This window comes from Peromyscus leucopus, chromosome 19 (genome assembly GCF_004664715.2).
Source record: "Peromyscus leucopus breed LL Stock chromosome 19, UCI_PerLeu_2.1, whole genome shotgun sequence".
Taxonomy (NCBI): Eukaryota; Metazoa; Chordata; class Mammalia; order Rodentia; family Cricetidae; genus Peromyscus; species Peromyscus leucopus.
Genome location: NC_051079.1, coordinates 78,780,005 through 78,850,217, shown reverse-complemented (window position 1 = coordinate 78,850,217; position 70,213 = coordinate 78,780,005). Strand labels below are relative to the sequence as shown.

The following is a 70,213-nucleotide window of genomic DNA, read 5'->3' as shown; positions in this document are numbered from 1 at the left end:
TGCGTAACAATGTCGTGAAGATTGGTGGCAAGTAGGCACGGGCATGGGGCAAATGGGCAGAGGCTGGGCAGAGGCTGGGCAGAGGCTGGGCGGGTACAGGTAGACAGAGGCCGTCCTGACTGCTAAGCATGCCCGCTAGCTAGCTACAGCACTTAGAACTCATCTGACTGGCTGCCTCTGCCTCATTCCTTCCTCCCCACTCCCCTTTGTAGAATTTTCTTGCCCTTCTGCTGGCTGAGCCACAGGGCTGCTTACCCATGAGGCCTTGTGAGCTCCTGGCTAAGCATGGCCCCAGTGAAGTTAATAATTCTGTATGTCACTTTGACAAAATGGCAGGGGCACCTCCCTGGTGCAGCCAGGCATGGGATACATGTAGCATCAAGGAAGGAAGTGTAGCACCCATGGCTGGGTCCCCCTGAGACTCCATGAGTTACAAGCCAGACCGGGTACCCTTTAAAAAGCACTGGTGTGGTGAAGGGGGCCCAGACTGGCTCAGTGCTGGAGCTGCCTAACAGCCCATCAGCCTGAAGAAGACCTGCTCTGTGTGTCCGGATCAGGTGTCAGGGTGAGTGTTTGAACATTTGGTTGGACCTTCTGCACCCAAAGTCTCCACCTGGAGAATGGAACTCTGGTTATGCACTTGGCTCCTTTTTGCTGGGCTGGTAGGAGCCCATGATGAGTGCCAATACAGAGCGGAATTCCAGGCTCACACCCAGGCTTCTTAGAGATGAGGTCAGGCAGGGCAAGAAATATCTGATTATCAAAAGTCACGTTATGTACTAGGATGTAATTGGAAATGTTAGATATGCGTGCTGGGAGACCGACCACAAGCTACAAGTGTACAACTGGGTGTATTTTCACAAACACAACAATGGGTGCTCCTGAGTCCTGATAGCACTGAGCACAGATCTGTGAGTCTGTCCATGTGGGAGTTAACTTAGTCCTCATGTGGGTCAGCCTGATGTGCTGAAAAGTCAGATCTGTGTGCACCGTGCCTGGAGAGCTTCCTGACAGTTACTCTAGCAGAGGGGATTGAGTCAGTGCAAGGGGTTAAAGGTCAGCTCACACCTACTCTTTCTCACATACGGGTTCCCTGGGTGAGTTTCCTGTCCTGATCATCTGAAGGCACCCACCCCTGCCAGCACCAGCATGCATGTTTGATTGAAGGGTGCCATTATGTTCTCTTCAAAGAAGGCACTAACATTTTCACATGGCTGTTACCTGGAATGTTTCTTCACTAATAATCTGTTACTAATTGTACCAGATAAATACTCAGTTCAAGAGCCTGATTGCTTATCATTCTTGTTTAAAATCTTAAAATTTAAAATAAAAAAAAACCCAAAACCTGGAGTCAGTGAACAGGGATGTAGTGCCCACCACTCCAGGTTGTAGTAAGAGTGGGGAATGGGAGAGATAAGGGTGGTACTTAATTTGGTGTCTTTTTAGGTCTTGGCAACTGATGGTAGTAGATACTACTGTTTGTATATGTGGTCTTTGAGCATGTTTACAGAATGGTGTCTGTGTATATTCATGTATGTCTGTGTACATATTTATGCATGGGGGTTTGTCAAATGTGTGTATGAAGCCCACTGTGGCTGCTGCTTCTGACCATAACCATCCCACCACCCCCAGGTGCTATGTCCAGCGCCAGGGCATCCCCCAGGGCTCCAGCCTGTCCACCCTGCTCTGCAGTCTGTGTTTCGGAGACATGGAGAACAAGCTGTTTGCCGAGGTGCAGCAGGATGGGTAAATGCTTCTTTTTACTGCTCCGAGGGTCCAGGTCATGAGTTGGCGTATCTTCATACATTATGTTTCTAGCTCACTGAGTGGGTGTTATAGTTGCTTTATGTCCAAGATGTAAAGGCCATTACCTTCACGTCATGAAAACCTATGAAGGGTCCCAGAGCTATTTCTGTTAGGAAGTGAGTAAAACTGTCATTTATCTTCTTTTGAAATATCATTTTGTTTTGTCTTTGCACATTCCGATACTTAAAATGTTTTAGCTTGGATCTCTTACGGGTGAATTCTATGTGAAATCTGTCAACATGTCTCATTTTAGGCTGCTTTTACGTCTTGTTGATGACTTTCTGTTGGTGACACCTCACCTGGACCAGGCGAAATCCTTCCTCAGGTAAGGACCATCATGCCTGGGTTTCTGCTGTATGACTGTGATGTATGTATGGCTGAGGCAACACATGTAGTTGGTTTGTAATTTTGTGTCGGGACCTCGTGTTGTACCAAGACCTAGTGGCATCTCTACTAAGTGTCAGGGGCACCTCGCCTGTGCAGCCAGGCGTGGGATACCTGCAGCACAAGGAAGAGATAGAGCACCCATGGCTGGTCCAGCTTGGTCTCACTGAGGATGCCATGTGCTGAGAGACAACAGGCAGTAATCCCCATGCCTCCCAGCTGAGCCCACAGAAGGGCTGTTTACAGAGACCTGAGGCACTAAGCCCTTCTGGGAGATGTGCTGTCCCTAAGTACAGCTGTCTTAGTGAAGAGACACCATGACCACAGCAACTCTTTTTTGTTTGTTTGTTTGTTTGTTTGTTTTTGAGACAGGGTCCCTCTTTGTAGCTTTGGAGCCTGTCCTGGAACTCACTTTGTAGACCAGGCTAGTCTCAGACTCACAGAGATCCTCCTGCCTCTGCCTCCCGAGTGCTGGGATTAAAGGTGTACGCCACCACTGCCCGACCCACAGCGACTCTTATAAAGGAAAACATTGAATTGAGGCTGGCTCACAATTTCAGAGGTTTGATCCATTATCATCACGGTGAAAGGCATGGCAGCATGCAGTAACACATAGTGCTGGAGAGGCAGCTGAGCGTTTGTTCTACATCTTTGACCCACAGGCAGCAGAAAGTAAACTGTGAGCCACACTAGGCCTAGCTTGAGCATATGAGACCTCAAAGCCCGGTTCCAGTGACACGCTTCCTCCAGCAAGGCCACACCTCCTAATAGTGCCGCTCCCTATGGACCAAACATTCAACACATGAGTCTGTGGGGGCCACACCTATTCACACCACCACAAGAGCCATTCCTGACAACTTTGAGACTTCACACCACACCATGAAGGAAAGGCACTGGGGTGAACAGGTCCATGGCTCTGTGGAGTAACTTTTCTTTATGGATTGTTAGGAAGAGACCAGAGAATTTGGACTTACCAAACATTGGTGTTTTGAGACATGGCTGTTGCCTCAGGAGTGGTCATTTTTCTTATATAATAATATGCATACCGGTAGGTTATAGTGTGTATTCCGGGCTGTGTTTATAGTATGTATTAGGTCAGGGTTATGGCGTATCTGGTTGTAAAGTTAATTTTTGTGGCTTAAGCTAGAATTGGGCATTGCAGCCCTGCTTCAGAGCAGGGCCATCGACTGAGGTTCTCAGACACTACAGTTCGAGGGCTCCCTCAGATCATGTGTTATAGAGGAGGCCCTCAGGCACTGTGGAATTTGTAGGGTAACTGACAAGAGAGGAAAAACCTGAAAGTGGTTAATTAAGCTGAGCTCTCAGAAGCTGTCACCACTGAGATGTTGGTGTTTCCATTATCCACTGGCCTGTCTGGTGGAAACACTAAACGCTGTCCAGTTCCAAATCTGCCCCGCAGGGCTCTGTGCAGGCTGCCTGTACTTCCTAGCATTGTGTCCTCGAGCCCAAGTGCATGTCAAGGTCCGTAGAGTCAGGTGAGAACAGCCCTGGTGCTGGGGACAGAGGACACTGCTGCTGTTGAGGAAAGTTCCAGAAGTCAGGGAAGTGGCTCTGGATCAGTGTCAGGTCACTAGGTGACAGGACCACTAGCTGTCCATGGACATCTGTAGGAAAGATGTACTGCAAGGAGCTGGCCAGGGCAGCTGCAAGGACTGACTAGAGTCTACAGTACACAGGCAGGTAGATGACAGTCAAGTGGCCACACCCACGGGACAGGAGCCAGACCACTGCCAGACTGCCACTGAGAGTTCACCGTGAGGAAGGGTGCAAATAATCTGCCTTCGACTCACGGGGAGATCTGACCCACAAACAGTCTATTAGCATTTGCTGGTAGGGGAAGCAATCCACATCTACAGGGACCTCGAAAGTAGCTACAAGAAAACAGGCTTTTGGGTAATAGGGAAAGGATGCCTTACTACATGGGTGCTAAGATACGACCGTCAGAGGGTCATGTGACTTTCCCACTTGTTTGATGCATGGCCATCTGGTTCTGAGCTGGCCCTGTTGCTCTGTTGCTTATACAGAAGACAGGAGCTAGGCTGCAGTCCAGAGCAAGCCTGTGCCTGGTGTTCCTTCAGGTACCCACAAGGACCCACTCTCTCTGGTCCCAGAACACCTGTAGGTATTTTTGTGGCATGTGCCGAGTGCTTCCAGGGTCCCATAACCAGTGTTTCCTCCCTTACTCAGGGCCCTGGTCCGTGGCATTCCTGAGTACGGCTGCATGATAAACTTGCAGAAGACAATGGTGAACTTCCCTGTGGACAGTGGTACCCTGGATGGTGTAGCCCCACACCAGCTGCCTGCTCACTGCCTGTTTCCCTGGTGTGGCATATTGCTAGACACTCAGACTCTGGAGGTGTTCTATGACTACTCTGGGTAAGCACATCTCTCTGGATAGCAATCCGGCCGCTTAAGCTCTCGTAAAATGGCTCAGTGTGTGCTTAGACTCTGCACGTATTCACATAAGCTTTGAGTCAGTCAGGCTAGGGCAGCATCTCCAGGAAGCGACACTCGCTTGTATTATGGTCCTTAGAACACCCATTCATTTTTCCTAGTAACTCCACATCTTCGTATCTACCCTGAAACAAAATCAGAGACTAGCAAAGATTTTACTTGAGCGTTTACAGTAGCAAGGCCAGTTTGTCTTACCCTTTGACCTGAGCAGTGGCCCAGAAGACACTGCAGAGCGCAGGAAGCAGCCATATTCTGTGTAGAGACCACATTTTCAAACAGTATTGAATGGCAGAAACCCCATTTTATCATCAAAGTGTTCAAAAGCATGTGTAAAAATTCGACTTGAACTGGGGAGGGAACTGGGGTTAAAGGTGCTTGCTGTGCAAGGACAAGGATCTATGTTCAAGTCCCAGGTAAAGAGCCGGTGGTTACAGGCACCTGTGTCCCTGACACATGGATAGAGATGGAGAAAAGTTGGTCATAGCGGGTGGCTGGTTGCCAGCCTAGCTCCAGGCTCAGTGTTTCAAGGGAATGATGTGGAGTGTGAAAGAGCAGGACACCCCTTCCTCTGGCCTCCGTCCACATGCACAGGCATGCACTCGCAATGCATAGGACACCTATACCTGTGTTCGTCTTCGAGGATGAAGCAAGGTCACTGGGTGACTGAAGGCACCGCCCCTTACCTTCTGTCCCGCATGTGTCCCATCTCGTAATTTCATATCTGAAGATAACCAAGAAGCACCCTGCCGTCTGCAGGTGGTTTGACACCGGGGTAGGCATTTCCTTACTGTTTGCTGCCATTGAGATCTGGCTGGGGGTAATTTTCTGCTCCACTCACACACAGCCCTGTGCTGAGAAGGTGCTCTGTCAGACTGCAACCACTTAAGAAGCTTCCTGTATGATTCATGTTTCTTTCTGAACTGTGAATTTTGACGGCTCTTATTTGCCACTGATGAGCAAAGATGTCTGGTGATCCCGAGCCTGGATAAAATGGATATTGTTCACTACATCTGGTTGGGTTTGGTTGCCCAGGGGCTTCGAGTGGTGCTGTGAGCATGTACCAAGAGCTGGGATGTGTTCCATGTGTGAAGGTCCATCCCTATGGAAGACCTCAGTGTGTGGCAGAGGGGGACAAGAGGTGCTCGTCTCTCAGAGGAGGGGTGGGGTGCGAATCACACAGGTCGGATATCTTTGTGCTGCAGTTACTCCCGGACCTCAATTAAGGCCAGCCTCACCTTCCAGCGTGTCTCCAAGGCTGGGAGGAGAATGCGACAGAAGCTCTTAGCTCTTTTGCGGTTGAAGTGTCATGGTCTGTTTCTAGACTTGCAGGTAAGCAGATGGCAGCCACCTCGTCTGTTGGTCCTTTGTGCAGGTCCTGTTCTGTGTATGTGTGGTGCGATGGGTGCAACTGTGTGTGTGTGTGTGAAGAGCATGTAGACATCTATATGTGTACTGGGGATTCCTGAGCATCCACCCTGCTCATCTCCATCACTTTCCAATACTGTCATCGCTCCCCACAGAGAGGTTCCCTGGATCCTGGATCCTTGGCCTTGGGCTCTCAGGCCCTTGCTTCTGAGTTCTCTGTCTAGGAGGGGCCGTTGTGGTAGACTTTGGCCTCTGCTTCTTCCTGCTTCCTACCCTCTTGATAACACCTGGGGGCCTGACTGGATTTCTAGGGTCTCCCATACAAGTGTCTTTCTTATCCATTTGACAACACAGAAAGTGTTCATTTGTGATCTGAGGGATGTTGCTGATGGTTCTCTTTCTACTGGGACTCTAGGTGAACAGCCTCCAGACGGTCTGCATCAATGTGTACAAGATCTTCCTGCTTCAGGCCTACAGGTGAGTCATGGGCTGTGCCACCACTAGAGGGAGGCACAGGCCAGAAATGTCAGCCACGCTGTCTGCTGGGGCTTTCATGCTTAAGGTAACGCTGGCTAGTTGCTCCCCTAATTGGGTGGCATGTCGAAGTGGGGTTAGGAAAAAGCAGCATTCAGTTGAGTCTCCACAGAGCTCTGTATCTGTCAGATGAGAACCTCTTCTGGTCTCCCTGTGCTAGAAGTACAGATGACCTTATGTGCTGACCAGAGCTTGAGACAGGAGAGGCTGGGGTGGAGACCCCCAAGAAAGCACCTCGGAAGGCATAGGATGGGAAGGGAAGCAGAGAATCAGCTCTATCGCTGATGGTGTCTTGCACTGCAGAAGTCGTGACAGGGACCCAGCCCAAAGCTGCCTGGCTGTTGTGGTGTCCCACACATTGCCTTGTGCTGCTGGGACATTCTTGTCCTTGGTTGGTCCTGAGACCTGGAGCTGGTGGCTGATCAGTGGGATCCATTCCCAGGTTTCAGGTAGTGAAATATCTCCACCTGAAGTCAGGTTCATTAGGCCAGACCCCATGACACTCATTACACAGTCTCTTACCTGGCTGTAGGGGCACAGCATGGCCCTTTCTTCTCAAGTTTCCTGTAGGGATGGGATTGGCTTCCCATGACTCATGAAAGGAGGGCTGCTCCAAAGAGCTGTAACAGAGTCAGACGGCCACACCAACCACAGGCCAGATTTATGCCACTGTGGATCTGGCCTCCTGCTAAGCCCCCTCCCTGGTCCCTGGAGCTGAGTGTGGGGAGAGCTTGTGCTGTGGAAGACTGGGCACAATTTCAATGCCAGGCAGTTTACCCTTGCTGTGATGTGAGGTGAGAGTGCATGAGGCACCTGGGAAGAGACTAGTTCTGTGGCAGTACACATGTGTGAAGACATGTGTTCATGCACACGCAGTGTGTGTGTGTGTGTAGTGGTAAGTTCATTTGTGCATGCAATTACATGATTCAAGGCATGTGGTGCCCATAAATCTGTGTAATTCACATGTATGCCAGACAGGAGCTTGCTTTTGTATACACGTGTGTACACACTTACCAAGGGCCCTTCCCCAACACTGTGACTCCTGCCCAGGTTCCATGCATGTGTGCTTCAGCTCCCCTTTGACCAGCATGTTAGGAAGAACCCCGCATTCTTCCTGGACATCATATTCAGAATAGCATCCTACTGCTACTCCATCCTGAAGGTCAAGAATGCAGGTGCGTGGGTGGAGCAGGGCCAGCGTGCCTGTGCAGTGGGTGGGCATCCTGCACTCACTCAGGAGCTAGTCAACTGTCATTGCTGAGCCTAGGAGCTCGTAGGTCAGAAGGATGCTGAGAACGCCTTGGAGGGCATGAGGGTCTGTGGCCAGGTGGGTCCTTCAGCCTCCATCTGCTTCCCCAGGAATGACACTAAGGATCAAGGGGGCCTCTGGCTTATTTCCTCCTGAAGCCGCTCATTGGCTCTGCTACCGAGCTTTCCTGCGCAAGCTGGCTGGTCATTCTGTCATCTACAAGCGTCTCCTGGGAACTCTCAGGACAAGTAAGTGAGCTCCCTCCAAATGGCCCCCAAATCTGCCCTTGAACACTGAGTGCCTAGGTGAACCCAAAGGCAAACTGTAGGTGCCAAGCCCGTCTCCATTTGCCTGGGGAGGAGCCCACTCAGGCAGCTCTGGGTGGGCGAAGCTAGGCTTCCAGACCACAGCTTCCTACTTCTGCCTTCCTGCTCCCTCTCTTCTACTTCTTACCTCAGGAAAGGCCCGTGGGGTGACACATTTCACTTTCAGGAACCTTCTGCTCCCTGCCTGGTCCCTTCACCTCTGCTCTGCTGCTTCCTAGATGCTGGGAGGGATCCTCAGGTTTCTGCAGTGGTGGTGGTGTGTTCCTGGGTGGGGCTCCTGCTCACACCTGGCCCACACATGGCCAGGATTTGACCCAGGTAGACTAAGGGACTACCTCACCTCTTTGGAATGAAATTTGAGTACATCCTCTGTTGCAGCCCAAAGACATCTGGGCCGGAAGCTCCCAAGGACGACAATGGCCATCCTTAAGGCTGCAGCTGACCCAGCCCTAAGCACAGACTTTCAGACCATTTTGGACTAACCCTGTCCCCTTCCGCTGGATGAACATGGGCGTTGTAGCCCCACCACTCCTGGATCCAAGAGGGACCAGCCTGTTGTGGGGCTAGGTTGCCCTCCAAAACCTCTGTGTCATGGGTGGTAGTATGGAAGTTTGTCCCAGTGCCCTGTTTCCTGTGGTGGGCTTGATTTCCTTCCTGATGCCCTCCAGGAAGCAGATCCCACCCCTTTTAGTGCCAAGGATCCACTAGTCACCAACACCAAAAGGAGATAGAAGACGTATGGGCACTGGGACCATGTGGACAGGTGTGAGATGCCTGGCCCTGGTGTCTTTTCATATCTAACCATGGAGTCTTTTCCAGTGGGGTCAGAGTGTCTCAGAGATGAAGACAGGACTTTGAACCAGTAACCTAAATTACAACCTAAATACACCTGAATTCAGGTGGCTGAATGTCTTGTTACTTTTGTTGTTGTTGTTGTTGTTGTTGTTGTTGTTTTAGCTTTTGCTGTCCTGGAACTCGCTCTCTAGACCAGGCTGGCCTTGAACTCACAGAGATCACCTGCTTCTGCCTCCCAAGTGCTGGGATTAAAGGCAATGTGCCACCACTACCTAGCTGTCTTGTTACTTTTCCATTGTTGTGATAAAACAACATGACCAAGACAATTTTTTTAAAAAGGCATTTATTTGGGGCTTACAGTTTTAAAGGGTTAGAATCTATGATCATGGTAGGGAGCATGGCAGCAAATCGGCAGGCATGGTGTCTTTCCACACCTAACCATGGAGTCTTTTCCAATGGGCCAATGGAGTCAGAGTGTCTCAGAAATGAAAACAGGACTTTGGGCTGGTATGGTGGTTTGAATAGGTATGGTCCCCATGGACTCATGTATTTAAATGTTTGACCCTTAGGGAATGGCACTATTACAAAGTGTGGCCTTGTTGGGGAAGTGTGTCACTGTGGGGACTGGCTTTGGAGGTCTCATAGGTGCTCAAGCTATGCCCAACACACAGACAACTTCTGCAGCTGTGGATCCAGATGTATAACTCTCAGCTCCTCCAGCACCATGTCTGCCTGCACACCACCATGTCCCACAATGATGATAATGGACTAAACCTCCTCTGAAACTATAAGCCAAGCCACCCCCAGCTGAATGTTTTTCTTTATAAGACCTGCCATGGTCATGGTGTCTCTTTACATCAATAGAACCCCTAACTGGGATAACCAGGAACCTAAATCACATCCAGGTGACTGCATGTCTCAGTTACCTTTCTATGGCTGTGATAAAACACCATGACCAAGGCAACTTACATAAGTAGAGATTTTTAATTGAGCAGTAGCTGAGAGTTTACATCTTGATGCACAAGCACAAGGCAAAGAGAGCTAACTGGGAAATTCTGTTTTTATTTTATTTTTTACAATATTCTCAGAGTCCACTTTAATTTTCAGTGGTAGTCTGACAAATACTTAAGAAAGTGGTGAACGCTAAAATCAAGCAGTGAAATCAAAGGGATCACACGGGGACATTTCATAAGTTCTCGAAGCTAAGATTCCTTGGCAGCATTTGAGTCAAGTAATCACAGTGGTTATCTACTGAAATCACTGTGAAGATAAAATAGGGTGACATATAGTACTGAACCAGGCAGGAGTCACACACCAATAAAAGAGTAAATCGTGAAATTGTTTGTCATCATACTTGATTGAAGTACCACTCAAAAAGACTTCTGTTTAAGCTTTCTGGTTTTCCCCCCTTTGGTTTTTTCAAGAAAGGGCCTCACGATGTAGATCTTGGCTGTCCCAGATTCACTATGTAAACGAGGCTGGCCTCAAACTCACCTCGATCCACCTGCCTCTGCCTCCAAGTGCTAGGATTAAAAGGCCTATGCCACTCTTCCCTAGCTTGTTTCCTGAATTATTAACCACTGATTCCACACTCCGCACCCTTCATCACAAAGCCCCATTCAAACTGCCTGCCCATGTCCTATGCATAAACGTTTTTTTATTGTAACCTGATCCTTTCCTCAAATTTTGTGAGTCTTCCATCTTTGAGACTAAGCCCTTTGCTCAGCCCACACAACCAAGGTCTTATCTTCTTCCTTTCTTCCTTTTATTTCTTTTTTAAAATGTTTTTTTTTTCATTTTCCCCTTTTATTGAAAATAGATTCTTTTTTCATACAGTATGCATCTTGATTACAGTCCCCTGCCTCTACTCCCTTCAGTTTGCCCATACCTCCTCTCCCCATCCACTCCCTTTCTGTCTCTATTAGAAAAGAACAGACTTCTAAGAGATACAACCAAACATGATAAAATAAAATATAATAATAAAACAAAAGCCGTCGCATGGAGGCTGGACCGGGCAACCCAACCAAAGGAAAAGAGCCCCCCAGAACAGGTACAGGAATCAGAGACCCACTCATTCACACGCTCAGGTCCATTAAAACACTAAGCTGAAAGCTGAGGACCTGGTGCAGACCCATGCTGGTCCTGTGCAGTCTTCGTGGGTTCCTATGATTCGTCCTCAGTTAATTCGGGGGCCTTGTTCTGGTGTCCTCTATTCCCTCTGGCTTTTAACACACTTTCTGCTTCCTCTTCCTCAGGTTCCCTGAGGTTTGAGGGGAGGGATTTGATGAAGACATCCCACTTAGGGCTTTGTATTCCAGTGACTTGTCTCTCTGTATAATGTCTGGCTGTGGGTCTCTGCATCTGCTCCCTTCTGTTGCAGGAGGAAGTTTCTCTGATGATGACTGAATAAGGCGCTGATCTATGAGTACAGTAGAATATCACTAGGAGTCATTTTATTGATAGTTTTTTTAAACCAGTATTAATTGGTTTTGCCCTAGGTCTCCGGGCTATCTAATCTCTGATTCTTGGTCACCCAAGCAGGGTTGGGTATGAGTTCCATCTTGTGGAGTGGGCCGTAAGTCAAATCAGACATTTGTTGGCCACTACCACAAGTCCTATGCCACCATTGCCTTATCATATCTTACAGTAGGACAGATTGTAGGTCAAGGGTTTTGTGGGTTGGTGGGTGCTAACATTTCTCTTTTGTAGCCTGCAGAGGACCTTCTTGCACCAAAGACACTAGAGCATAGAGCCAAGGTTCTATGTAGGCATCAACTCAACCTCTCCATGTTCAGTGAGTTCTGTGGGTGTTGTCCTCAGCAGAGGAGCCTTGCTGTCAGTTTGCAGAGAACAACCCATTGTCTTAGCAACCGCCTGGGTTGTTTGGGGATTTCTATAGGACCCCCCATGAGCAATAACTCAGTTGAATGCAATGGAGTCCCAGTACTGGAAGCCTCATTTGGTGACAAGAGATAGCCAGTTGGGACTCCGTTTCCCCCATTATTAGGAGACTTCATTAGGATCATCCTCAATATTTTAGGAAATTCCCACTGCGCTAGGTGTCCATACCATCCCTTAAATGCACCTCAATTCCAACTATCTCTCCTCGAATTCCCTCCCTCAGCCCTGTCTCTCCCCATCCCCACCTGATCCCCTCTGCCCCCAGTCCACCTGTAAAATATATTCTATTTCCCCCTCCCAGGGAGATCCATGTGTACCCCTTCCTCTACACCTAACTTCTGTGGTTCTACAAATTGGAGCTGGTTATCATTGATTTCATAGCTAATATCAACACATAAGTGAATACATACCATATTTGTCTTTCTGGGTCAGGATACTTCACTCAGGATGGTTTTTTTTTTTCATGTTCTGTCCATTTACCTAAGAATTCCATGATGTCTATTAAAAAAAAATGGCTGAGTAATACTCCATTGTGTAAATGCACCATGTTTTGTTTATCTATTCTTCTGCAGCCAGACATTATGCAGAGAGAGAGTTTTGGAACACAGGCCTAAATGGGATGTCTTTATCAAATCTCTCCCCTCAAACCTCAGGGAACCCTGATGAATAGGAGGCAGAAAGTGTGTTAAAGGTCTATCCTTCTTCTAGGGACATCTAGGTTGTTTCCAGTTTCTGGCTATTATGAATAGAACAGTGATGAACATGATTGAGTAAGTGTCCTTGAAGTGTCCTTTGGGTATATGCCTAAAAGCGGTAGAGCTGGATCTTGAGGTAGATCGATTCCCAACTTTCTGAGGAACTGCCATGTTGATTACCATAGTGGCTGTACAAGTTTGCACTAGTAGGAGTCTTTTAAAACCTCTAAGTCTGCTCCCAGTGACACCTCCTCCAATGAGGCCACACCTCCTGATCCAGTTCTACCAACTGGGAACCAAACATTCAGATATATGAGCCTATGGTGGCCATTCTCATTCATACTAATAGTACCATATTCCACTCCTGACCCACATTGGCTTGTAGCCATATCATAATGCAAAATGCTTCTGTAGTCAGAGCCTTTCTGTGTCCTGGCCTGCTAGCAGTCAGGACAATTATCTCCCACTTGTGTCCTCCAAGTAAACACACAGAGGCTTATATTATAACTGGCCACTAGCTCAGGCCTACCACTGACTAGCTCTTACATTTAAACTTAGCCCATTTCTGTTAATATATATGTTGCCACATGTTCCATGGCTTTTCCTATGTGCCATTACATGCTGCTCCCTGGACTGCAGGCTGGCGCCTGCTTACTCAGCCTTCCTGTTCCCAGAATTCTCCTTGTCTGTTTACCCCACCTATACTTCCTGCCTGGCTACTGGCTATTTATCAACCAATCAGAGCAACACATTCACAGTATCAGAACATCCCACAGAAGCATTCAGTCCAACTCAGAAGTCCCAATAGTCCTCTACAGTCTAAAAGCCCAAAGTCTCTTCTGAGACTCAAGGCAGTAGCCCCTTATAAAATCAAAAAACAAATTACATACTTCCAACACAGTGGCACAGAATATACTTTTCCATTCCAAAAATAGAGGAAAGGGGACACAGTAAGGAAATACTGCACCAAAGCAAAACCAAACCCCACAGGGCAAATTCTGTATCTCTGTGCCCAATGTCAAGACGATATGAGATGTCTCTTCATATCTCCAACTCCTTCCAGCTTTGACTGCAGCCCACTTCTTTCCCTTGGGCTGGTTCCACACCCTGTCTGCAGCTCTCCTTGCAGGTATCCCATAGCTGTGGCATTTCCAACATCTTGGGGTCTCCAACGCAATCCAGATTTCACCTTCACAGCTTCATGTAATGGTCTCTCGGGGCCTCCGTACAGGGACTCCCCTGCCACATGCTTGGCCTCAGCTGCTTTCCTTAACTGTGGAGGAAGATCCCACAACCTCTTCCCATTTGCATTTTCCTTGTTGAAGCCATAATGTCATGGCTGGTGCTGCCAAGTTCTGCTTTCTTGGCCTGAAACCTGGCCCCCTCCATGACTTACATGTGCACAAGCTTGGACCTGTTGGTGGCTTTTGTTTTTAGATGTCCTTCGGCCTTTGCCTTTCAGAGATTACACGTTAGCTAGGCGGAGTTTTTCCCTGAAGATACCACTCCCTTTATTCTGTTTATTATCAGGCCTTTCTTTTAACTTCTCATCTCTTTGAGCACAAGGCCTGGCTCCAATATTGCATTTCCTGATGTTCTTTATCCCCTCAAACTGTGTTTGTACTTTTTTTTACCCCTCTTGTTCTTTTCATTGTAGTTCTACATAAGAATTGTCACTAATAACCATGTGACCCAGTCAATATTAGATTATCTTGAAATCTCCTCCACCAATGACATTATTTCAAAACTCTTCAATTCAGTCTCAGGAATATTTTTAGGACAGGGACAAAAAGTGGCCACATTGTTTGCTAAAATACCCCAAGAATGGTCTGTAGCCTGGCTGCTGTTATTGTCCCTCTCGAGAACCTCTTGGTCTGGGCCTCCACGATCCATATTGCTCTCAACACTACGTGTCTCAGCACCATGCTCCTACTAGGACAGCCCATTAAGCCCCACTTACAGCATTTTACTGATTTTCTAGTCCAAAGTCTTTCATATTTCTCCAGACAACGGCATGGTAAGGCCTGTCACAGCAATACCCCAGTCCCTGATACCAACTTCTGTCTTAATTACTGTTCTATTGCTGTGAAGAAACACCATAATCAAAGCAACTTATAAAGGATGGCATTTATTTGGGGTCTTGTTTATAGTTTCAGAGGGTTAGTCCATGACTATCATGGCAGGGAGCATGACAGCTGGTAGACAGGCATGGTGCTGGAGCAGTAGCTCACCTCTGATCCACAAGTACCAGACAGAGAGACTGGAGAGAAAGGGGAAAGTAGGTCTGGTATGAGCTTTTAAAACCTCAAAGCCCACCCCCAGTGACACACCTTCTCCAGAAAAGCTTTATCTCCTAACCCTTCCCAAATAGTTCCACTAACTGGGGATCAAACATTCAAATATATGAACGTATAAAGGCCATTCAGATCATGACAACCTAACAGGAGATGAAAGGCCCCTACAATGAAAACTTTAAGTCTCTGAAGAAATAGATTAAGGAAGACATTAGAAAACAGAAAAACTTCCCATGTTAACCAATTGGTAAATTAATATTGTGAAAATATAACCATTCTGAAGGCAGTTTACAGATGCAATCAATACAAGCTCGGTAAAAAACCCACATCATTATTCAGAGAAATAGAAAAAATTCATGTGGAACCACAAAAGACCCCAGATAGCCAAAACAATCCCAAGCAAAAAACAATGCTGGGGAGATTACCATTCTAGATCTCAAGTTATATTACAGAGCTATAGTAAAATAGCACAAAAATAGATATGTAGATCAACAAAACAAAATAGAAGACCCAAACATGAGTGCATGAAATACAGCCATCTGATATTTAGCAAAGATACCAAAAATATACACTGGAGAAAAGACAACATTTTCCATAAAGGTGCAACAGGGGCATGCATGTCTTGGCAGTAACCAGCAGCTGTCTAATTTGTTTCAAAGCCCACTCCACAGGAGGGAAGTCATGCCTAGTACTGGAATTTAGCCAACTCTCTGGGGTTAGTGAGGCTATGGATCTAAGAAGAACTTAATTTGGCCATTTTGCTAAACCAGCATAATTTCTAACTGCGTGCTAAGTATGTATCCTTACACCCATAGGTAAGTGTAGTGCTCACCCCTCATCAAAGAATGTTTGCAACAGATAGGTAACGTTACAGAAATCCACAACTAGATGAATGCTGAAAACGAGTGATCCTGGAGTACCCAGCCCCAGTGGATTCCTCTACAACACAACCTCTGTTGTAACCTAAGACTTAGGGAACATAATGAATGAGGGGACAGGAAGACTGTAAGAGCCAGAGGACCAAGCAAATTGAGATTTTTGTCTCCAAGAAATGGCAGGGTGGCTACACCCATGATACCTCAACATATGGCTACCTAAACAAGAGCTGAACAAAAACAAAAATATACACCGTTCTTCCTTGCTCTGGCTCCAGGGTGGAGCAGAGAGCCTCAAGCTCTGTTCAGAGTCAAGTTGGAATGTGCAGGTGGGTGGGGAAAATACAGGATAAGGCCATAGGAGAATAATCCAAGGATGAGCAAGGATATGGGGTATGCTGAAGGGTAGCAATCTCTGGGCGCCTCTGGTAAATCTGGCCTGGGCCTCACCCCTGCTTTTTTGCCATGGCCCCCTACAGTAAGGAGTTTGTAGGAACACCTAGGATGGGTTTGTCCTCAGACAGGCAGCCAGGGCCCTCCTGTCTACTCTGTTGAAGTACCACCTGTCCCTGCAGACCAGCACAGCAGCTCCTCAAGAGAGAAGTCAGCTCTCAGTAGAGCTAGACAAAAGCCATTCAACAGACAGCCTGAGGCTAACATAGGGAGCAGGAAGACCAGCATAAAGGGCATAGAGGTGTAAAGAACAGCTCCCCACCTCCCTGCCCCCAGCTTCCAAATGGACTGACTGAGCTGGATTCACTGAGCTCTTAGTCACAACTGATAGCTTTGAGCAATTCTGGAAGCTTCTGGGATATCACTGGTGGGACCACAGGAACTGTACCTTGGACAGGGCTCTCAGCCCCAGCGCTGATGCAGCCTAATTGGCCCCAGCTGGCCTTATGACAGTGCCTTGTTCATCCTGCTGCCTTTTAGTGCATCCAAGTGACTAAGCTGAAGGCATTTACAGCAGAGCCAAGTCCAGGGAGTGGATCATAAATGCACTCAGGCTCCTGGAACTTCCATATGGAGGGTGTATGTTTGGGGATCTTGACCGCCAGCCTGCTGGAACCAACTCAGTCCCAGGGCAGAGGACACTCAGTAATGGGATCAAAATAGGGTTGGGAAATCCCAGGATCCAAGGTCACAGCTCAGCAGGAGACTAGAAGTCTTCCGCCTGGGCTGGGCAACTCAGGCCTCTCCGGTGTGCCAGTAACATCATGTCATCCATCAATCCACTAGGTGCCAGCATCTTATCTCTAGCCATGTTCATCTAGTTCCAGCTCTCCTCAAGACCACTTGTATTCCTGCCAAATTGTTAAGTCCTCGCTAAAGGACCCCATGTCCTAATGGACCCCAACTCATGAGTTGCTGAGTTCTTTCTTCAGTTACTGTGGAGACTGCCAGATCTGCCCTGGGGGAAACAAAACTGGCGAAGTTAAAAAGGCAATGGGGAATCTAATTTGAGGGTTCTCCTAGATCTGAGCTGAAACTTATTGGTGTGGTGGTGGTGTGTGTTCCCTTGCAAGTGTAGAACTCCTGTGAGGAAGTCAGGTGTGCTGGTGTATGCTTGTAATCCCAGAACTGTCAAGGTGGAGACAAATGTACCCTTGGGGCTCCCTGGATGCCTAACCTGCTTGGTGAGTTCCAGGCCAGTGAGAGACCCTATCTAAAAATCAAATTAAAAATATTTTTTTAAATGGGAATGGCTCCTGAGAACAGACACTTAAGATTGTTCTCTGACCTCTGCAAACATGCACACAGAATCAGAGAACAGGAATGAGAAGGATCTGAGCATGAGAAAGCAATGTCAATGGAACCAGTCATAAGCTTCCTACAGGATAAGAGTTCCTTCTTGCCCTTCTCTGGACATCCGCACACTGGGCTCAATACTCAGTACCTAGATGTTCACCTGCGAAGGATACCACAGAACTAAAGGGAGCTCCTAAAACTGGATGGACTGCAGGAACCTAGAGACAGGAGCTGATACAGAGACCATGAAGAGCGCTGCTCAGTCTGTTTTCTTATAGAACAAAGACCATCAGCCCAGGGGTGTCCCCACCCACAATGGACTGGGCCCTCCCACATCAATCACTAATTAAGAAAATGCCCTACAGGCTTGCCTACAGCCCAGTTGTATGGATGAATTTTCTTTTCTTGTTTTCCAGTTTTTCAAGGCAGGGTTTCTCTGTGCAGCCATGGCTGTCCTGGAACTCTCTGTAGCCCATGCTGGCCCTGGACTCACAGAGATCTACCTGCCTCTGCCTCCTGTGTGCTGGAATTAAAGGTGTGCATCACCAGCAGGCAGCGGGATGAATTTTCTTAATTGAGGTTACCTTCCCTCAAATGATTTTCACTTGTGTCAAGTTGACATAAGCCAAGCACACTTATGGTGAGCAGAAAAATAACAACAAAGATGTGTTGGTCCCAAGAAACTGACTATGCTACTTGATCATGAAACGTGGCTATGGTTACAGATGGAGTGAAGATCTGTTGACCTGAAGATATGAATCATCCTGTTTATCTGGGTGGGTCTGAGATCATCACAGGAGTCAGTAAGAGGGAATGCTGAGTAGAATTGGGTTGTAGAAAGAGTAAACCAGCTACTGCAGTCTTTGAGCTGGAGGAAAGGGCCAAGCACAATAATGGAGGCATAATCAACCAGACTAGCTGAGGACAGGTGCTGCCCAGCACACCTCAACCATGGCCCAGTGAGACCTGATTTACACTCTGGGCCTCTGCGGCAGTAAGAGAACAGGTATGTTTAGGAATAGCTTCTGATTTTCAGGAGTTTGTTGTGGCAACAAGTGAGAAGACAAACTCGGGACTTGTCTCAAGATCTGGAGATCAGTGTGAGGACCTGTGGCAGGAGACAGGGACAGGAGTGAAACAAGATTAACATGGGAAAGAAGCCATTGTGCAGAGGAAGTCTGGAGTCCTTCTGCTGTGGGATGGTCTGTATGTCAAATTGCTCTGATTGGTCAATAAATAAAATACTAATTGGCCAGTGGCTAGGCAGGAAGTATAGGCGGGACTAACAGAGAGGAGAAAAGAAAGAACAGGAAGGCAGAAGGGTCACTGCCAGCTGCCACCATGACAAGCAGCATGTGAAGATGCCAGTAAGCCACGAGCCATGTGGCAAGGTATAGATTTATGGAAATGAATTACTTTAAGCTGTAAGAACAGTTAGCAAGAAGCCTGCCATGGCCATACAGTTTGTAAGCAATATAAGTCTCTGTGTTTACTTGGTTGGGTCTGAGTGGCTGTGGAACTGGCAGGTGACAAAGATTTGTCCTGACTGTGGGCAGGCAGGAAAACTCTAGTTACATCCTTCACTTGAACTTTTTCTCAGGAATGGATCATGTTCAGTGATACACAAACTTGGGAGAGCTGTGTGTTACAGAAATGTCCAATAGAGGGTCATGGGCCACTTGCTCAAGTACTCTTTTCCAAGCTCACTGGCAGAGTCTCATTCTTAGGAGTGCTCTCCCTTTCATAGCAAGCTGTCTCTCTTTTTCCAGCCACATATTCCTGAAGCAATCCTAGAATCAAATACCCACAAATTCAGATCCGCAGCTTGGCACTTCTAAACATGCTTTCCCTGATAGTCTGGGCTTTTTCTGTTTCTCTACATCCATACCTAGTTTAAAAGGCCTAACTTCTTCATCTCCCCTCCTCTGGCAGCTGCTTGGATTTTCTTCTTGCTTGCATTGTTTTTCCTCTCAAACTTTATAAAAAATGTCCTCAAGCTGCCCTCTGAGTCTATTTTTAATTATTTTACTAATGAGAATGAGAACCCAAAGGGAACCCCAGTTTTCCTGACAACAGAGCCATTTCTGTAGCCCAGCCAGAGCAGGTGCCCCCAAAGTTGCACAGGCCCTCTTACCCTTCCTGAATGCCACCTCCCTTACCTCAGCAGGATATAGACACTGATTGGGTGATGAGGTGACTGCAGCTCACAAACTTCCAGATGGCCCAGGATGCTGGGGGGGTGTCCTTAAACTGAGGGGTGGGATGCACCTCTTTAGGCTAAACTCTGTTCACCAAGGATGCAGGAAATTGGAGGCATATCTGGGGTTGGTAGAATTTATGTTATATATCCCTGCATGACTGGGATATATCCCTACAGTGATGCCATAAGGAAGGTGACTTCCACGGTCTGTTCTGCAGTTGAAATGCAGCAGGGCCAGGTCCTTGCTTCACACAAGCATGACAGAAAGGACCCAAGTGAAACTTGTGCTCTGTGATAAGACACAACAGCCTGGGATTGCATGTGCTTGCAAGACTCACTCCCTAGCCACAGTGGTGGTGCCTTTCACAATGAGTTCCAGTTCCACCTATTGTCAGAGCGGGCTGCTTCTCATACAACAAGTTGGCTTGACTGAGCATGTATTCTCAGGATCACCTGGACTACAGAATTAGCTTTCACCCTAGAGTATAGAGGAACACCTCTCCAAGTATAATCCTAACCTTAGTTGTAGGATAGAGCGAGGCAGAAGAAAAATACTTAGAGAAGGGAGGGTTCCTGTGGCTGAGGAAGACATGGATACTATGTCCATCTCATAGTTGACAGGCCATTCATAGCAGCTTCATTTCTAAGTTGACACTGTTGCTCTGAGAAGTGGTGTGTTCCTGCAAGTTGCATGTCTTGTGGTCCAGTCTTTGCTGGGCAGGCCTAGCCTGTTTTTTCTCAAGGGCAGGGGCAATTTGAAGGTACCTTGCATGTAGGTATGGTCATGGAGGCTCAGACCACTCACCTTTGCTCTGCAGTCTGGGCCCTTGTTCACTTCTTCCTGGATAGTGCTTTGGTAGCCATCCCAATTTCCAAAGCACTCACCAGAGGCTCCCAACAATCAGTCTGTTTGACAGAGGCTGGTGGGCCTCTGCTGTTTTGGACTGCCCATCTGTCTGTATGTCCACCTATCAACCACTCATTGGACATGCCTCCTGCCATCGTCCCTTCTGTGCAGACATTCTCATAGCTGCATCAAGAATGTGTGCAGAATGGATTGCTCTGAAGACACGAGCACTCAAACCCTTGTTCTCCGTAGCTAAGCAGGACTCCATGTTCTGGGCTCCAGGATCCAGGGCACATATGCTTTCATTTCAGCTCCTGGCGGAAAGCACATTCCTCCAAGGTACTGGCAGAGCCCATGCCGCTTTTGTGATGTTCTACACCAAAAATTTTCCCCCAACAATAGACCTCTACAACACCCTATGTATTTTTAAAACACGATATGGACATGAAATTTGCCTTGTGTAAAGATAGGTGACTCTCAACATCCCTGCTTATCAAGAGCATTTGTCAATGGCAGAATGGTGGGCATGGACAGTTGTCACAGTCCAGGATGCTGGACCAAGGTCAGGATTTAACCCTCGGTAGGCTTGAGCACTTAGGGTTGGGCACCCTGGGATTCATTCCATGTGTGGTGCTCAGCAGATCCGCAGGTGAACAGTCCCAGAAACCTCTGTGTTTACTTTGATCTGGCCATGACAAAGATGGCTTCCATTAAGACAGATTTTCACACATAAACCTTTCTTGCTTAAAATGTCAGCACCATGAGCAGCATATCTGGCACGATCTCCTTCAAGACACCATGGTCTGTTGTGTCTGGGCAGTTATTGACATCACAAAGCCACTAGTTGGTGTAGATGGCTCTATGGGGACTAATCAGAAGTGGACATCTTTGTCCAGGGCTCCAGGCTTCAAAGATGACCCTGATCTCACAGTGTTGATATAAGGGGCAGAAAACAAGAGGACAAGAGGGAGAGAGGAGGGAGTCTCTGAGCACTGGGGAACTGAGAAAAAGCCCTTCTGTGATTCTGAAGTCATGGCTTTGCCTGCAGGCTGCAGAGGACTGGGCAGTAAAGTGTCACAGTGAGTGAACAGATGTGAGTGAATAAATGATTATCACTCTCATGAGAGAGTAGAAACTGACTGACCAGTAGCCTTTCTGCTCTTTCTTGACAAGCAAAAAATAGATGCTTAAAAAACAAAAATGGCAATATGTATGGCGAGTCAGTGATACAGTCGGTACCTCCTTGGCTTGTGCCGTCCCACCTCACCCCTGTGACACTGGTTGTAGACGTGTGATAGGGGTTCTCTAATGGTTTCTGATCTGTACTTGTGGGTCTCTTCACAGATGTGGTAACTTCAGGCTGATAGGGGAGGAGGAAGAGATTTCCTGCCTGTCAGTTTCCTCCCACTGAGCTCAGCTCTTCTTTGAAGACCAGCATTAGGGCTGGATTTCTGGAATTAGTAATGTGGAGACCACTCATAGAAAATGGATTCCACAGTCCTGCCACTGCCAACTAAGTACACTCAGGGCTTCCCCACTCAGCATGGATTTCAGGGGGAAGTGGTGTCCACACAAATTGCACCCTGTGGAACCTAGATGTGGAGGAATGGCATCACACAGATGCCCACTGGACAACAAGCAGCTACCCTGAACTATGAGTCTTCCACCATGCTGAATGCTGGGAAAGCAATAATCACGTGGTCTCAGTCGGGGACAGCGTGTAATGAGGCTGGGTCTGAGTAGCACAAGTCTACCTCCCCACCCTGGTCTACCCTGGCTCTGCCCTTCAGCAGCCTCTGCTCTCCTGAGGCTTCAGACCACTTTCCAGCTGTGTATCCTTCCACCTCTGCCTGCGCTGGTACAATAGATGAGCCAGAGCAACTCCTGGGACCCACAATGAGGGCAGGAAGGACAGGAGCACACAGATGACCTGCACCCAGCCAGGGTAGAGCTTCTCCTCTCTTGAAGGGAAATGTTCCTGTGGTGACAGAAGGGCATGATCAGATATGTGTCCCAGCAGGGCCTACACCACCCATTTCCAAGTGGAACCAGGCTGATCCTTGACCACCACCAAGTTAAGTAAAGTGGCAACTTCCTCCCCACTTCCTGAAACCACAGTGAGCACACAGATTCTGGGGGGAAATGAAAGAAGTTTGGCCAGGACTTCCTCTACCCCAGCCCCTCCTGAGGGTGGGAACCATCAAAAGGCCAGCTTTGTACAACTGTCACTCTGGGTCCCCATCTTTCTCCTCTGTGATGTGGCAACACCACCCACCCAACTTTCAGATGTTTCCTGTGTGTTTGCATGAACAAGTAGAAGGTACATCTAAAGGGACGGTTCTCATGAAAACTTTTCAAGTGTACAGCCTCCTTTACAGGTCCCTGCTGCTCTGCTGGGGTCTCTCTTCAGCATGGACTTGGAGAGGATTGCTCTCATGAGAGACACAGATGCAGGTGAAGTTCGGAACTATGTATGTGTGCCTCTAAGGACCAGGCAGTTGAGTAAAGGCTAGGAGTTACTGCTGGAAGGGACTAGCCCACCTTAGGAGACTGTGAAAAGTCTGGGGCCATACTGATAGTCATAAGACACCCTCTGTCCATCATTTATCTTGTCATAGGTAGAAACTGAGCAGTTTTCTAACTGCTTGTCCCAAAGCACCCAGATAGTGAAATGAGGCCATGTCTCTAAGAAAGAGGCCAGTGGGACCTATGATGTGCCTAAAGCAATGGTTCTCAATCTTCCTAATGCTGTGACCCTTTAATCTCATGTTGTGGTGACCCCCCAACCATAAATTTTTTTCATTGCTACTTCATAGCTGTAATTTTGCTACTTTTGTGAATAGTAGTAAATAGCTGTGTTTTCCAATGGTCTTGGGTGACCCTGTGAAAGGTCACTTTACCCCAAAAGGTTGTGACCCACAGGTTGAGAACCATTGCCCTAGAGTCTAGACACCACTGAGATCTACATTCCACTTACCAAAGCCCCTGCCTTAGAATACCAGCATCCTCAGGCCTTATAGATAACTATCTGTCTACATACCTAGATCTCCAGTTACCAGAGTGGTCAGACTACACTACCATGTGTAGGTCATCTAAGCCATGGGTAGAACCATGGATGCTAGGTCAAGCCTGAGGGATCCCCACAGCCTCATGGGAAGGACTTACATATTGTGGGTTCCAGGCTTTGTAGCTGGGTTGTCTCTGGGACAGAAGGATGATGTAGGACAGGAAGATGCTGAGTAGCAGGATAGGGCTCACCACCCTCCATGTCACCTGCCAGTAGAGGCCTGGCCGCCGCCCAGTCATCCATTCAATGTCATCACAGAACCTGCAGAAGACACTGGCTCAGGCTCCCTTGTGTGGCCTTGTTGGACAGCCCATCCTTTAAAATCAAGAACAGTGGGCACCCTGAGCCCACCCTGGATCTTAGGGTACCATCTCAGAGTTTTCCCCAGGATCCAGAGAGCTGTGGGTACAGCTGTACCACCAACTCCATTTCCTGCTCTGCCCTGAGATGGGGCATGGGAACGACTTACCGCTTCATCCCATAAACGTAAATGACCCCAACCACCTCCATGAAGGCAAAAATGATCAAATTCAAAGAAGCTGCAAAACTGTCAAAGATCTCCAGCCAATAGTTCCCAGACTGCAGTGTGAAGCAGATGGCCGAGAGGAAACAGACAAGGCAGACCATCCCTGGGGACAAAGGCAAGCAGGCTGAGAGCACGGTGGAGGACCAGGAGGCCCCAGCAGCAGGCTTTCCAGGTCTCCTTGACTCCATCCCTTGGTTACTTTCTCCCCCATCTCTCTCAGTACTTTGCCAGGCAGCAGGGAGGACCTGCTAGGGATGGGGAGGGGAAGTTCCAGCTCTTCCTCCTCCCTTCTCCCAACTGCTATCTTCCTTCCCCCAATCTTTCCTTCTCGCTATTCCCCAACCCAGGGCCACTGGGGTTTCCCAACCTCCAGAGGTCAGCCTGGGCCAGCCTTCCGCAAGACATGGGCCCCAGAGCTCTGCTTCCAAATGGATTGTTGAACAGTGGGCAGGATGGACAAAAGGCCAGGGTGGACAGTGGGAACAGGCCCTCCACCCATCTACTTACCAGTTATGGCTTCTTTAGGGATACCTCTGGGTAAGATCCCCATGTCAAATACTGGTGTGATGACACTCTCCATGTTCCCAAACATGGAGGACAGACCCAGGGTGAACAGCATCCCAAAGAAGAGCACAGACCACACAGAAGCACCTGGCATGTGCAGGACGGCTTCTGTGAAAACGATGAATGCCAGGCCTGGACCCGAGGCACTCTGCAACACAGAGGCTCTGCTGTGGTCATGTACATAGCACACAACTCATATCATAACACACACACACATATATAACACATACACGCCCACACCATTACACCTGTGCTTCCATCCATACCTTTGCCTGAATATGCTCCACTGTAACATGTACATATCTCACACAGTGACACATGTGCATACACAATGACGTGTGTGCTCACCATAACATATACACAATGCATACGATGACACATGTGCCCTACAATGACATGTCTGTGCTTCACACTGTAACACATGCATACCTTCATTGGGGATACATGTATGCCTACACTGTAACATATGCACCCACACCATGACGCATATATATGGTCACTATGACACATGTGTACACTACACTATGATACATACATGCCTCACACCATGGCATAGGCATACCCTACACTGTGACATGTGCACCCTCACACCCACTAGAACATGTGGTCCCATACTGTGACATGTACACACTCCACACCATGACCTATATACACACCTGCCTTCTGGTGTCAAAAGTACTACCCTGCCTTTCTGGGAAAACAGGCCACAGACACACTTCTAGGGAAGGGAGCTTTTCTTCTTGAATAAGAAATATCGAGCAGCTAAGCAGGGACTCGATGGCCTTGGGGTCAGGGACCAGGAACTACTGCCCTGAGATTCTTCCCCCTGAGTGGTCATCCCTTGGCTGGTGCCTATGGGTCCCCAGCATCCACTGGCCTCTATGACAAGGCTGTGGCTACTTCCTCCATGTTCTGTGTCCCAGCAATGTTGTCATACTAAAGTTGTCCTGTCTGCCAGATGCAGATGGACTGAGGTGCTTTTCTAGACTTTTGCCGCTCAGCATTCTCCCTGTGTGGCCCTGGTTTCCTAGCGACAGCCCTCCTGTCCTGTCCCTGTGGGTACCTTATCCAGAAAGTCTTCCAGATGGCAGGTCTTCAGGGGGAGTTGGGCCAATCTCTCAGCCTGAGTGGCATTTAGGTACATGAGGACAGCTGGGTACTCATCTCTGGAGATGCTAAGCTCTGGAAAGTCGAACTCATTGATGAGGCTCAAGATGTTTCTGCAGGAGCAGAAAAAGGCTGGTGAGGATGAGGCTGGAAGCTCTACAATGGCCAGCAAGTGTTCCAATGTTCCAGGGATGTTCTGGAACAAATAGCAGCACCCAGATGAGAACTCCATCCTTTCTAGACACTTTGGTGTTCCATGGATGCCTGTGTCTGGCCAGCATTGGACAGGGGAGGCTGTTTCCACCTGTGAACCAAGACTAGGGCCACCTCTTCTGTGGGTATGAATGATGAAGAGTCAGATTCCTGCCTCATCAGTGAAGGATCTGGCAGTAAGGAGGTAGCAGACTTTGGCATCAGACACTTGATGCTGCTTTTACAGACATGTAAAATATAGGAGTTATAGGGCAGTTAAGACTTCTGCCCAGAATTCTAAGGAAAGTCTGAGAAGCCAGGCAATGAAATGAGGTAAAAGTTCCTGCAGGCAGCTACTGAGCAGACAGTGGGAAGGTGTGAAGGTGAAGCTTAAGCTGCTGTGGACACCTCAAGATGTTGGAGATACCAAGAATGTGGAGTTTGTGCTAAGGAAAGCTGCAGACTACAAGTAGAACTAGTATAAGAGAAAGGTCATATGAGCTACAACTAGCAAGGCCATGGAAGCAGGGCTACCAAGGCCTATCGGAGCTCATACCACTACCATGTGTGCTGTGTACCAGACACAGAGATGCAGGATTTCTCACTAACATGTGTGCTGTGTACCAGACACAGAGATCCAGGATTTCACATCACAGCTGTCTCTTTTGTGTCCATTTCTGGCTCATAAGAACATCTATCACTGCTTTAGGATCACCCTACTCCAGGATTACCTCATCTCAATTCCTATCTTACTTCCATCAATGATTACTTTCTAATAAAGCCAAATTCTGAGGTTGCCAGTGGACAGGAACTTTCAGAGGACACTGTTCATCTCATGACCCTGAGGAAGTAGGACATGTCCACACATTATGTGTGTATGTGGATTCTAGTGTGGGCATCTGTTTGATGACTTTGCCCTGTAAAGCCCAGTACAGTACCTATGCTCACCTGTCCAGGCACCTCCCATAGTCATTGGTTGCCTTGAACCCCATGATGGAGAAGATGGTGATGGATGCATACAGGGAGGTCATGCTGTTGACCAGGGCAATGGTCACGGCGTCCTTCTCACAGTTGTTCCTGGACACAAGCACATGGCCATCATGGGACTTTCTGGGTCAGAACCAGGCTTCCTATGGGAGGAAATGGGAATGACGATTCCCTCCTTAGCACCTCTACAGCCTGAGGCATGCACACTCTGAACCTGGAGGATATGGGGTGCGGGTGGGGTGATCTCATGCTCCCAGGATGACTTCAGCCATTCTCCACACTCCTCCACTACAACCCAGCTCGGAACCACCAAGGGTCTGGGCATTAATGGGGTGGTGAGCATGAATGCAGGTTTTTGAGACTACCCTCCAAGGAGAACGCATTTGGGTCAATTCAGGCCAGTAAACTATTACAAACACTCAGAGACCTCCTCTGTCCTACAGAAAGGTGGATGACCACGTAAAGCTGGTTTGTTAGAGTCTGTCATAGTGTGCCCCAGGGGCTTAGCTTAGTGCATCCTGGATGCTATGTATAGACTGGGTATCTGGCAGCAGCATCTCTGTGTGTGTCAGCACCAGACCAGCAAGTTTAACACTACATATATGTGTTTACGGTCCATGTATATGTTTTGCACATTTTGGCCAGCATCCTGCCCAGTGTGAAAGACATGAATGCTGTCACCAAAAATGAAGTTGCTGGAGCTGGGGAGATAGCTCAGTGGTTAAGAATACTTGTTGTTCTAACAGAGGACTGAAGTTAAGTTCTCAGCACCGACAAACATCTGTAACATCTGTTTCAGGAGATCTGGCCTCTTCTAACCTCCTCAGGCACCAAGCATGTGGTAGGCAAAACACCCACACATGTAAAAATAAGTTAATAAAAATAAAAGTAATTTAAAATAAGTCATGAAGAAAATGAAGCTGCCCGCGTCAGCCATAACAAGCAAAACCGGAGATCATGACAGAAGGGAGCTCATGCACAATTGCCTAATAGTCACTATGGCAGGGATTCTCCTGGACCACAGCCTCGCATAAAGTCCACCAAAGAATACTTCTGCAAGGACAACTGTTAATCCTTCCTGATCAACTTCAGGCTATATGGCCACTGTGTTGAAATAACTTGTGAAATCCTCATATTCTTTTGGACCTGACTATGATCTGCTGTGGCACATGGCACATGCCTTCCCATTGCAGTGCTTGATGTTTCAAAATGGATGCCAAGTTCTTGAAGTATCTTCAGTTGCTTTTGTAGTGTGCCACTTACATCCCTGTTCATCCTTGGATGACCTGAATACTTGGTAGAGTCCAGACACTGCCACCAAGGCCCAATCTGCAACCTTTAGAGGACATCCTGCATTGTCTTCAGTAATACAGTAGTAGTTATTCAGGAAGTCTTTAAAAAGCCTCTATTTAGAATGAAATTCCCACTTGGAGTTCACAGGAGATTCCCCTTATCCAACAGTGTGATTCCAATTTGCTATGTCTGTCTCAGGTTTGCTGACTCAATACTGAGGCTGTAAAGGCATCCACGCCCCCAGATAGGCTGCATACCTGGGCGAGTTGTAGCTTGCAAAAGCAATATGTCCTCCAAAGGCCAGGGAGAGGGAGAAAAAAATCTGGGTGGCTGCATCCAGCCACACCCGTGGGTTCTGAAGAATCTTCATCTGGAATGAATGGGGGTGGCCTTGTTAATGCAGTGGGCAGACCATTTCAGCTTGTCCATCTGACTATTCTATAACATTTGGTACACTCATAACCAGGAGGGCGTCACTTGTTCTAACATCTCAGAAGTGAGCAGGCCTGGGGGTAGCACCCAACCCAGTTCTTACATGACTCTGACAAGGCCCTGACTCAAGAACTTGCAGACCCAGGGCTTTGAGTCTTTACCCACTCGGTAAAGGTGCTCTGAGGGGTAGGAACTATCTATATACACTCTTTCTCTGATGCTCACACTAGGAGAAGTGTGTTGGGAAATTCCCAGGATCTTGGGGTTATCTAGAAAGGTCACAGGCTCTAGGTACAGGCCTCCTGAGTCTGGTATCTCCCTGTTACGGGGAGCAGGGCAGCAGTCAGTACCTGATCCAGGTGTGGGGCACCTGGTCCCCAGTCAGCCTCTCCCAGCACTGCCATCAATTGAACCTCAACTTCAGTCATGTGTCTCCCCACTCAGTTGTCTACTTGTCCCAGATGGAAGACTGCATGCTTCATCTAGCTATGCAGCCCCCCTCCCCTGATTCCTGTGGGTGCCTTAACTCGGCATTGCTTGGCAGGCCTTACTTACAACATGCCCTGGCCAGGATCCCTAGGTGCATAAGGTCCACTTACCTTAGGAGTAAACAGGTAGGCCAAGCCCTCTGTGGCTCCAGGCAGAGTCAGACCTCTGATGAGGAAGATGGTCAGCACCAGGTAAGGGAACAGGGCTGTAAAGTAGATTGCCTGAGGACAACAAAGTATGAAATGTGGACTGGCATGTGTCACAAAAAAGCCTTTGTAAGAGCAGCTGAGTAGACGTCCGGGGCTCATCTCCCAGTACTCTGGGGCCAACAGTGGGTACTTGGGGATGTGGGATCAAGGCAAGATCAGGCTCATGATTTGGACTGGGGACCAACATCATGTGTAGCTGCATCTTCACATTTGTGCCCCGTGGAGTCAACTGAGGTAAGCATTGAGGTCCTAGGACACACAGGTCTCTCCCAAAAACAAGCATTAGTTCCCACAAAGAGGTCCCCTCCTCAAGCTTTTTCTTCCTAGCCTTTGCTCCAGCTTCCCTTTCCCTCCTCCTCTTGCCCTCCAGTCTCTCCTCACCCATTTCCAGCCTTTGTTCCCATCCCCCAACCTCCTCCTTCTCACATCCCAAACCCCCACGTCAGTTCCCCTCTCCCCTTCCACAGCCCACAGCCTCTCCCTCCACAGCTGCCTTTCCAGCCTCCTCCTGCGGTGCCTCCCTCTGCAATAGCTGTGGGTTATTAGGATAAAAAGTCCAAGAGCCTTCATCTTAATAGCTCCATCTTCCTTGGGCGGCCTTGTTTCTGACTTGTATCCTTCTGAGCCCCTCTTCAAATTCCTTCCAGTTCCTCTTTCTAGGCTCATTGGCACGTGGCCAGTGTCCTCTCTATACCATCCTCTTTCCCTGATACTCCAGGTGGCCACAGGACTAGGCCCTGTCTGCACCTGCCTACACTCTCCCCTCCTACTCTGGGTCAGCGCTGGTCCTCAGCTGGTATTTCAAGCTTCTGCTCACTAAGTGTTGATGTGGAAAGGATCTTCAAGGCACAATAATCTCTGTGTGTGCCTAAGCCCCAGGAGACAGACCATAGGACCTGCTGGTACATTTTCAAGAGCTTGCTGAGAACATGACAGGCTGTGTGGATTCTGTACAGAAGCTCTGCAGCCAGCAGTCAAAGGCAGGACTAGGGTGTGAGGGTCTAAATGGCCACCTAAACACCACCTGCGCATGACAACCGTGCGTGCTTGTGTGTGTGTGTGTGTGTGTGTGTGTGTGTGTGTGTGTGTGTGTGTGTATGGCTTCCAAAGCCCTCCTCTGGCGTTCCAGAGAACTGCAGTAACCAGTGGTACCACGTTCTCTGTCTCTGAAAGACAATCACCTGTTCATAGCAGAGCCAGACAATGCTTGTGCTATTAACACTTTAGAAGCAAAAGCAGTGCCAAGCCAGGGAGGGAGAAGGGGGAGAGAAACGGGAGGAGGTTCTTAAAGACATGGGTTATATGGGGTCAGCAGCCATTGAGTAGGGGTGGGATGGGGGTGGATCAGTTGGTGCTCTTGGCAGCTCTGTAGAGAACCAAGGAGGGCATGTGGGATGTAACTTCCCAGAGAAAGAGCAATGGGAACAGAGGTTGGCAGGACCCACCGAAGTCGTCAGGGTGGGATGAAAGAGACCCAACAGGATGCTGTCAACAAGAGCACACATTCAACATATACACACAGAGGAGGTGGACACACTGTGTGAACACACAGAAGAAAGTCAGTCCCCATTAGATATAGGTCAGTTCCAGGATAGGCAGGACCAGGAGGAAGCACTGAGTAACCAGAAGGGGTCAGTTCTAGAAAGCATCTCTGGCACACAAGCTCCTCACACACAGTGTGCAGGCAGTGCAACTCACCTTCCCTGTGCTCTCGATGCCTCTGATGACACACAGGTACACAGTTGACCAGCAGGCTATCAGGCAGAGAAACAGCTTCCACTGGATAGTGCCTGTGTTGTTGATGTCAGATGTGATGTTCAGAGTCTCCCGGTACCAGAAGTAGCTCACAGTGCCACTGCTCTGGCACTCCGGCACAAATCCTGGAGCCAAGAGCACTGTTACTGGCTAGTCACAGAGTTGGGAGACAGTCCATATCATGCCCTAAGTTTTACCCATGAACTACAGGTGCCAGCATGGCAGGCCCTCCACAGCTGGCCTGTCACTCAGCTGCTCTTGAAAGCGCTACTTGGGCTGTTTATACTGCCTCCCTTTTGGGCTCAGGAGCCCCGTGTGTGTGTGTGTGTGGTGTGTGTGTGTGTGTGTGTGTGTGTGTGTGTGTGTGTGTCATCCCTGTCCATGTATATATGTATGTGTGTATATGTGTGGATGTGGTGTGTGTACATGTGTGCACAGAGGGCAAAGGATAACTTTGGGTATCATTATTAGAAATGCCACCCATCTTCTTTGAGACAGGATCTTTCATTGGCTTGACATTCATCAATTAGGCTAGGCTGACTAGTCAGTGAGCCCCAGGGATATTGCTTTCTCTGTCTTCCCAGCAAGGGGATTGTAAGCTCGCACCACCACATGCAACGTGAGTTCTGGGGATCACACTCGGATCCTCATGCTTGTGAGGCAAGCGCTTTATCAACTATTTCTCTCCTCAGTCCCAGGAACCCTCCCCTGCTTCTCTTTGGTACCACCGCTAAGATGAAGAACACTGCAAGAGGCCAGGTGCCTCTCTGAACAAATCTGTCCAGATGGCTCTGGGCACAGCAGGTAGTCAGAGACCAGAGCTGAAGGACTGGCTTTCAAATGTGCCCTTCAGGGGAGAGACCTGAGGTATGTGCTCTGCAGCTCCACCTGCATCTGCCCAGTGCCACACATGGAACCTCCAAGTTCCCCGTGGGTTCTCACCTGTTCTGTTGAGATCCAATGGGCATGTGCTCCAGGGCAGCGGGTATTGGAAGGAGTTGAGGAAGAACCATAGGACCCACAGAAGAACGGTGTTGTAGTACAGGCTGACCAGGAAGGACACTGAGAAACAGCCCAGGCCTGCAGACACAGTAATTCACCCAGGGCCAGGCAGAGAATAAAATGGAATCCTCCCCTTAAACGTGACCTGCCACAGCAGCTTCTGTGTCTTTTTAACAATCGTTACCCTGTTTTCTTATGCCTGCCATGTCCCTCACCATAAGTGTGCCCCACCCCCCAATTAAGAGGTCCCCAAGGAGCCTGAGCGGTGGCATGGACTGGGAAGGGAGCATACCTACTCCACCAAGGTAGGGGGAAATGGTCTTCCACACTCCAATGCTGCCCCTTCGTAGGCGCTGGCCGATAGCAAGCTCGATGTAGAAGAGTGGGATCCCCTCAAAGACCAGAGCGATGAAATAGGGAATGAGGAAAGCCCCTGCAAGGACGGGTGAGCAGATAGCCCCAGATGCCTGCAGCTGGCCAGTGTGGTTAACGAAATGATGACATTTATGCAGTGCTCACAACAGTCTAAGTGCAAGTTTTGTTCCCAGCATGCATTTGGGTAATCCCACCAGAGAGAGGGCCGGCAGAGTGACATGGAGATCCCACCCAGACCTTAGAGCCTTTGTTACTTATTTTTTAAGGTAGTATCTTGTAGGCTGAGGATATAGCCTAGTGGTTAAAATGTTTGCCTTGCGAGCTTGAGGATCTGAGTTCAAATCCCAGAATCTATGTAAAAAGCTGGACATGGTTGTGCACACTTGTAATCTCAGCTCTGGAGACAGAGACAGAGAAACTGACAGATAGACAGAGACAGAGACAAAGACAGATCTCCATAGCTTGCTGAACAGCCCACCAAAGCCTACTTGGCAAATTCCAGGTCAGTGAGAGATCATGTATCAAAAAGCAAGATAGACAGCACCTGAGAAACAACAGCTGATGTTGTCCTTTGGCACACACACACACACACACACACACACACACACACACACACACACGCACACACGAAGCTAAGAAAATCTGGGAAACAGGTCAGCCTGATGTCCCAGCCTGGCCCCACAAAGTCAAAACTGATCTATTAGGAGACGCTCCATGTTAGCTCTCAAGAAAGTGCAGCCTGTCTGCCTCCTCCTGCACCCCTAGTATAGAGATATCAGTGGGACTGCCCTGAAATTGTAGCTATATGAAAGGAAACGGCTGTCTGAGGGAGGGAGGCTCTGTGTGTGTGTGTATGTGGGGGGTGTACAACTTGGCTCCTTTACTAAGTAATAGACACTCGTAGGTAGGGTTTAATGATCAATAAAATAGTGTTCATAGTCCTAGGTGTCCTGCAGACCTGTGCTGTGCCAAGGGCCTGCTGCTCTGGGGGTGAATCATTGGTGAAGTCAAGCAGCTTGCTATAATATTATGCAAAGAACCAGGAAGAAATCAACCCTGAGTCCAAGGTGGTGATGGGAACCCAGAGTCCGCTGCTTGCATCCAGGACAAAGGCATGATGTGATCCAAAGTAATGGTGCCACATTCTACCCTTATCCAAGACCCCAGAAGGTTGGACACCAGGACTGACTCAAAGACACTAGTCTATTCTTTGGATAATGGCAAAATATAACTTCCAAGAAGAGACAGCTGCCACTCAAGAGCAGAACAAGCCGGAGTGAGGGCGTGGTGCGAGCAGGCGGCTTACCTCCCCCGTAGGTCTGGCACAGGTAGGGGAACCTCCATATGTTACCCAGCCCCACAGCAAAGCCGATGCAGCTCAGGAGGTACTGGAGCTTGTTGTCCCATTTGGGCCTTTCGTCCTCCGTGTCCACAAGCGGGTCCATCCCTGAGGCCTGTGCCATGCTGAGCCGTCACGCTGGGTAAGGCCGGGAGGTGGGGGTGTACAGTGGGCACCGTGCAGCGCACTAGTCCAATAGACCCTCTGGAATCTCTGCTGGACTGAGGAAGCTGTGGCGGGCAGCCTCTCCTCCAGGCACTTCTCCATGTATTTAAAGAAGCCCAGTTAATTGCTAACTGGCATCAAGTTCCTGCCTACTGCAGAGTCCGTCTTCAATACCCACATCCACCAGCCTACCTGAGGTTAGGCCAGATGCTCCATGGGACCTGCAGGACTCCCAGAATGTCAGGTTCAGATAGCCATTAAACTTATTTATTCTGTAACTAAGCCTGAGATATAAGTAATGCATGCTCACTTTCCTAAGAGACAGCAGAGCAGACCCCAAAGTGTCCTCCTCTCCCTCCAGGGTGACACCTTGAAGCTTATGTGGACAGGGGTGTTGTGGTCCGAAACAATGTGCCAGGACGCTGCTTGCTACTCTCTCTATGACGCTCATCCCAGTGGCCTCAGCAGCCCAAGCTGCCCAGAGTCTTCTCTCATGAAGGGTCTGTGAGTGGACTTTCAGCTCACAGCCTACACCTGCTGCTTTTCCCAGTACGTCCTGAAGTTCTCTGAATGCACACCACTGTCCAAACTACACATCCACTGTACCAGTCCTATTGGGCCGTCCCAGGGCAGCTGCTATGAGGAGCTGACCTTGCCTTGTGTGGGTGTTGGACATGGTCTCCTGGGACATGAAGCCAGGAGGGGCCTACCAAGTGCTTACTCTTCAAGTACACCTATTTTTCAGGTGTCTGTGGATTTTTTGGCAAGTTCTAAACCCTCCATGTTTTGAGTTTATCAAGGAAAAACCCCATCTGCACCCCCAGGCTGCACCTGCTCCAGACCCTTGGCACAGCATAGATGACCCTGGCTGAGTATAGTCCACAGCTCTCTATGAATGAGAGTTTTGAGGTGTGGGCACAGAATGCTTCTTCTTCATGTGCAGGGGTTTGAAAGACTTCTTCTCACCTCTATCCTCTGTACTAGTGGTCCCAATGTTGTCTGGGGTAGCTGGGCAGGACCAAATGACACTACCATACACACGTTTGTGATGCTCTTCAGATTCTGAGATCCCCCCCCCAACACACACACACAATGCTTTTCTCTGGGGATGGGCTAAAGGCATCTTCGGCCCTTGGGGCCTGTAATCTTTATCTTCCTGGACACTGTTCTGTCAACTATGCAGCCACAATTCCAAGTATGTAGGCTGCAGAAGCCTAGGCTCTAGGAACTGCATTTATAGGAGATCTTATTTTGAGCATGGTGGCAAAGTGAATAAAAGGTTGAGAAGAGACAAGAACCAGAAGGATGTGGAGGGTATGGAGGAGGGTCTTGGGTAGAGGATGCACCCCCTTGAAGTCACCCCCGCCCCATGCTGAGCATGTTTCTGTGATTCTCTCTCCTCCTACTCCTCCTATCTTACCACTTCTGTTCCCAGCCGACCTCATTCCCATGCAGCCCCTGTGTCCCAAGTCCAAAGACCTTCTGGTCATCTGCCAGTAGGCAATAGTGTGTGAGACTACACTGCCACAGTGTTGTCTTAGTCTGTCCCTCTGGGCTGTAAGAGCCTCCTTAGAGAAATCCTCCAATCCAGAGCTGTCTGAGAGGTAGGGCTGTACCTACGGACCACAGCATTCCTGCAAGTTCTTGGTGCCTGCCATGGGCCCTGATCATTCTTTTAGTCTGAGTGACTTCTATGCCTGATAATGACTCTTAACCCAAGAATATAAAATAGAAGTGCTTTATTGAGAAAGATGTACTTTAGACCCATTAACCAACCTGGATTTCTGTCACACTTACAGAGACACAAGACCTAAACATAAGGCATGGATCAGAGATAGCAGACAATTTGGCTCACCTCCATCCAGGCCACACAGGGCCACATGGGAACCCTCAGTGTGCACACCACAGGGCATGTATTGATGGGCACCAATCAGTATTTTTCCAGATGAGGCTTCAGAGGCCCACAGGTGGGACCCACTGAAACTACTAGTGTGAGACCCTTCACATCCCCCAAACAACTTCCTCTGCCTCTGCATGGTTCTTCAGTTCACAGCATCCAGGTGATCAGTGAGTATAGAAGGGTGCCAGGTTAGAGGACTCCATGTTTCAACTATAGGAGCTGCACCTTGTGGTGGGTGAAATGTGGCTGTGTCACCAAGTAGGAAGAACGTACATGATATCGGGGCCCACCACAGTTTCTCACCCTTGTATGTGAGAATTTTCAGGAAGTTCAGTTCTATTTAAATTTGGTCTTTTCCATGGAAAGAGAAGGGCAGTAGCTTGGTGCAACAGACATTCCAAGTCCCAAGTACCTGTGACTGAGAATGGATGTGACTCCAGAAACAACCAGCCTGTTGGGGAAAGGGACAGGCATGGCCCTCTGTGGCTTTACGGACTGCTGCAAGACGGAGGACTTCTAGGCTTCACAGTCACCAGGGTGCCCAGGACTCTTGGAGTCCTCAACACAGTGGCCACAGCTGAGTTACCCTGTAATTCTCCTTTCCCAACATTTGGCTAAAGATTTACAGGCTCATGCCCTCTTCAGAAGTGCACAGGGTGGCTCCCACTTCAGCAGAGAAGGGAGAGTCAGCTTGGCTACTCAGCAGCCTGTTCAGTAACCAATGATTAAGAAGGCATTCAGGGTTAGGGTGTGCCGGGTCTGACTGAGACAATTCTCAGCCTTGCTAGTCCACCAGCTTCCTGTACTTCTTCTTAAGGAGCAGAAAGGCCCAGACTTCCAATTCGGGGGCCTTGTCCGGCACTCACAGCAAGGGGCAGGGGATCAGCTGAGAGTGGGCAGGGACAACGTGCCCAGGAGCCAGGCCAGCGGCATAGCCTCACCTCCTAACTCCTACTCAGAGGGAAGGGGACCAGCCTGGGGCCTCCACAGCTTCACTTTTGGCTCTCTGCCAGGAATTTGCAGCACAAGGTGGGTCCTGAGCCTTGTCTGTCCCCAGATGGTAGTCCAAGCCCTACAATGAGGGTAAGCTGAAGGCAACCAGCCAGAGTGGTAGGCACTTCCATCATGAACATGTAAAAACATTTTCACACGTGTGCCATCTGTACAAAGATAGCATAGTCATGTGCACATATCTGTATGCAATGCACAATCATAAGTGTATATACATGTACATGCATGTACATATACAATACACAAAATTCACATGTGAAGATACACACATACATGTATGCACATAGGTTTATGAGAGCATGTTTATATATTTATATACACATGTCTATAGATGTACATGTGTGAATATATATATACATGTGTGCACATATGTATTAACACATGAGCATATATATATATAAACATACAGATAACACCCATGTGCATATACACACGTATACACAAATATATAGGCACCTCCCAGTGTGTATGCACAACATGCATACACAAACTCATACTTACACATATACACATTTGTGCATATGTACCACATATGTACATACACATCTATATATACATGTGTGCAACTGCTATATACACATAAACATGCCTATGTATCCCACATGTTTGTGTAACACTTGTGTACACATCTGTGTGACATATGAATGCATGTATGTATACTCACACATTCACACACATTACAGCCCGCTTCCCCCAAGGGTCCTGCCCCTTTCCCTCCTCCACACATCATCTTCTGCCTTATACCGGCTAAGCCCACTCAGTACTTCAGGTCCCCATTCACAGAGGCTGTGGACAGCGTATTGACCAGCCCGTGTTGGTCCCCAGACTTCTGGCAACGGTTTCTGATGAGCTTGTAGATGGCAAAGCAGGGGATGGTGAGGCTGGGCACCCCGGCCACGATGACCACCACCGCATATACCCAGTTGGGATATAGAACCTTCTGCAGTTTTGGAAACTCCTCCTGGGGAGAGATGCACAGTGAACAGATGGGGAAGAGGTCTGCAAATCCTCATGATCTCACCTTCCACCGCCCATGTGCCCCATTGCCTGCCTCTTTCCCCTCAGGTCTCCTCCCTCTCCACCCAGCCACTGCCTGGGCACTTACATAGTCAGGATCCCAGATGCTATACATGAGCTTTTTGTTGACCTCAACTACAAAAAAGAAAAGGAAGATGACCAGCATGATCAGTGGGCTGACCACTCTCCATGTCACTTGCCAGAAAATGTTGGGCTTGTGGCCGATCATGAACTCGATGTCCTTGTTGAACCTGCAGCAGAGGACAGAGGACAGGGTCACTGGTGGCATGAAGTCAGATGGCTGGCCAGTTTTCTCTATCTTGGACAATGGTTGTCATCTTGGGATATTGTGCCTTCCCTTCCCTTGATAAGGTCCTCTAACTTTGCAGGCAAAGATGTGCCTGAGTAGAGGAGTCCTAGGTTGTCAGCATCTACCACTCAAGCTTCTTAGAATCTCCACAGCACTCTGATAGGAGTTCATCACCAGAGGTCTCCTATCCTCACCCACTTTCTGTCATGGACAATGAGGACAGTGGGCCATCAGACTTGGCTCCCTCCTCAGCAGCCCTTGTGTAGTTAGGTGACGCCCACAAGACCTGTTCAAAGCCTGCTCTGTGGCAGAATCCCTTCAGCAGACAGGCATTTATTACGATCAGAATGAGACATATGGTGATGGCCTTTCTTCACATCCTTGGGCAATCACCTCCCCATGCTACTCACAGTGCTGTGGCATTCAGACCAGTGTGCATGTGCTAGCCACAACCATGTTTCAGTTGACACATTCCTTGTTGATGCCCCCAAACATCACAAAAGTCACATGGCAGGCCCTGTGCACCTCAGCCTCCACATTGCTTCCTCAGCCTATTAGAATCAGGTCTCCCTCGGGCTGATGTAACCTTGTCCATGTCCCATGTGGACTTTCATTTTTCAGTGACTTGAAATGGGTTTTCCAGAACAGGACCTCCAGCAAAGGGCTTACATCAACTTAATTTTAACAGCTACTGACAGATCATTCTAGAGTGGTTGAAATACAGCTTCTCCTGAAGATGTAGCTTCCCGAATCCCTGCCCAGCAATGGCAATGATGCCCTGAGATGTTGGGTCAAGCCTGAGTTTTAGATAGCTGCTGAGCCCACCTCCCCTCTAGAAGGGCCTAGTCACAATTCCAGAGGTACCCCTGATGTAGACCCCAAGTAGATGAATAGCACCATCTTGCCTCAGGACATGTGAAGTCCTTGTCCTACAGAGCCTGAGTCCTGCTGCCTTGCACGTATCCCCTCCCCTCCCCTCCCCCACTTCCCACCTTCTCCCTACCTTTGTTCTGGTCTCCTCTTGGGGCCCCAGACTGAAGGATATATATATATATATTTGTATAACCAGATGTGTCTGAATTTTCTTTTGCATGCTCTTTCTCCACACCCTAAGTTACTACAAGTCAGTTTCTAGTACACCTACAAATTCCTGTCTTTGCATAGGTATCAGCAGCTATTGGGAGTTAGAGGTTCTGCTTAGATTACTTTTAATAAGAAAGGAGGCATCACTTCAGCAAGGCTAACCCTTCATCCTCTTGCCTTTCTCCACCTCTTGAACCAAGTTCCAGGACTAGGCCAATGCCAGCCCACTCCTGTGAGGGAAGACTACATTCACTTGCACAATAGTGAAGGCTTTGTGCCATGGCATGCCTACCTCCCTCATCCCTACTGGGCTGGCCCAGTTTAGCAAGTATTCCGCAACTCAGCTTTTCTGCTGAAGATGGCCTGTTGCCACAGAGCTGCCCCTCCTACCTGTCCACTCCATACAGGTAGACGACAGCAAACATCTCACAAAAAGCGATGATTAACAGAGGGATGGAGCCAGCATAGCTGTCCAGGAGGGAGAGCCAGTACTGTCCCGAATTCAGTGTGAAAATGAAGGCGATGAGATATGTCCCCAAGCAGATGAGGCCTGTGGCCAGACAGGGAGCAGAGCTGTGGCTTCAAGGCTGCTCAACCCAGGGCTGCACCCACCACCACCATGAGGAACATAAGCAGGTCTCCCTTAGACAGTAGGCGTCACACATACCTGTCATCAGTTCTTTGGGCCACTTTTTAGGCATGAGATTGAGGTCCTGAAGGGGTACAGTCACACCCTCCATGTTCCCAAACATGGACGAGAGGCCCAGGCAGAAGAGCATGATAAAGAAGAGCACTGACCAGAGCGGGGACACGGGCATCTTCGTGATGGCTTCCGTGAAGACAATGAAGGCCAGGCCTGTGCCCTCCACACCCTGCAGCAACACACAAGGTCGTCTGAGCTCTCTGTCCCTCCCTTCCTCTCCCTCGACTGCTTCCCAGAGGCTGAAGGTAAATCCCTATTGTTGAAGACGCCATGCACTTTGGACACAGGACTCGGAGGAGTCCAGCTGGACATGACCTGAAAACCCCCTCCCCAAGGACCAGCTTTCACAGCACGGAAGGTACCGAGCAAGCTGCCAAGGGAGGAAAGCAAACCATGGTCCTCCTCAGCTTGTGAGCCACAGCTACAGGTTCAATGGCGGCATTCATCTCTTGGCATTAACCACCAGCTGTTGAACTGGACTGAAGGCCCGTTCAAAAGGGAAATCATGCCTGGCACTGGACTAAGCCAACTCCCCCAGACTAGTGACGTCATGGATCTAAAAGAAGAACCTATGCTACTTTACTAAACTGGCATACTTCCTAACTACATGCTAAGTATCTATCCTTATACCCACAGATAACTGTGGTCTTCACCTCTCTTCACTCAGAACTTCCCTTTGCGTCAGATAGAGACCCCTACAGAAAACAACAATTGACCAAAATGCAGGGAACAACTGATCTTGGGTACCCATCCCCAGTGTATGCATTTACAACACAACTCTGTACCCAAGGTTCAGGGAACATTATGAAAGAGGGGGCAGAAAGATGTAAGAGCCAGAGGACCAGGAAAACATCTGTGGTGTTGCCTTTTATGACAAGGAAGCAGTACCCATGACACCTGCCTAAACAAGACCCAAACAAGAACAACACCAATAGACATGCTAATGAGATGGGGGAAATCTAAATCTCACTTGAGGGGAGAGGGAAGGAGGCAGGCACCCCTAAACAAAGAGTTACAGGCAACTAAGGAATGCTGAGAGCAGGAGAATTAGAATTCCCCAAAGATAAGCCCCCTAGATACTTATCCAATACCAAGAGTATTGGAACAACCTGATCATCCCTGAAATAATATCTATACAAGCAACAGTAAATGGACTAAGCAGGTTGTATTAATATATATATATATACATGTATCTATTATATACACATACATATATATATATAATACAGATATGCTATACATACATGTATATAAAACAATCGAAGAAAAAGAGGCCATGAATCTGAGAAAGAATGAGGGGGAGCATGGGAAGGGTAGAAGGGAGGAGCAGGGGGTGATATAATTGATTTGAGAGGCTGGAGGAGTCAAGTCCTGCCAGTGCCAGGAGGGTCATGATTGGTTAACAGTGGCTCCTTCCTCCTGCCTGATTTTTAACTTCTGCCACTTCTGGGGGCAAGATGCTAACTGAGCAACCCCTGTGTATGACTCACAACGACCAAAGAGGATCCCTCCCCTTACCCACACCTACCTCCGAAAGGAAGGAGTTCATGTTACAGGTCTGGAACTTGAGCTGTGCGTAAGCCTCGGGATTGGTGGCGTTGCACCATTGTTGAAAGGCCTCGAAGTTCTCGGCGGTCACATTGCTCTCGGGCAGGTCAAACGCATTGATGAGAGTCAGGATGTTCCTGGGAGAGGTGAAAAGGCCGCTGTGCATCCTCCTTCCTCGGTGGGAGCTTCCCAAAGGCTGAACCGGCAAGGGTTGGGCAAAGAGGAGTGGGGTCTACGTGCACGCCCTCTGGGTACAGCCCAAGGTGCTAGGGTGGCAACTCACGTGTTGACACAGTCGTCAAAGCGCTCGGTGGCTCGGAAGCCAATGATGGAATAGACCACGGTGGCTGCATACACAGAGGTGAAGCCATTGATGATGGACACGATCACAGAGTCCCTCTCACAGTTGTTGCTGGGGACAAGAGTGGCGTCACCACAGGACAGCATAGCTGATTCACAGAGGAGGACGTGCATCCCCTGGCTGGGCGTCAGCACGCAGCACAGCAGAACCAGTGTGTCCAGGGCTAAGACTGGGTTCCTGAGTGCTCACTGATGACTGAAAGGCTACTGTGATATAGGAGAACCCAGGTCCTGTCACCTGGGCACATGTGGGCACTGAGAACTCAAAGTGACCAGAGGGCTGTGTCCTGACCCTGAACCAAGCTGCTGTCTTCTTTACTGTGTCCTAATCTTCCCACCCACGCAGAGCACGGTTATGGAGACCCTCTGAAAGCCCAGGATAACAAGAGTTGGAGATTCCCGGAATCAAATCCCACCTTAGGCCTGAGGCAAGCAGTCAGCCTCACAGAAGGGACAGGTCCTGACCTCTCACTACCAGGTGCAGAGTCCCCATGGGCAAGAGAAGGAGGCCAAGTCAGGTTCTCTACTGCTTGAAACTTATCTCCCAACCCAGGCCTCTTTAAAGATGAGGTTTTACTTATTTAAGCCATAGTGTTTTGTTTATAAGAGCAATTATGAATTAGTATTTATGAAAGCAATTCAGTCTATAGTCCCAAGGCTGGGAGAATCCAGGGCTGGGCGGGCTACCTGCCCGAGATAAAAAAGAGGAAAAGAGATCCTAGAATTTTCCAGATGGGACTTGACCATTCTGGCTGGCATTTGGGGCAGAGTAGAGCCACCCTGGCCATCTGGCCTTGCAGAGTCTGTGAGCCTCAGAAGGATGGATGCTCGCCCACAGCAAAGGGTGAAATGTCCTAGGGTCAGGTTCCAGATGTATTTCTGACCAGCTGAGAGCCCCGGTTTTATGCTCTGACACAGCACAGAGCTGCTCATTCCTGACTCTCAGGGTCATGGAAGATGTGGCCACAGCGTGGGGGGTGACCCAAGGCTTTGGCCCTGTTCAAACCCACACTGACTCCGATTGGATCCTCTGGAGTCCCGTCTGGAGACACTCAGCACACCCTGAACATACCCTGATCTTCTTACTCCGGTCTTCCAACCCCAACCCCCAACGCAGCCGTCATCACGCTGCCCGATGCTGTGTCAAAAGCAGAGCACACAAGCCACCAGAAACGTGCATGTCAAACTGCAGCACGAAACCCCACCCAAAAGGAAGACTGCCCCCAACACACAGACAAACACAGAAGTTGGCAAGGAAGGGAAACTGAGGCCACCCTGCACAGCCGGGGGGGGGGGGGACGACTTGTAGTGGTGCAGTGCTGTGGAGATCGGCCTGGTGGGTCCTGAGATGGCTGGTCATGAAGAGGCATGAGAGTGGCAGAGTGGCATGTCTCCTCCGAGGCATTCACCAGAGCACAGCAGCAGCACATGCGGCACCAGCACCATCACAATTATAAAAGTGGAAGCCAAGTCCCCGCAGGTGGATGGGTAAGCATAGTTTGGCTGTGGTCAACCAGCTACATCGGACCGTGGCACCAACACACTCTACGTCAGGGAAGCATCGGGGCAGTGAGAAACAGGATACCCACCCCATGCCACCAGTTCTACCCACAGGAAACACTCAAAGCAGGGGCGGAAACAGGGAATTGCTATCAGTGGAGTGTCTGCTCATGAACATGCTCTAGAACAAATAACGGTGATGACTCCACAACTGTGTGAGTGTACTAAGGTCATCGGACTCATGTGAGTGAACTCATGCACAAAATACAAATGGAATAAAAATGTCATAAGGAACCAACCTAGGCCCTCTGCATGTGTGTGACAGTTGTGTGACTTGGTCTGTAAGGCTCCTAGCACTGAGATCATGACCTGTCCCTGGCGCTTAGCTGGATTTTGGGAACCTGTTCCCTACGCTGGATTACCTAGCTCAGCCTTGATGCAGGGGGAGGAGCTTGGTCCTGCCTCAACTTGATATGTCATGCTTTTTTCAAGCCCATGGGAGGCCTGCCCCTGTCTGAGTGGAGACAGAGGAGGAGAGGGTGGATGGGGAGGGGGTAAGGGAATGGGAAGAGAGGAGGGAGGGGAAACTGTGGTTAGTGTGTAAAATAAAGGAAAAAAAACATTAATTAAAAAAAAAAAGAAGAAGAAAAACCTGCCTAATAGAGTATGTGGTTTCAGAGTTAAGAATTCTCCAGTGCTGTCAGGCCAGAATTTAAAGTATACACACGTGTAGTATCTGTCTGCAGCCCAGTGTTCTGTATTTCATGTGACCTATAACAATCTACTGACTGATTATTTACACATATGTGAGAGGGAACAGTCCTCTCGGTCTCTGTGATGAGTTAACAGTTGACATTTTGAGCCTGGCTGCTACAAACTGACAGAACTGTAAAAAAAAAAAAAATGTCATAAAAATAATTCACCTTTGCCCTGGAGGAGGTGGGATTGGGGGGTGGGCTGAGGGGAAGGGGAGGGGTGGGAAGGGGGAGAACAGGAGAACCCGTGGCTGATATGTAGAACTGAATGGTATTGTAAAATAAAATAAAAGGGAAAAAAAAGAAAAAAAGAATAATTCACCCACAGATTCCCCTCAGGCTCCACCTGGAGCGGCACTTCCAGGGTTACCTTCTAGAACATTCTCGGTGGCACCGGAGGAGGCCTTCTGAAGCCTGGGACCCATCAGTCAGTGACTAAAAGGCATGGTCCGGATGGAACACCTCCCCATCCACTCAACTCCAGCACATCCTCTGAAGGGCCTGCGCTCCCAGACCACAGGGACCACGCCCTCCAAGAAGAGATTCTCCCAGTGTCATCCCTGTTGCAGACCTGCCCTTACTGTCAGGCCCTGTCTCTGCTCTACCTCTGTCTGATGCCTGAGTCTCTCCTTGGGCTTGCCTACCCTGAGCCTATGAAGTTCTATTTGATCTACCAGATCCTCCACCCACTCCCTGCCCAGCTCTGGCGGTTCTCTCTTGGGCTTATCACCCCAAACCACCTGACTACACTGCTTTCCCTGACCCACTGCTGGTCACAGAGGACAGGTCTGGTTGCACCAAGCCAGGCTGGTGCTCGCTAAGCCTTTTTGGAAGACAATAAACAGCACCTACATCCTCCCTGGATGTTGGGGGTTCTTCATAGCTTAGGACCCTTCCAGAAGGTGTCAGGAAGGGATGCATGGCTGAAGCTGGCAGGGTCACAGCCTTCAGGATCTGACCTGGGTTCAGGGTGGGCTTTGAGGGCACCGATATACCTGGGGTCTGGAGTCCTGAGGCAGGCTGGGAACAATGTGGGCATCAAGTTGGGAGTGGAGGAGGGAGCATGCTAGACCAAGCAGCAGAGATCATCCAGGGACCCAACCAGGGGAGAGCCTCTCAAAGCCTGTACCTGCTTTTCCTGCCAGCCCTGTTCTGTGCTTAGACAGGACTGGTCAGAGGACAACTGCTGAGTCACACTGGCCAACACCGGTGCTGGGTGCTGGGTGCTGGGCTTTGGAAGGCACCTTCCTTCTTTTCCTTCTTAACTGCACAGCAGAATTCCTCAGGCTCTGATGGGGAAACTGAGACTCCAGCACCAAGTGCTCCTAGGGGCCCCACGACCCCTATCCCCGAGGGCCCTCCCTCCAACTCCATACTCACTGCACAGGGTTGTAGCTGGAGAAGGAGATGAGGCCTCCAAAGGCCAGTGAGAAGGAGTAGAAGACCTGAGCACCTGCATCCAGCCACGTGTTCGGGTTGGCCAGCTCTGTAATCTGCATACAGGGACTCAGCTGTGACTACAGGGACCAGGCCATACCCTCCACTAGGGAAGAAGTGAGCCCCTTCCCCAGCAGTGGATATCATTCTACACAGAGGAAAAAAGTCAAGCCACCCAACAATCCTCACCCAGGGTACATATGTTAATGGCCCACGAGTAGGCTGACCCCTTGCCAGGCCCTTTTGAGCCAGGGCATTGGCCTGGGCGTCAGGCAATTGGCTATCACCATATAGAAAGGAGCTGTCTTGAAGCCAAGAGAATGAAGCGTGGACTTCTTCCACGGGTTCTGAAGCCCTGGGGTAGTCTGCCGGTTGATGGCAGAGACTCACATTGGGTGTGAAGAGGAAGACAATGCCATTGGTGGCACCCTTCAGAGTCAAGCCACGGATGAGAAAGATGGTCAGCACAATGTAGGGCAGAGTGGAGGTGATGTACACAGCCTGTGAGGGAGAGCAGAGTAGGGAGACACCACGTGGGATATAGTCAGAGGTCAGACACGGAAAACAAGGCAGACCTTCTCCCTGCCAAGGTCACCCCAACTCAGTGCAGGGGAGACTGGGCCTCACTCTTCCACTTCCCAGTTTCTCTTACTATCTGATTCAACTGGAGAGAGATCTTGGATTAATCTTAGATTTTACAGTGTGTGCCTGAAAGGCATCTCAGACAGCACAGAATCAACTGGCCTCCAACTTAGGCCTCGTGTGTGTAAGGAGAGACGACCCTCAAGATTGGTGGCAAGAGGCTGCATGCTCAGCTGCACACTGTACCTTTCCAGTGGTCTCGATGCCACGAATAATACACACGTACAGCACACTCCAGGCACATGTCAGGCAGAGCAGGATCCACCACTGGATGGAGCCTGAATCACTGATGGAAGTGGAGATGTTGAGAGTCTCTCGGTACCAGAAGTAGTCCACAGGAGAACTCTTGGCACACTCTTCCACAAAGCCTGTGGAAGCAGATGAGCACACACATCAAGCTGTGGGTCAAAAGCGGGGACAAGCCAGGAATAAACCAAAGAAAATGACTGCAGGAAACATTAAGTGGCAGACACCTAGCCAGTGTCTGAAGCATTCACAACAGGAATACACTTGTGCACATAAATATAACTTCACATATACACATAGGAACTCATGAACACACACACACACACACACACACACACACACACACACACACACCTGTATCCACATGCCACACACTCTCATATATGTGCATATACACACCTGTTTGTACATAGGTGCTCATCTATGTGAAGTCTGCTAAGAGACACTGTTGGGCTCTGGTGTGGGCCCAGGCCTCTGAGGACTAGCTCCTCCCTGACTCCTGGAAGAAGACCCCTATCACCACTGAAGCAGCAGATGGTCTTTGGGACTCTGTGGCCATGGCCATGCTCATTAAATCTAACTCCATGTTATCTCATATTGCCATGGGCACCTCAAAGAACCAACTGGGGCTCTCCTGTAAGAAACCAACCAAGATCCTGGGGAGGGCTTGTCCTTTGACCAAAAGGAGCCCATTCTGAGGGTTCCTGTGAATCCTCAGAACTACTCTGTGGCAGTCAGGACAATGGTTACCAAACAGGCTGCTCATGTCCCTCTACAGCTGTGTGTATCTCTGTGAGCCAAACATGTCCCATAGATCACGGGCAAAGATCTGTGTCTCTTTGTCTCCAGAGGAGAGGGGCCTGATAAGGTAGGGGTGGCAAAGGACACTTGTGGCAGAGGGGCCTCTTTGTGCAGAGACCCAGGGAGCATGCTGAAGGGAAGCAGAAGGTCTCCTACAGGGACCTGTACCCTGGCTGGTGACTTGGAGCCACCTGCACACAGTCCCATGGCTCTTCTCCTGATGGCCTCAGACATATGACCAGTGTGAGACATAGGACATCACCATGTCTAAGGCTTTCTTCTTGGACTGTGGATTTCAGTTTTGTTTTGTTGTGAGAGGGTCTCACAGTGAAGCCCATACTAGCCTGGAACTCACAGTGTAGGTCATACTGACCTCAAACTGTAGCAATCCTTTTACCTCAGTCTCCCAAATGTTGAGGTAATAGGAATACGTGTGTGTGTGTGTGTGTGTGTGTGTGTGTGTGTGTGTGTGTGTGTGTGTGTGTATACAAGTGAATGTATGTTCACATGTGTACAGGTTCAGGTGTGTGAAGGTTTACACACCTTGAACACACACAAAATTGATTCAGAGATCAGTTTTGAGTGTCATTCCTCAGGAGCTATCCATCTTATTTTTTGAAACAGGAGTTTCTCACTGAGACCTGGGCTCACTAATTTAGGACTAGACTGGATGGCCAGCAAGGCCTTAGAATCCTCCTGTCTCTGCTTTCCCAGCTCACTGGTATTACAGGTGACACGTGCTTGGCTTTTTTATATGGGTTCTTGGTATTGAACTCAGGTCCTCATGCTTTTATGGTAAACACTTTAAACTGACTACACTATCTCCCTAGCCCCTACAACATGAATTTTTATATATTCTGTTACCTTAGAGATGCTCTGGTTTTTGCTAACTCTGGTCTCTAAACATTCAGTTCTTACAAAATGAAAGGATATCTGGTCACAAGGTATGATTTCTTCCATTCTATAAGCTACAGCATGTCAGATGGTGTGGCTGCACTCCCACTGGGCTACACCTGGCCTGGCTCCAGAGAGGAGCACCTAGTCCTAATCTGTCTTTGGTTTAGCAGACACCTTTTGTTTCTCTTGTTGCCCTGTGTGAATCTTGTCTCAGAGTCTGCCAAGTATACAAAGGCCTATGCAAAACTTGGTTCAGGAAACCCGGAAAACTGTGGTACCTGATGAATTTGTACTTGGCACTGTATTTTTGGGAGCTTCTTTCATGTTGTTTTGAACATGTGGAAATCAACTGGCTAAAGTGTAAATATAGAGAAAAAATAAAATAGCCTTGGGCAAAGGGAAAGTGTTTCAGTTCTTAGAGACTTGGATCTCCCTGCATCCTCAAAAGGCTAAATTCATTCTTAAGATGCCTCTGATTTTTCTTTCCACAGATCCACATGAACCCACACACCATGCTGCGACACTTTGAGACAAGATGGGACAGAGATGGGGATGGCATTTGCATTCCACTGTCTAGGGCCAAGGGCTCACCTGTCCGGTTGTCGTTGAGTGGACACTCACTCCATGGTAGAGGCTCTTGAAAGGAGTTGAAGAAATACCACATGACCCAGGCGATGATGGTGTTGTAGTACAGGCCCACCATGAAGGATGTGAACATGGAGGCAATGCCTGTGGGGAGGGATGTCACTGTGGAGGGCGCACAGGTATCTCTAGCAGGTGAGTGCATGGATACCCATCTATGCTGTCCCACCCCAGGGACACAGTAGGACCTGGGGAGGGGGCTGCTCCCCAGCCTGCAGAGCAGATACAGCCCAGCCGGGACCTAGAAGTGTGACACCACTGGTATACCTGGCTCTCAGAGTGAGCTCAAGTTCCCAGCACTCTGCACCCTTGCCTGCTCTACCTGTGGCCCCTAGAGATGTATCCAGGCAAGTAGTCACAGAACCCTTGCAAACAGCTTTTTGACAATTTCAGTGCGGGTGGATCTGACTCAGGGAGGCCACTTGACCCGGGAAAATCTCTGCCAAGAACTAGTGAGAGAAGCAAGCAGAGACCGTAGTGGGCAACAGCTCAGCATCTGGGACAACGGGCTGACCTCTAAGCAGTTCATGAACTTGCTTTTTTGATTGTGAAACTAAAATCCAAGTATGTGTGAAAAGAAGGAGAAAAAGAAGGGAAAGGAGGAGGGGAAGTGTAAGAGCCAGAGACTCGGGGCGTGGGTGGAATGAGAGGGGCAGGAAGGGCCTGACATCAGTGGCCTCTGTGTGCAATGGGCTGTCCAGCACTGGGCCTCTGGGATAAACACATCTGAACTCTCTGTCCATGGACCCTGCCCTCCTCTTCCCTGGCTGGAGAGCCCACACCACTGAGCTGCATTCTGAGCTCTCAGTGAGCCATGTCCTCTTAATGAGACCGTCCCCAAGCCAGAGTTTGTAAATGAGTGACCACATCTGGGTTGGGGGCAGTAGTGGGCGTCCTTGCTGAGTGTGCAGGAGTGGACAGAGCAGGCTACCAGCTCCACCTTCTGGCCCTGGAGGTTTTTGCTCTAGGAAAAAACGGGATTAACTGCTCTCACCTAGCATCTAGATCTTCCTTGTGCTCTGGGCTGTGGGAACTCAGGCGACCTCTGCTGGCCTGTCTATTTCCTGAGGACCATGAGTAGCCTGGCCTAGATGCTGCAACCTGGACTCCCATGGATTCTAGTGAAGGGTTCCTGAGGGTCTCTGTTAGAAAAAGAGCTTGGAACTGATTGTGAAAGCTAAGGAGGAACTAGACTGGTCCTGTAAACCCCAGGCCAGCTGGAAGCACTGATACACACCTACGCCCTTCAGAGCTGGGTGGATGGAGCTCCACACGCCCACACTGCCCTTACGTAGCCGCTGGCCAATGGCAAACTCCAGGTGCAGCAAGGGAATCCCCTCCAGGACCAGAAGGATGAGAAACGGGATCATGAAGGCTCCTGGATGGGAAGAAGCAGGACATGTCATTACAGGTCAGGACACCACCTGGGGACAGGCGCTTCAAAACCTTTGTTCTAACGATTAGTTGCCACCAACACCCCTGTGGCACTTGAACAGGGCTGGTATGCAATGGTTAGCCGTGTGAGTGGAGCCACAGCAGACTTCACAGCTTGGAAGGATCCCTTAGGTGAACGGTCTCCACTGCTTCCTCACATGTGTTAACACTCCCTGCTGGTCTGAAGAACTGAGCATGTGACAGTGCCACCCTGCTCACTGACAGTAACCCAAAGACACATAGGTGTCTACTGGCTGAGGATGAGTTGGCCCCAGGCCCCTCACTGACCAGAGCCTTGGGAACAGAGGAACAGAGTTACAACCTCTGAGATTAGCTGCTGTGGGGATGGTGTGTCACTACACAGTCAACTAACGCTAAATAGGCTGTCCGCAGCATGAGAAGGGATGTCTTCACTGGTGATGGTGGAGAACCAGGAGAAGCAAGCACCTTTTGGCTTAGAGCAGGCCCGTTACTGGCGTGTGTTCTCTACTTCAAAGTATAGTGAGTACAATGATGGTCTCAATAACCGGCGACTTTGCCCTCATCTGTGCAAACCCTACAGGCCTACCAGTTCTAATGTCAGGAAGTGTGTCTCTTCTGTGCTGAAAGAATCTTCAGTGGCATCCTGTGTACTAATTATATTTCTATAAGAACTATGTTAATGTCTCATTGCGCTTTAATGAGAACAGAAGGTTCTGTAGTTCGACAGTGTAATGTGAGCAGCTACCAGACCCGTCTCGACCACCATGTTAATACATAGTATACATTGTATTGAGCCTAGAGAGGAGGTTCAGAGGATATTGAGCACTTGTTGCTCTTGCAACAGCTTTCTTCAGTTCCTAGCATCCACGTGGTGGCTTACAACCATCTGTAACTATAGTTACAGGGGATCTGATGCTTTCTTCTGACCTCCATGGGCACCAGGCATGCACATGACACACAAACATAATGTAGGTGAATGCTCATATACACACAGAGTAACTGAGTAAATCTAAAAAGAGAGAAAAGAACTGAGCATGGTGAAGAGCTGAGCATGGTGGCACATGCCTTTAATCCTAACAGGTGGATCTCTATGAGTTCTAGGCTAGCCTGGTCTACGTAGTGACTTCCAAAACAGCCAGGACTATGTAGAGACCTTGCCTCAAAAGAGAGAGAGAAAGAGAAAGGGAGTGAGAGGGGAGGGAGGGATGGAGGGAGAGAAAGAAAGAAAAAGAATGAAAACAACCACCACTATCAACAGAGTTGAGAAGACAACCTGTGGAATAGGAAAAGTATTTGCAAACTACAAGTCCATCGAGGTATTAAATTTCTCAGAATATTTAGAGGACAAAACTCAAACAAAATCCAACTTAAAAATGTCCACAAACCCCCAAGAGATATTGACCCAGAGAAGACACACAGATTCTAATAACACTTGAGAAGATGTTCACATCACTCAGCATGCAGAGAATGTTAAGTCGGAATTATGAGATACTACTTCACACTACAAAAGCAGAAAAGAAAATTATAAGCTCATGCAGAGGGGGAGACTAGAGCCCTCAGTACTGTTGGTGAGAAAGCAGAACAGTACAACCATCATGGAAAGCAATAGGGTCATTCCTGGAAAAAAATTAGACATAGAACCACCACATGACCCAGCAATTCCATTTCTAGGAACCCAAGAGAAAGCAGGGCCCCAACGAGATGTTCGATGCCTGTATTCACAGCAGCACCATTCGGTGGCTGAGTGAATAAACACATCGTGACCCATCCGTACAGTGAGATTTCAACACAGGGATGAAGATGGGGGATTTTGTTGAGTTAGGCAAAAGCCAGTCACCAAAAGCCCAAATGGTCTACCATACAGGTCCCTGGAGATGACATGTTCACAGAAACCATAGAACGGAGGTTGCCGGGGCAGGAAGCAGTATGGGGTGGTGATAACAAGGACATTTTCAGTTGGAGAGGATGAGAGTTCCAGAGATAGACAGTAGTGATACTGTACACTCAGATGTACTTAAAGCCACTGAACAAGATGTTTAAAAATGGCAAAGAGGTACATTTTAAGAAACATCTTTTTCTCACACAGGGAAGCTGAGAGCAGAAAACGCATGAAGCCCTCTCTATACCTACAGTGGCAAGCTTCCCATCACAATTCCCTCTCACCTGAGGGACACTTTAGCTATCACATTTGACCTCGGATTTTGAGTTGTTAAGAATTATCCTTTGAAGTATGCTGCTGTGTGGCCATTTGGAAACGGTGGTAGGCCGGTGCTGGGACTGAACCAGACAGAAGATGACCTATCCCAGAACGTGCCTCATGACAACGGACAGACTAAACAGTTAAGCACTTGGGCACTGTTTTAAAATAAGGATAGACATGTGCTGCCCTACGGAAAGTACAGCGTCCGTGAAGGCCAGGTTTCATCTTTGCACGTATCTTGTAGGAAAGCCAGCACCAGACTGCTGCTGATGGGGAAGAGGTAGCAGGAGCTCTGGAGAAATCACCAGGCTTAGGAGAATTTTCATATGCATTTACTCCCAACATCATCACATTCCTTCTTTTTAGAAGAACACAGGGAGAGAATTGAGGCTGAGAATCACCACTGCTTCTATTGAAGGTCTCGGTGAGGCTCTCTGGGGACAAAGCTCAAGCTGAAGCCACGGCCTAAGAACCCAGAGTCGAGAACAGCCTGGACTCCCCTCAACACTTAAGAGCCTCTAGCCACTGACCTGGGATCCTGCCCTGCTAGAACTCATGGCAGTCTCTGGGAAAGGTCCAGAGAAAAAAGCTGTGAGCCCACCACGGTCCCATACATGTCATATCCCTTCGTGCCCAGGTGTCTCTGGCACAGACTCCAGGGCCTGTCACAGAAGAACACGAAGACATCACAACATCCCAACACCACTCAAGATGCAGCCTTATCTCTGCCAGGCCAGGGCACCATCATCTGTTGTATGATACTTTGTGTTCTGACAAATAAAGCTTGCCTGGAGATCAGAGGGCAGAGCTAGCCACTAGTTAAGCATAGAGGTCAGGCAGTGGTGGCACACACCCACCACCTAGCACTTGGGATGAAGAAACAGGAAGATCAGAAGTTCAAGGTCACCCTGGGCTACATGAGATTGAAACCAGTCTAAAAGAGGAATAGAGCCAGGCGGTGGTGGCTCAAGCCTTTGATCCCAGCATGTGGGAGGTGGAGACAAAAATATAAGGTGGGTGGAGACAGGATCTCCCCCCATTCAGTCTGAAGATTTGTAGAGACAGGATCCCCTATTCAGTCTGAGATTAGAAGTAAGAAATCTCTTATGGCTGCTGCTCTGCTTCTCTGATCTTTTAGCTTTCACCCTCGAAATTTGACTCTGGGTTTTTATTGTTAAGACTAATTAGGATTGTGCTTCAATCATCCCACCTCACAGAGATAGGAAGAGACAGAGACATAGAAAGTCAAGGAAAGAGGCAGAAAGGGGCAGAGAGGGACAGAGGGAAGGAAGTACATGAGAAGGGACAGAAACAAAGAGACTAGGGCAAACAGAGAGGCAAGGAAAGACAGAAGGAAACAAGGGGAGAGAGATGAGAGACAGAGAGACACAGAGAATCAGAGACAGATGAGAGACAAGATGAGGCAGAGACAGGAGAAGCAGACACAGGGAGAAACAGACAGGGATGGAGAAAAGAGAGGGAGATGTTCTCCTTCTCTGCAGGCCCTGGGGCTGACCAAGTAAGTAAACCCAGGATGGTAGGCCAGCACTTGCTTTAGCTGTGCCCCACACAGGGGAGCCAGCACGTGGGGGTGGGTCAGATGATGATAGTCTGGAGGTTCCTGGGGTGGGGCCCAAATGGTGTTCCCAGCTCAGAGCAGCAAGTCTGATACAAGACCTGGGCTTCTGTGGAAGGCGACAGAGTCCCAGCCCTGGACAGGATCTTCATCTCTGAGCTAATGCGCCACCTCTCCGCAGGTGTGGGGGCAGAGGAAGTAGATACAGGCATTGGACAGGAGGAAGCTGGGGCTCCAGGATGGAGCACCAAAGACTAATGTCCAAAGGTCTCCAGAGATAAGGCCTTTGGTGCTGCCCGGAGTCCTTGGCATTTGCTGTTTACACAGAGAGAAACGCCAGTGGAGATCATAGCAAAGTGGGGCTGAAAGGAGACGGAATGTGCAGCCTGAAGAAGGCCCAGTTCTGTCTTAGTCATGAGTGGAAAGAGGAGTAAGGGGAGAGGAGAGGGGAGGAGGGGAGGGGCTGGAAGGGGGGAGGCAAGTGCTGCAGGTGGAGTCCACCCTGTTCTCTTTTTCCAGCAGCGGTGTGTGCTGCACACACTTGCACCTGGCTGTACACAAGCTCATCAGGACTAGACAGGGGGTCATGGGCTCACGGTGGAGAATCACTGGAGGATGCATGGAGAAGGCTGGGAACATTCTGTGGGGGCCAACCTGGTCCTTGGAAGGAAGGCAGCATCTGGGCCAGCACCCATGTCACCCAACATGGACACAGAACGAGAGTGGTGGCCTCCCAGTGGCCCAAGGCTTGTAGCCAGGGCCGGGACATAGATGGACAACCATGTCCAGGGTATCCTGGGTAGATATGGTAACTTCCATGTGCAAAAAAGTAGTACTAGGGCCCAGCTGACCAAGGCTAGCCCATTCTTCTGCATGTGACTGGCCCAGTGATCTCCTTGGGTTTGCCAAGTACAGCCCCCAAGTAGGCTCAGTGTTGGAGACAGCCTTAGTATCCCCCATCACGTTCCTTCCGTTTCACACATGTGAGCACTAGGACCGAGATGCAGTGCCAGTGGCCGAGGAGGCTGATCCTGGACTGCTGTGTGTCTACACTACCTTTGAGTACACGGTCCTCAGGAAAAGGACTCAAAGCAAGTCCATCCCACCCAGGTTCACTATGGAAGTTGGTGACTGGCCTGTGTAATTTTTGGTGGACAGACTGAGTTCCCAAGAGTAAAGCTGCAGAGGAGGCAGGGATGCCGGCTTCTCGTGTCTGCTCAGCTTCAGTGGTCCATACTGAGCTGGAAGTTTGTGTCGCTAACAAACCTGAGAACTATCAGGAGGCAGGATATCGGGGTATGCGGTCTAAGAGTATTGGATCCCCAGGGACACCACCCAGGTCCATTGTCCCCTTGTTTACTCATACCTGTCATGGTCTCTTGTCCCCCAAGAGCTTGTGGGAAACCCTTAGTTCTCTAAATCTATTTAAGCTTCCTCTGGAGGCTAGATGAGGCTAGCCTCACCTACAGGCCTTCTTTGCCAGGGTCCAGAGTTTCAGGTAAGAAAAAAAAACCTTGTGATAGTACTGCTTGTGAGAAGTCATAGGAACAAGAAGCCAGCCCTCAGGTCAGGAGGACCATGTCTGGGTCCTGCTCTTCTGAGTCCACCTATCCCAAACACACACTTCCCTTCCTTCTGGGTAGTTGTCTGGCCTATGGAGGATGTGGGCAACACAGGCCAGAGCAACCCAAAGACACATGGCTCCTCCAAGAGGTGTTCTCCCCCACTTTACCTGAGCTGCCTCTCTGAAACCTAAGCCCAGGCCCTCCAGGAAGTAAAAGCTCAGAGCAGTGTGACCAAGGAACCGAGGCCATGGCCAGAGCCTTCTCAGCACATCCCCTCCTGTCTTCCCAGGGTTGGCACGGAGGTCTACAGTACTGCCTGATCCACAGACCACTGCACACACACCTACAGGGGCAGCACCACAGCCCCAAGGTCCCCAGGGCATTGTTAGCTCGGAGACGAGATGATCTCAGGTGTTGGGAATCCCCATGAGATTCCCACAGAAGCCTGGACCTTAGACACAGCTCTTTTGTGGAAATCCTGAACAATTCCTTGTGAGGCAGGCTCAGCCCAGCCCTTCTCTCCTAGACACAGAACTGACAAACCTGTGCTTGTCTCCTACCCTCCGTTCATGTGGCACCTCCACATCCCTGCAGAGCTGGGGAATGTAGGGGAGCCTGAGGGTGCCCTGCCTGGGTGGAAGTTGGAGGAAGGCCAGGGTCTGTTTTTCTGACCTGAAACTGCTTGCTGTGGGGGTCTCTATATCCAAATCAGGTCCTAGGAAAGTAGAGGGGATCCAAGGACAGGAGGTTGGAAAGCCTTGGGCCAGTTTTGTTTAGGTCAACTGGATAGCAAAACCTGGGACTGTCTGCTCTCTCATTTGCTGCGGAGCCTGGCCTGAGTGAAAGGTCCTGGCAGAGTCATGAACAGCCAGCCTACACATCTCCACAGCAGCACAATGGCTGTGACAACTTCCCATCACAATGCCAGTGTGTATCCACACAAACTGGAAGTCAAGAAAGCTCCTGAGTCAGAGAATCCCGCTTAAGAGAAGAATACCTGGAACCCCACCTGTGGCACACCCCAGGCCCTGCAGAGCCAGTTTCTACAGCGCCAGGCCTGCCCATACCACCACTGACAGTACCACCTTAGGAAGGCAGAGCCTGGGCTCCGGGTGAGGAGGCAGAAGCTCCTCTGAACGCTCAAGGGTGTTTGCGAGTTTGTGGAGTGTGTGTGTGTGTGTGTGTGTGTGTGTGTGTGTTTCCTAGGTGCAGCAGCCCTTGTGGGGCTGGGGGTTTAAAAGTCTGGAGTACCAACTGGCAGGAGCTTCTGTGATGTAGGAGCCTATGGGGCAGCTATACCTGTGGTCTCTGTGCCCCAGCGGTGCCCTCCTGAGTCACCGGGAAGTGTGCTGTGGACCACCTCCAGTGGAACAAGGGTCTGGGTCTCTCTGAAAGGGAGGTGCCGCTGGGGAATCATGGGGCCTGGCTGGGGAAGCCAATGTTCTTTTAAAGGCTGCCACACAAGCCGAGGCTTGTGAGTCACTGAGTGCGGCAGCGCTGCTTGGTGTATGCTGGTCCAGGACCAGCCAGGAGTCCAACAAGACAGGCTCCATCCATGCCCACTGTCCTCTGAGGGTCATCCTTTGGATCCCAGCTCTCCCTCCTCCAACTGGACCATACAGTAACCTCCTGCAAAGTGGGTGAGTGTTCGATCCTCAGGGAGGGGTGTCAACTCAAGGAACTAGCCATACCATCCTCATCTCCAGGGGGAGACTATTCCCACATAAACCACCCAATTCACATGGTGAAGGAGGCACACATGTCTCTCATTAACGTGAGACCATTGTCCTACCTCTTCCTTCCCTGTCTGTGACCCTCTTAGGTGCTGAATCCTGGAAAATGTCCATCCTGTATCCTTGGTCCATGTTGTTAGTCTTGGGCTCCTACATTAGCCTCAACCCATACCACACCCACGCCCCAACCTGGGTCCCGGCTCCTACCTCCTCCATGGCTCTGGCAGAGGTAGGGAAAGCGCCACACGTTGCCCAGCCCCACGCAGAAACCCACACAGGTGAGCATGTACTGGGCCTTGTTGTCCCATTTGGGTCGGGAGTCGGCCTCTTCCTTTTCAATGACCTCTAATTCATCCAGAGACGGAATCCGGTCCTCCAGGCCAGGGTTGGGCAGCACAAGCCTCACCATGGTGGTCGCTGGGTTAGGCCTGGCACACACAGGCAGTTCAGCAGCCAGAGGGCAAGTGGTGGTGGCCAGGAGCCCTGGCTCTTTATAGAGAACCTTTGGCACCTCACCCCAAGCACCTGGGCCGAAAGGAGGCGTCAGCAGATCCACAGGGTGCGTCCGCAGTGCTGTTAATGCCTTATCTGCAGAGGCACCCAGCCCAACCAGCTAAGCCACCCCACTCCAAACACCGACAGGAGGTCCTGTTGAAGGTCTGACCACCCCTCCCCCTATACAAACCCAGACGTAGACCAGGGTGGGGTGTGGAGGGGGCAGTGCCAGACCCACTCCCCAGGAAAATCAAATAGCTGGTGTCTGTTGCGGTCCTGTGCTGACCAGCAGGATGCTGGTTCTCCCCAGACTATCGGAGCTCCCAGAAATCTGTTCCACCTATAGAAAGCTGAGCAGGGCCTTGCCCACCCCGTCATTTTTCCTGAAGGTGGCTGAAGGCTTGTTCAGTAGCTGCTGCTCACATGAAGTGCCACAGTACGGCTTGGGTTCCTCCAGGCACAGCTCTGGGCTCCAAATGCTCCTCAGAGGACCCATGGCTAACCCCAGCATCTGGAGCCCTGCAGGGTTTCCGTTCTTCCAGGGAGCACTTAGAGGATGAGGAGATTGCTTGCGCTGATGCCAGGCAACGATGGCGAAGAGGCCCTGTCCCCAGCAGCGCAGCCAGCTGGAGAGATACAGAGGAGCCAGTATCTCATCTAGGATAGCCACCAGGTGCCAGGGAAGGTTGAGGGTAACGGGCCTTACTCGGTCTTTGAGGCTAGAAAGCCAAGGAGAAGTTCCCAGGGGTTATGTCTAAACTAAGACAGAAGCAGAGACAGGGTTCATGCCATGCTAGCTTTGCAGGGTAGGATTTGGGTGGGGTATGCTCTCTGTCCGGAATACCTCCCCTCGGCCTCCCCTGCCTACCCATGACTTGCCCACCCCTGGGAGCTCTCCTGAGCTTCCTGAGGGCAAAGGATACTGCTACCCTGTGCCCCTTCAGTCCTCTCTATGCCCCTCCCACCTGCCTTGGTCCAGCCTCAAGGGTCAGCTCCCCAGGAGGGCCCTTCCCGGACTCAGCTGATCCACCCTCCCCCATATCATATCCTTGCCACCCATGACCTTCCTAGAACTCACAGGACTTTTTATTTTCTGTGATCTTTCTTCCTTTAAATTGTTCTCCCTTTAAAAATAAATGATGATAGGACTTTTAAATTCTGCCTCTGCTTACTTATTTCATCAGTGATCCCCACCACTAGATGATAAAGCCCCAAAGCCCAGCTTTCTCTGCTTCCCCTACATTAGCTCCCGCTGATGTTCCTGAATAACAGAGATGGAAAGGGGTACCACTCAGGGCAGAGCAAGTTCAGGGGTCTGACCTTTGGACGAACACACTGGAAAACTGATAGGGTGGAGGCCAGAGAGGAGACAAAGTTTACATTTGGAATATCAGAATAACAGAAGGAGAGGGTGAAGAAAGGGCCAGAGATGGAGACCCAAAGCTAGAGGCAGGAAAAGATCCAGAGAGACAAAGATAAAGAGAGACAGAGACATGAAGGAAGAGTCTGAAAGACAAAGAGACATGACAGAGATAAAGAAAGACACAGGAACAGAGACAGATACACAGACAGGCAGAGACCAAAAAAAGACCCACAGAGACTGAGAGAGAGAGGTACAGATGGAGACCAAGAGTGATACACAGGGAGATAAATAAAGACACCCAAGACAGAGATACAGAGACAGACAGAGAGGCACAGAGGGGTTCAAAGACAGACATAGAAAGACAGAGACAGAAACAAAGAGATGGTGGTGGAGACACAGAGAGATAGACAGAGATAGAAATAAAGACAAAGAGACAGACACTCGGAGATACAGAGAGACAGCAATACGAAGACATAGAGGATGGGACACCCAGGCCAGGTGGTGAGATCTGGGGACAGGGAATGAAAGATCCTGTGTAGAGGGAAGAGAGGCAGCCTGGCCCAGAAGACCAGCAAGGAGGCTACAGCAAGGACCCAGGCCTGCTCTGGATATGCAGTGTGAGGTCTATGGAAGTGTCAGGAAGGACTCTGTCCATACAAGCCTCTCTGAACAGACCAGACTTTTCCCTCCCCTCAAGTCCTTAGACGCTTCCACAGAAGAAATGAGATAGAGGAACTGGGATATGGAGTCATGTCACCTGGGCAACAGCCTACGTGATCAGTGCAGGGGCCTTACATCCTGTGGGTGAGTTGCACACAAGCTGTCTAATGCCAGCCATTTCCTGAGAAAATGGCGGAAATGACTCTGGCTGCAAGGCTGGAGCCCAGGCTGAGTGCACAGGCAAGGCTCTGTGCCAGGACTGGTCCAGATGGGGATTTTCCTATGAGCCCTATGGGACCCTATCATTACCACCTGTTTTCTGAGCATCTCCTCAACCCTGCGTGTGCTGATACCAGGTGTCCCTCCTGCCTGACAACCCTAGTGGGCAAATGAGATCGGGGGCAGCTGTCTAGGGTGAGAGCCAAGCTTTTTCAGTCTGGGGATCTGGCCTTTTGCCTGGGCATGGAGTGAGACTTAGGCAGATGCTGCCATTTGTGATGCCACTATTAAGGGTCTCGTGGTACCCCTGCTTTTTTGCACAGTCCAGAGGCAGCCTTCCATGACCTCAGCTCCTCAGGTGTAGAGCAGCCCAGAACAGCATTTGCATTGCCCAGATATTGATACAGGATCTTGCTTCCTGCTCAGAATGCTCCATCGTCACTATCAGCAGAGACCACCAGCCTCCAGGTGGTCAGCAGGGTGCTGTCTGCCGGGCTCTCAGTCAGCTCTGTAGCTTGTTCTTAGGCCTCATCCCCTTGAGGCCCCCCTAAGTCTCTCTTTTTGCACAGTGCTGTTTCTTTTCCAGGCTATACAGCTTACAGGTTCTAAGCAAACTGATCACACATACAGTGTGCCAGAGTCCTGAGCTGGTGCCTAAGGCTGGTGAATCCAGATGTGTGGGTCCCTTTCCAGTGTAGCTGGAGACCCACATATCCAGCCCCAAATAACTTCTCCAGTTTTTGCCTCTCCCTTCTCACCATGTCCACAGGGCCAGCTCATCAGGACTGCAGGAGACTGGCCACACAGGGCCTTCCAGACAGGCAAGTTCCTTTCCAGAATCTGGGACAGTTCAGGACTGCGAGTGAGAGGGTGGGGTGGCCGTGTGAGCCTTTTCGCTTCTACTAGAGCAGCACTTGAAAATAATAAAAAAAGATTAAAACCTGCAGAAAATATTGTCACTCCAGTCTTCAAATCTCAATGTCCAGGAAAGGTGGAAGTTTCCCTCAGCACCTGAGCTGAGGAGGTGATCTGGAGCAAACAGGACAGGAAGGGTCCTGCCAAGGGTCCTGCAGAATGGCCTCCATTCAAACAGCCCCCTTAGTGGCCCTGTGGTAGCACTTGGGAGCAGGTTGCTAGTTCATGTTCTCAGTGACACTTTTTTCTATAAACACAATGCCTACTCCATTGAGAAGACGAGTGTTTCCAACTCCAGACTGGAGAAGACACAGCGATTCCTCTTTGTCCCTTAGTTCACTGTTGAGTGAAGAGGACACTTTGTCCCTCCATCCCTCCCTGCTTCCCTCCTAAGTCCCAATATCTATACCTGATTTTCACTTAACACCGTATCTTGACAATTTTCCTTTCATGAATTTTTCAAATAGTTTAAATAGCTTTTAATTCTTTGATAGCTTTAAAATCACTTTTATTCGGTTTTTCTTCCAAGTACCATTTCTGAGTTGTGACACAGTGAGTTCTTAGCATACTGGGTATCCATAATTCTTTACCAAAACTTCCTGAGTACAGCCCATCTGATTTCAGCCTCCCCTGTGTCCACACTCTACAGTTTGTGTTCATAGTGTCTCCCACGGGCCATATGCTGCAGCTTCGTCCTTGGGTGGCAGTGTTGGAAGTGATGGGACCTGTGGAAATGGGGCTCAGGGAGGCCTTAGGTCACTGGGAACACGGCCTCAGAGGGGAAGGTAGGAGCCTGGTCTATTTCTTTACATTATTTACATTATGGAGGTTTTGCTCCGCCATATGGGTTTGTCATGATATGATGCCTTGGCTCAAGAGCAACAGACTACCCATGGACTAAAGCCTCCAAAACTGTGATCCTAAACAAGCCTTTCCTCCTTATAAGTGGATCATCTAAGGAATTTGTTACAGTGACAGAAAGCTGGTTGGCTCATTTTTTTTTTTCCAGGTGAATGACTCTTCATGATGTTAATAGATTTATGTAATTATCACACAGGTCAAGACCCAGAACATTCCATAATTCCAAAGCCCCTCTTCTAACCCAGGCATTTGACCCCTCCTTCTGAGACTGTACATTTGTTGTGTAGACTCTTGAGCATCATGAAGCCCCCATGCAGTCTGTGCTTTCAACTCTTAGCTTGTCACCCCACACTATCATGAAATCAGATGAGTGTACAGTAACCACTGTTCCCACCCATCCTGGATGCAGTGCTCCTGAAGGACATGCTTCATCTGTACACCATTCTGTTGCTGTGTAGCTAGGGTCCGGTGGTTTTCTTCATTATACCAAAGCCACCATTGTTTCTTGGCACATACAAGTCTGTTTTTCTTCAGCCACACATCCATGAGATTATCACTGCCCCCCAAGTCTCAGACAACTTGTAAGGTGCTGCCAGGGCTGGGAGCAGCTCAGAAGGGTGCACAGAGCCCTGGCTTTGATTTCTAGTATTGCAAATGATGATGATGGTGATGATGATGATGATGATGATGATGATGGAGAAGAAGAGGAAGAAGAAGGAGAAGAGGAGGAGGAAGAAGAGGAAGAAGAAGTTGTTAAGTCCAGCATGGTGGTACATGCCTATAATCCTAGCACCTGGGAGGCAAAGCTGGAGGATTAGGAGTTTAAGGCTAGCCTGGGCTACATATTGAGACCCTGTCTAAAAAAGTGCTGCCAAAACATTTATAAGAACAAGAGGCCATTCCCCAGACACCTTGGGGCTACACTGGTCCCCCCATGCTCTACGCCTCTTGTGCTTCTCTTAACTTTCATCACAGGAAACCCATATTAATCATGGATTCCACTGGTGTTTCTCTGGTAGCCTATGACATTGAGCCTCATTTTGATCTTGGGACTTGGCTCTCATCACCTAAAACACTGCCCAGACCACTTTCTAAGGAAGAGTGAATTGAACCCCATGAATTCTTGGGGTTCAATATTTTTTGGGAAGTTGGTGCCTTACAAATAATTCAATGTGCTCAGTTGTTGCCTTGATGGACAGATGCTATGAGTATGAAGTCCACCACCTACCCGCTAGGAAAAGATTTGTCTCTTCAAGGTGCTGAGCTATCCTGGGCCCTTCCTTTCTTGCAGTCCGCCTTGCTGAGAGGTTGCTCCTGTGTAGGTGGTCAGTTCTTCACTCTGGCCCCTGAACTTTTCCTTGGCTTTATACTGGCTCCACCCTACAGCTTCATCAAGAACTTTGATGTCTGATGATTCAGGTCCTGTGGTCACATTCTTATCACTCCATCACCACTTAAACAATTAGGAGCGTTTCCCCCCACTGGTCCAACCTTCAGCCATCACTCCAGCTCCTAAAGAGTCCTGTTCTCATTAATGAGATGGTAACAAAACTCGTAAGATTCTTCTCTGCATTTTGGAAAAAAGTAGATTGTCCCTTATTCTCTTAATGTAGTGATTACACAGTTCCTTCAGTGTTCTTCCATTCCTGGGATAATCCCAACTGGTCCAGGGGTGTAGCTTTTATCCCCCTGAGTTGAACCAGCTCATAACAAATCCATTTTTACATCTCGAGCTGCCACCATCCACCCTATCCACAATTCTGGGGCGTTAGAGTGGTTGCCATGAGGGGCTTCTAGGTCACTCCTTAAAGTCAAATATCTCTACAGTTATCTCTATCTGTGACCACATTGCTGCAAAAAGCTGGCTTTCCCTCCTCCACTGGAGTAAACACGTTCCTTGGACCTTCATTAACAAAGACTTTAATATCTTTGCTAATCTCTCCTTCTCCCTCCCTGCCCCCACTCTGTGTGTCTCTGAGTCTCTATGTCTCTATCTTTCTCTCTCCATCCCTCACTTCCCTTCTGAGCTATATCTCAAATCTTACTAATTTCTTCAGTTTAAAAAGTACAGTTTAGCCGGGCGGTGGTGGCGCACGCCTTTAATCCCAGCACTCGGGAGGCAGAGCCAGGCGGATCTTTGTGAGTTTAAGGCCAGCCTGGGCTACCAAGTGAGTTCCAGGAAAGGCACAAAGCTACACAGAGAAACCCTGTCTCAGAAAACCAAAAAAAAAAAGTACAGTTTAAGGCCAACAAGATGGCTCATCAGGTAAAGATACCTGCAGCCAAGCCTATTATTATGATTTTTTAAAAAATGACTAAGCCAACTCATAGAAGGAACAGCTTATTTGGACTTGCAGTTCCAGAGGGATAAAAGTCCAACACCACCGTGATAGGGAAGTGTGGCAGCTGGCAGGCATGGTGACTGGAGCAACAAGCTAAAAGTTCACATCTTAAACTGAAATAGGACACCAAGAGAGTGCACTAAGAATGCTGTGAGTCTTTTGAAAACTTGAAGCCTGCCTCTAGTGACATACTTCCTCCAGCGAGGCCACACCTCCTAATCCTACCCAAACAATTACACCCACTGGACACCAAGTATTGAAACATCTGAGCCTAGGGAGGACACTCTCATTAAAGCCACTACAGGGAGCCAGGTGGTGGTGGCACATGCCTTTGATCCCAGCACTCAGGAGGCAAAGACAGGTGGATCTCTGTGAGTTTCAGGTTAGCCTGATCTACAGAGAGAGTTTCAAGACAGCCAAGGCTACACAGAAAAACCCTGTCTCACAGAACAACAAAACAAAACAAACAACAACAAAAACCCACTACAGGGAAAAGTAAGGTCACTAGGGGAAAGCCCTGGAAGGGATATGGAACGCTGTCCCTAACACACACTTCTTGGCTGCCATGAGGTGAGTAACTCTGCTCCCCCACATGCTCCCACCATGGATACTGCCTCACCACAGGCCTACAGTCTAGTGACCATGAAGTGAGACTTCTGAAATCTTTTTCTCCTGTAAGCCGACTATCTCAGGTGTTTGGCCACAGCAATGGAAAGCTGGCCAGCATGGCTCCTTTACCCAGCAGTACTGTAAACAACTGCATGAAGGGAAAAAATGTCCATTTATTCAGCATCAGCTAGGCCCTACTGCAGTTACAAACACTCCCAACAGTGCAGGACAACAAGTATTCATGAGTCACCGAAAGTGCCTGCAGGCTGAGGTGACCCTGGGACAGCTGTATCTACATATCTACCTTGGCATCCATGACTGAGGAGAAAGGGCAGGGATGAGACATCCTGCTGACCAGAGGAATCACATTATCTACCAGCTCTTTTAAGGGGTGAGGAGGGCAGGCCCATGAGGTCCCAGTGGGGGATGGGAACGGTGACGACAGGCACTCACAATTGCCAGAGTGGATGATGGTTGATTAGACACAGTGTGGTTTCCCAGCCCCATGCTTTCAGCCACAGTCCTTGAAGTGTGTCCTGCTGTGTGGAGCAGCCATACCCAGCCTCCAGGGCCTTGTTCCTAGCATCCTGACAGAGCAAGTAGCTTCTGTGTCCAAGGGATGATGCTCTTTCAGACTTTCAGACTGCACGTCCACCCTGCTCTGTCCTCAGGAACCTGAAGTCTGTAACAACTGCTTGGTTACTATAGCCTGAGAAGTGGTCAGCCATTTTGCCTAGTTCTCACCAATGGACAGTGTTTTGGCATCACCAGGACCAGGAGCTGGTCCCCAAGTGGTCAACAGCATGAATATTCCTGGCCCTCAGAGTCGCTTGTGTGGCAAATCCTACCTTGGGAATCATTCTGGTTGCTACCAGGGTGCTAGGGGGCAAATGAACCATTGGTGAGGCTACCTGTCCCTGACCTTGCCTGTGTCTAAGGGTTTCTTCTCACCTGCCCTTTTCTTTACCTTCCTTCTGGAAAAAAAAAATGACTTCCCTATTGGGTGGGGACAACTGCAGAGAGGTAGCTCTTTCGGGGAGAGGAGAATGTCATAGAAGCTAAGCTTGACCACTGGTCCCTGTACCACTCACTACCCGTGCTCCACCAAAGCAAGTCTCAAGGCCACCAGCCCGAGGCTAAATGTCCCTAAAGGACTGGGCCCAGCATTCTGCAGCCTCTACCTGGATATGAACAGCAGGCCTGGTCGTGGGCGGGCATTAGGCGTGCTCAGGTGTCCTACAGAGGGAGGGCCAAAGCTCACATTGTTGAGGGACAGCCATTGACAGTAACACCCCATCTTCTTGGCTGACAGACTGAGTCAGAGGAGCCACCCAGGTGTGCATTGACCAAAGTGAATGGCTGGGGTCTGGGTCATTCTTAACTGCACTGAGGAGAGAGCAGAGAGAGGAGTTTGAAGCCCAGCCATAATGCTCTCATCAGTGTCCACCTTGTGCCTTCTTACGAGAGCAGAGGCAGGAATTAGGTGAGGAGCTGGAGTAGGGCGCCCACCAGAAAGACTGAGCAGCGATGTTCTGAAAACCCTGGTGCCCAGCCAGTGAGGCATAGAGGAGAATCCACTCTGCCGGCTCTCCTGAGCCCTCCTGTGTGGGGCCTCCAGGAAGGGCTCGTTGGAGAAAGGCCATGGAGGAAAGCCATCAGGCAGGCGAAGGCTCGTGATGGGCACTCATTAACCTTTGTCTGGAGCAGTTTGTTTACAGGGGAGCTGTGTTTGGAGGCCAGAGTTGCTGAGCAGCAGCCTCAGAAGTCACGAGAGACTCCGGATGCAGGAGCCTCTGCTAAGCCCCAGCTCTGACTCTGGGCCTGCAGCTAAGCCTCGCCCCTTAAAGTCACCTCTGCACCCTTGTTTGTGTCCTCCTGACTTTGTCTGCCCTGAGACCTCTCGGTGGCAGGAAGGTGGGGTGTGTGTGCAGAGCCGAGATGGGGAGATGAGGGGGAAACAGAAACAGGGGAGAGGGTAGCCCTTGGTGCTAAAAGCATCAGAAATGTACTGTGGGCCTCTGAGCTCTGGCTACTAGGAGGGGGCTTCCCCATATCCCTGTCTCAGATGGAACCTGGGATGCAGCTGCCGAGAGGCTGGCCCGGCCTTCGCCCCTGAGGCCTGGCAAGGCAGCATTCAATTTGTAAGTGATTACTGCCAGCCCGGTGTTGTTTACTGGGGATCTTGGCAGAAACAATCCAGGATGTGGCTTGATTTTGTCTTTGAGTTATAGTGACAGCTGACCCTTGACATTGTGCAGACAAGAAGGGGAGCCAGAATGACGAGTGCCTCCCTGAGCACATCCACAGCCTCCGTCCTCAGTCATCTGCCAGGACATCACTGCAATCCTTAGCTATACGAACACTGCTGCAACAAACGTCTTTGTTCAGAAGCCTTCCCTATTCTTTGCACATAGGATTTCTCAAAAAGTAGCTGCTGGTTAACAGAGATGAAAGACACTTCCAGGAAGGGACCCTCAACCCTCTGGAAGCATATTCAGGTATTACTTCAATCTGCCCAATTCGAGAAATAGAAAATCATATCTTATGGAATTGGTTTGTGTCTCTTTAACTTCTGGGTAGCTTGACATTTTCCATATTCACTGACTTCTATAGGTTCTCGATGGCAAATTGCTCTGTTTAGGCATCGCCCCCTTGAGCCTTTGCATGTCACAGCTGAAAGGCACAGGCCCATAACAGCCTCCATGGGCCCATGTATCCCAGGCCCCTAGGCTGAGGCACTGGGCAGGGAGGATGGGAGCTGTGGAGGCAGACTCTGGAGTGAGCCTTCCCTTGCCCCCAGAGCAACACGCCCCTGCTATAAGGCCCAGGTGAGTGACCTTCAGGGGTTCCTTGGCAGCTATCAACCTGTGTTAGATGTTTCACTGGAGACTCGTCCAACCCATAGGGAAGACTGGGTGTTTTAGGGAGGAAGAGAAGGAGGAAATCCTAATTGTTTCTAACCAGAGAATCTTGGAAGATCCCCACTCCTCCAAGATCCATTGCCAAGACAACTCTAAGAGGCCCTGCAGCAGAGAGCCTAATGTGAAGGTGAAAGCTGGGGCTGGACTCTGAGAAATCTGCGGGGTTGAAGGTCCAGCACAAGAGTCAAACGTCCTTGGGGAAGAAGTATGGAGTAAGACCAAGGCTGGGCCAAGAGCTGTCTAGGGAGATGACTAAGAGATTCAATGGCTGCTTACCTCAGGGGGAAGGAGTCCTTCGTCTGTCCACCTGACCCTAGAGACCGAACAGGGAAATGAAGCCATGATAGGAGCTAGAATCCCACCCTCTCAGGGTTCCATCCCAGGAACAGGACAAGGTCTGCACCCAGGTCATGACATGACTCCACCCCACTCTGAGTTATCTCTTGGCTTCTGTTCAAGCCATATTTAGGAACTTTCAAATGGTCTTTAGATAAATGGCCCGTGCAGGATTAACCATCAACCGAGGACCTGTCTTCTGGGCATGCTCTCTGGTTAGTACTTTTCCAAGATGGATCCATGCCTGGCAGATGTCTATGAGAAAAGTCAGTGTAAAGTCAGGGCCTAAACCCCTACACCTACCTTGATTTGTGGCCCTGAAGTCCTGGAGCAATTGTCCTAGAGTCAGTTGTGTTCCCTAAATCTTGCTGGCTTCTGTTCTCAGGGCAGACACACTGTTCCTGGTGGTCTGAGCCCTGATCCCAAACATCCTGGGTTATCTTCTGGGTCTCCTTGCTCTCCCAGCATTATTTATGTTTATGGCTGATCCCATCCTTTACCCTTGTGCCTTTCCACCTTCAAATACTAGCTCAGCTCCATGGTGTGCAGAGCCCTGCCTGTGACTTCCCAGAGAGTACCAGCTCCTTGTGCATCCCCAGGCTGGCCTGCCCACTGTCCTCTAGCTGGCTGTATTTGTGAATCCAAGAGTCCTGCATGTCAGCATTGAGATCTTGGCCTGACCTGGGAGTTGGCTTCCAAGTAATTATAGCTCTGGTCCTGTGTAATTACAGTGTAATTGACTTCTTGTGTAAAAAGGAACCGCTATTAAAAAGACACTGGGATTGGCCCTTCTCAGTGGCTTACTAATCTTTCTGCAGACAAAATGAGGCCACATGCAGCTGTATTTTCAAGTAGAAGTAGCTAGAAGAAGACACAGGGAAGAGGGCATCTCAGAAACAGAATTCACAGCTCATGAGTAACCAGTCTCCAGAAATGCCTCTGGATGTGCCCAATCTTCCTACAGGGCACTCCGCCCTCTTCAGTAGATATCACTGGAATCTGAGTTTGCCATGAGTCAACGCAACCAAATTTTTCAGTGTTTTCTCTGGTTCATAAACTGTGAGGCTCCAGGGCCAACACAGATTTAACAGGAAACTCCCCTTTGCTTTTCTCTTATAAGCAGTGTAAGGCTGAACAAAGGTGAGCTTCTGTAAGTTCCTATTGCATCACACTCAAGAGCCTTCCCACAGGTTACAGATAGCCAGCTGTGAGAGCAAGTCTGGGGCACTGAGTCCTTTCCCATGGGGTGCAGGGCTGTGCCTGAAGGGGGTTCTGACCCTAGGAACCTTGGAAGGTTTCCACTGAGGCTGGAGCACAGGAAAGGGATTTTCCTAGGTGGCTAAAGTTGGGGAGACAAGAGACTTTTTAATGTCACCAGGGCTTATTGCTAGATTATGTTGTCGGAAAGCTTTTGAAACAGTCTGTTGATGCTTGGGTGGAGAACGGCTCATGTCCAGGAAGTCTCTGAAGAAAGCTAGACCTCTGTTCCCTGGGGTTCTGACAGCAAACTTGGTTGACGTTATTAAGGCCTGGCCCTTTTATCCTAGGACAAATACTTCCTGAAGACCTCTGTATGCAGGGTCCCAGCAGGATTGTCCTATGCTCTGAGAGTTTAGACTGTAGAAGAGAGAAACACTCTCAGGTAGGGTGGTGAAGAAGGGTGCTCACATGAATTCTCAGGTGAAGAAATCAGGTGTAATCAAAAACCGCAGGACTCAGGAAGGCAGAAAGAGCAGGCAGTAACAGAGAGGAAGGACCCAGGGACTAGGCATGGTGATGGAGGTGGGGCTGTTGACAGGAAGCTAGAGAAACCAGCAGAGCCCAGCTGGACAGGATGGAGGACTCACTGTCTCATCTGAGATGCAAACTGGGCTTGGAGAAGAGGGTTGACTGCCATAGGAGAGCCCCAGGGGACCAAGGGGAAGAACAAAGTGCCAGGGATCTCATGGAGGTACATGAGTTGCAATGACCAAGACCCAGGGGAGAATAAGATAAAGCTTGGGAAAGCAGGCAGAAGACTTGAGTGGGAAGAGTTGGAGAGAGAAGAGGAGGGAGGAGGGGGAGTGGCAGTGTCTGTCAGAGTTCAGCTTGGAACGGTCTAGGACAAGGTGTGGTCTTGAGATTGGTAGCCAGGGTTCAGAGGACAAAGCTGA

At 49.4% G+C, this 70,213-nt stretch overlaps 3 protein-coding genes across 5 annotated transcripts in view; 1 reads left to right on the top strand and 2 right to left on the bottom strand.

The window, feature by feature from the left end:
• Positions 1-9,124, top strand: part of Tert (telomerase reverse transcriptase) — a 20,875-nt gene extending 11,751 nt beyond the window's left edge. The window contains exons 8-16 of one of the 2 annotated variants that reach the window (XM_028873661.2): positions 1-31; positions 1,633-1,746; positions 2,060-2,131; positions 4,399-4,587; positions 5,868-5,994; positions 6,446-6,507; positions 7,615-7,739; positions 7,924-8,061; positions 8,518-9,124. The exon at positions 1-31 is cut by the window's left edge and continues 55 nt beyond it. In XM_028873661.2, coding sequence (XP_028729494.1) covers positions 1-31; positions 1,633-1,746; positions 2,060-2,131; positions 4,399-4,587; positions 5,868-5,994; positions 6,446-6,507; positions 7,615-7,739; positions 7,924-8,061; positions 8,518-8,621 — 962 coding nt within the window. In that variant the 3' untranslated portion in view covers positions 8,622-9,124. Of the gene's footprint in view, positions 32-1,632; positions 1,747-2,059; positions 2,132-4,398; positions 4,588-5,867; positions 5,995-6,445; positions 6,508-7,614; positions 7,740-7,923; positions 8,062-8,517 lie in introns of those variants that run through there. The other variant, XM_028873663.2, reaches the window with a different exon arrangement.
• Positions 9,125-20,980: 11,856 nt separating this feature from the next.
• On the bottom strand, positions 20,981-34,091 carry Slc6a18 (solute carrier family 6 member 18). 2 transcript variants are annotated; one of them, XM_028873659.2, is made up of 12 exons: positions 33,800-34,091; positions 32,411-32,551; positions 32,059-32,196; positions 31,060-31,241; positions 29,263-29,373; positions 28,489-28,601; positions 26,900-27,028; positions 25,716-25,872; positions 24,596-24,800; positions 24,032-24,191; positions 23,661-23,823; positions 21,300-22,473 (listed from the first exon to the last, which is right to left on the bottom strand). In XM_028873659.2, the coding sequence occupies exons 1-12, from the start codon at positions 33,954-33,956 to the stop codon at positions 22,282-22,284; spliced, it is 1,848 nt and encodes a 615-aa protein (XP_028729492.1). In that variant the 5' UTR covers positions 33,957-34,091; the 3' UTR covers positions 21,300-22,281. The 2 variants fall into 2 exon arrangements, with proteins under 2 accessions (XP_028729493.1, XP_028729492.1); XM_028873660.2 differs by lacking the exon at positions 23,661-23,823 and having other exon boundaries at positions 20,981-22,473.
• Positions 34,092-37,289: 3,198 nt separating this feature from the next.
• On the bottom strand, positions 37,290-57,835 carry Slc6a19 (solute carrier family 6 member 19). Its single transcript, XM_028873658.2, has 12 exons — positions 57,547-57,835; positions 50,087-50,227; positions 48,799-48,936; positions 46,450-46,631; positions 46,012-46,122; positions 45,565-45,677; positions 41,853-41,981; positions 41,550-41,706; positions 39,986-40,190; positions 39,709-39,868; positions 38,014-38,176; positions 37,290-37,869 (listed from the first exon to the last, which is right to left on the bottom strand). Exons 1-12 carry the CDS (start codon positions 57,746-57,748, stop codon positions 37,666-37,668), a joined length of 1,905 nt encoding a protein of 634 aa, XP_028729491.1. The 5' UTR covers positions 57,749-57,835; the 3' UTR covers positions 37,290-37,665.
• Positions 57,836-70,213: the final 12,378 nt, after the last annotated feature.

Excerpts from the sequence above, each read along its gene's own strand:
- Slc6a18 (XM_028873659.2), bottom strand. The coding sequence starts at position 33,956 with ATGGCACAGGCCTCAGGGATGGACCCGCTTGTGGACACGGAGGACGAA. Across the intron at positions 28,602-29,262 it reads CCTACCTGTTTACTCCTAAG|ATGAAGATTCTTCAGAACCC; the intron begins GTAAGTGGACCT and ends CATTCATTCCAG. Across the intron at positions 24,801-25,715 it reads TGGAAGACTTTCTGGATAAG|AGTGCCTCGGGTCCAGGCCT; the intron begins GTACCCACAGGG and ends TCTGTGTTGCAG.
- Slc6a19 (XM_028873658.2), bottom strand. The coding sequence starts at position 57,748 with ATGGTGAGGCTTGTGCTGCCCAACCCTGGCCTGGAGGACCGGATTCCG. Across the intron at positions 48,937-50,086 it reads CCCAGCTCTGAAGGGCGTAG|GCATTGCCTCCATGTTCACA; the intron begins GTGTGTATCAGT and ends CCCTCCCCACAG. Across the intron at positions 38,177-39,708 it reads TACCTGTATGGAGTGGACAG|GTTCAACAAGGACATCGAGT; the intron begins GTAGGAGGGGCA and ends CCTCTGCTGCAG.